We start from the raw sequence: 72,089 nt of genomic DNA, 5'->3' as shown, positions 1-72,089 counted from the left end.
ATCTCCAACTTATCTTGGAAATGAAAGTATAGTACTCAGAGATTAAGTGACACCCTAATGGGCATGCAGGTAGTATTTAACAATGGCAGGACTTGAATATGTCTTTTTGACTCTAAGGTTAATACCTATGTCATCTTCCCTATATGTAATTTTTACCAGATATATGTGATTTTTTTTCTCAAAATGGAAGAAAATACTAAAAAATCTTAAGAATAGTGAATTTGAGGGGTTTTTTAAAATTTTTTATCCTTCAAGGAGACAGAGATAACAGCATGGTATAATAGCTAGAGTAATGAACTTGGAGCCAAGAAGATGTGAGTTGAAATCATACCTCAGAAATTACTGGCCGTGGAAACCAGGAAAAGTTCTACCACCTTTTTCTACCTCAGTCCTTATTTGTAAAATAAGGGAGCTATTTTAAATATACTCTAAGATTCTTTCCAACTCTAAACCTATAACTTACCCAAATAATTGAAATACATTTGTTCTACTTAGTTATATGCATCTTTAGTACATGAACAATTTAATCGAAGAAAGTGAAAGGAAAAAATGTATTTGTAAGAAAAACAAAGCAATCTGAGATAGTTCTGGGAACCTGAGTTGGGGGATAGGGAGAGACAGTCCTTCAGATAAATACACTGTTAGGACCTGTTAGAAAGTAGCAAAAAAGTAAGAGCATTCAATATCTGATGTAAGTATGATAGCAGCATGGTTTTGTCTATCGGCTAAATTGCATATGCCTTTGAGGAATATACGTATGAAACATCTGTTTGAGGACTATACAAAATTTTATTTTGTATATTGTGTTAGCCTTGTAGGACTGCACATTTAGGGTTTCTCAACTTGAATTAGAAATGACTTTCTAGCCATAAGGAGGCCATGATTTAAGGCATGAGAAGTCGGAGAAATGACCTGAGTATAATATGAGAAGCCAGCCATTAGAAGAACAGAAGACATAAGCAACTACCAAAAGAGAAATGCTGCAGCAGAGAGCAGAACACAGCAGAGATTTTCTAATACTACCTGAACAAAGCAGAACACAGAAGAATCAGAAGACAAAAGTAGCTGCTTCAGGCTGAGTCAGCTGAAAGACCCAACAGAAGCCAGAAAGGACCCACACCTGCAAAGAGCAGAAACACCAAGAAGATGACTATATTACTTGTGGTACGACTACTCTAAAGAGACTGCACATACCCAAGCTAATTTTTTTTTAGTTGGGGAACACAGGTTTCAATACTTTCTATAGCTGTATGCTTAATCTTCCCAAAGGACACTGTGTATTTTGGGTGGTACAGTGTAATCCAGGTGTATGAGTAGTCTCATTTTTCAATTATCCATATTTGTGCCTTATAGTAAGTAATGACATGAATATTCTTGCTTTTTTCATTGTCATTTATTAAATAGGCCATGTTTAAGAGCCAGTGATTTAAGGTTGGTTAATTATTTGTACAAGGTAGAAGCACAGCAGTGAGGGTTTAGTACATAGCATGATTAGCAGTAGGAATAAATCCCTCTATACACATGCACACACACATGCAGACACATGCATGCAGACACACAGTGTTACTCTAAGACAGTTAACATGAGTAGTAGCAGTGTTATGACAGCCACGGCTAGGTCCCCCCTTCAGATAATTCATTGTCTCTCACCAATTAACATGAGTGCAATTCGATACGAATAAGTCAGCCCAGAAAAGAACAGACAGATACATACTGTGCTGCTTCCATGTCAGATGCCATGTCCTGCCTAATGAACTATTAACATGTGGTAATTGGTGGCCATGCCTTTCAAACATGCTACACATATACTTTTTTTTTGATAGCCCATACATGAAAATATATATCTTCGCTCATAATTTGCTCTGGATTATCCTGATTATCTGACAGCAGAGGAAATAATAATAGGCTGTACTTTATTTTGTAAAGCTTTCTTATACAGGCTATAATATGAAGTTCACCCTTGTTGAAAATATATTAATCTCTTGTCCTGATTGCCTGCCTTTTGTCTCTTTACTTTAAGATAAGGGGATTCATATTTGGGTGACTTTGGAAAAGTCTCTGCACATTTCTGTTCCTCGCTTTAACTGTAAGGTACATATGTGCATGTGTGTATGTATGTGTGCATATTTAAATATAACCAAACTGTAAGTTTAGTTTGGAGCTTGAGGAGGAAGTTCATAGAAGGAATTCTATATTTCCTGAAAAGTTCGGACCTTCAAATTTGTGTGTCACTACAGTATCCTTTTCCCAACCACTGTGACAAGAAACATCCCACTTCCACTGGAGATAAATGGGCCTAGGACCTAACATCTAAGAAGTTCAAGCAATATGAAAAGACTAGAACAGGGGTAGGGCCTTGAGGCCACACCTAGAGGGTCACATACGGCCTCAAGGCCACAGATCCCCACCCCTGGACTAGAGACTGACATAAACCATGTGAATTTAAAACCATTAGTAAATAAAAAATGAGGCATATAAAATTGAACCTCTTTTAAATGAATATTTATCTTTTCTTAATGTATGGCAAAACAAAAGAACTGGGCTATGTCAAAAGACATGGAATGATTATTTTAAATATTTTTAAAGAAGAATAATTTTCAAGTCAATAAATAACTTTAAAATAGGGCATTTCGAACATAAAGTATATCTTTAGAAATAACTTATTTAATCTGTTTAGTTTAAGAAAATCAAGAGATGACATATCTGGCAGCAGGCTAGTCTACTGAATGATTAAAGTCTTGCAGAGTAACCAGATCATGTTATTTTTGCATTTGGAAGGCAGAACATTTTACAGAGTTTAATCTGCAGAAATAAGAATTCAATCCGAATCAGGAATTATCCTAATGAAAAATAAGGCTTCAGCACACTAATTTTGAATAAATACCAGTCAGCACACACAAAAAAACCCAAAACTGGTGGGGTGGGAGGTGAAGGCTGGATTAGAGAATAAGTTTGCTTCTGAACTTAAATGCTAATGTGCTCCCTTTTAAAATTGAGCCTACAGGTAATGTTTATCCATGAATTGGCTGCTTGCATGACTAAAACTACCTTTATCCTAGGAGTAACTAAACCTTTTCTTGTCATCTTTAATCTGTAAAATTAGCTGTGTGATATAAAATTATATGGCCTCCCTGGGCCTCAATTTTGGAAAAAAAAATATGGTAGAATTCAATAGGGATCAATGTAAAATTTTCACATAGGTACCAAAAATTAACTTTATGAGTATAAGGTGAGAGAATTATGGTTAGCCAAGAGTTGTTCTGAATAAAAGATCTCAGGGTATTAGTGAACTCCATACTCAATATGAGTCAGCAGTGTGTTATAACAGGCACAAAAGCTAAAGTGATCATTGGCTACATTTAAAGGAATATAGTTTCCAAGGATAGGGAGGTTATAGTCTCAAAGTAGCTTATCCTCATCAGACCTCATTTGGCATATTGTGTTCAGTTCTGAGTGCCATGGTTTAAGAAGGATATTGATAAGTTGGAAAGTGTCCAGAGTGACAAAGATGGTGAAGAGCCATGAATGCACGTCATGTAAGAGTCAGTTGAAGGAACTGGTTAGCTTTTGCCTGGAGAACACATGGAAGGAACGTAACAGCTGTCTTCAACTATTTGAAGGAATTTTACACAGAGGAGATATTGATCACAGAGGGAAGAGTTAGGAGCAATGGGTAGAAGTTTTACAAGGGCAGATTTGAATTGATGTCCGGAGAAGACCTTCTGATAATTAGGACTGTCCCAAAGGGCAATGACAGTTTAGAGAGGTGGTAAAGCTTATTGTCAGGTTGTAAAGTGGGTTTAGCTAGATGGATGCTGAGGTGACTTCCAACTCTCAAATTCTGTGATGTTGGCAGAATGAGGGAGTTGCATTTGGATCATGGGGTCATATAAAGCCAGAACATATTATAGGTAATTCTCTGAGTATAAGTTGCAGAAAAGAGCTTATACATTGGTAGAGGGGGCTTCCTTTTCTGGGTATTAGCTATACCAACGATTTCATAAGTCTAGTCTTTATCTACAACCCTGTTGCCCAATATGATGAGCAGTTCATGGAAGTTGCTTAGTAAATATATTCTAATTGATGTATTGATAGTCAAATTTTATATTCATAACCCTCAGCCTTCTTTTCCCAGTGATCAAAAGATCAAAGTGAGGGTGGACCAGGGGCCCACCATGTTTTCTTCTAACTACTTGTAGCAAGGGCCTTCATTCTAGTCACCTGGAAACACACAGGTGAATAGGGAATGTGCTAATTATTTTACAGAGACAATAATTTCTTCCATAATTTTGACATTGCCCAATTTGGAAATCATTTCTCACCAAATGTTTTTTTCTAAAGCATAGTAAGAAAATAAACACATGGAAACATATATTTAATTATTATTGCAGTTAACTTTCCAATAGAGATGAAGGCCTGGCATATATAGAAATTTTATATTGGAGCAGCTAGTGGTGCAGTGGATAGAGTACTGGCCCTGGAGTCAGGACGATCTGAGTTCAAATCCAGCCTCAAACACATAACACTCACTAGCTGTGTGACCCTAGGCAAGTCACTTAACAGCAAGCATTGCCTAGCCAAACAAAACAAAGAAAACCAAAAAAACCCCAACAACAACAACAAGAACAACAACAAAAAAAGAAATTTTATATCCTCGCACAGATATTTAGAGATTTATACACATTCCTTTGCCTCCTTTCCATTCTGAATGCCACCACCAAATTCTACTTCTGAACTCTCCTCTCCTGGATTATTTTCAATAAACTTCAAACTGTTTTTATTTGCTTTCTTTCCTTTCTTGCCTGAATCTATCTTTCGTCTCATTAATTGGCTGTTCCGATTACATGATTTCCTTGTTCAAAAACCTTCATTGGTTTCCCATAGATTACATAACAAAGTACAAGCTCTTTTGTCTGGCATTAAAGGTCTGACAGGACTTTATACTACCATCCATTTCAAGCCTTGTATCAGATTAATCCCTTCATAAACTCTACCTTATAAACTATTTCATTGTGTCTGTTCTCATCAGTCTCTCCAAAATGGAATTAATATTTCAGTCATAAAGAATTTCAGCACTACACACACACACACACACAAATACAATACACACACACACACACACACACACACACAATCTCAGTCTTTTGTGATATGAGACCATCTTTGAATTAACAACAACATTTCCAGTATTTTTTTTTAGTTTGCAATATATTGTAATTACTTGCAGTTGATATACTTATCTGCCTTACTAGATCATAAATTCCTTGAGGTCTGAGGTCTATGATTTTATCTCTATACCCTAGTGTCTTGGATAGTACTCTGTGCAGAGAAGTTGATTAATTAATATTTGTTTAATTCAATCCCTTTACAGTGATTTTACTAATGTTGCTTTTACTGTACACAAACCTTGTAAAATTTGATGCTATGTTCATTTTTTCATATACTATGTTTCTATATAATATACATGTATACATATTTATCTATATGCATAGACATATCCATGTAATGGCATATATATATATGTATATATATATACACATATATACATATATGTATATATACATATATATATATACATATATATATATATGTAGTCATAACATATATAACATGATGAATGAAAGGAAACCAACATAGTCCACCATATCTCAATGGATGTTCTTCATATGTCATTCACAGATATCCACTTCAGATTCCATGCCTTCTGGCTTAGTATCATATATATTTTCTTCCACTTGCTCGGGAAGATCAAATCAATACTAACATACTTTAGGGAAGGGGCATAACAATTGATTGCCTTATGAATTTAATTACCATTTGAATAAAATTTCCTTCCCTGCCCACCATTCTTCTACATGTGTTGTCTCCTAAGTTCTCTGAGAACATGTCCTACTTCATTTTAATATTTATATCCCTGGTACAGTTCTTAACATATAGTAGGCAGTTAATAAATATTTATTCATTCTTTCATACATTCAAATAGTTATAGATTTAGATGTAGACATAGATATAGAGATAGACATATATACAAATGTAAGTGTAGTTTAAGATTTATTAATTAATGGTAATCTTACATTGTTAGTGACTACTATGGCAGTGGAGAAAATCACAGTATGCAAAATGAGGCTGTATCATGTCACTAAGAATGTGTAATGTGCAACGAGAGGCATAATTTCTTGGGGTAAATGGGTGGCAGAGTGGATAGAGTGCTGTGAATGAAGTCTGAACAATGAGTTCAAATCTAGAATCAGATGCACATTACCTGTGTGACCCTTAGTAAGTCACTTAATCTCTGTTTGCTTCAGTTTCCTCACCTGTGAAATAGGGATAATAATAGCACCTACTTGTAAGTGCTGTTGTGGGGATCAAATGTGATCTAATTGTGAAATGTTTAGAATAGTGCCTGGAACATAGTAAGAGTTATATAAATCTTAGATATTATCATCATCAACACCATCATCATCATCATTATCATCATTATCATTATAATACATCATCATCATCATCATTATTATAATATATTGTCCATGAAATATATGATTAGAAAAATGGATAAATTGATCATTTAGTAAGAGTGAGAGGTTAAAAAAAGGACTGTTCGACTCGCAGATTGCATTGGTTCCTTAGAATATTTTGAAAGGATATTAAGTTGGACATAACCCGAAATAGGACCACCAGTTTGGTTGGGAGCCTTGAAGTAAAAGGACAGTTTAAAGGAACCCACAAATATTTGAGGACTGTCATGTAAAAAAAAAATCTGACTTGTTCTATTTCAACTCAGATTTTTGGAGAAATGAATTGGTAGAATGATCAGAAAAGGAAGATTTTTATTGTATATGCAGGGGAAGTTTGGGGAAGTGATAGCTATTTAAGAATGGAGTAGGCTATATTTCGAGGTAATGCTTTCTTCTTGCTAGAGGAATTTAATAAAAGGCTAAGTGAGAATTTGTTGAGTTTAGATGGGAAAGATACTTCATTTAGGAGGAGGTTGGACTATGTGATGTTTGGGGTCCCTTCCAAATCTGAAATTCTGGAAACTATTTCCTGGGGGGCGGAGCCAAGGTGCTAGAGTAAAAGCAGTGACTTGCTTGAGCTCTCCCCAAAACCCCTCCAAATATCCATAAAAATGGCTCTAAACAAATTCTAAAGCAGGAGAGCACACAAAAATACAAAGTGAAACAAATTTCTAGCCCAAGACAACCTGCATGGTTGATTGGAAAGGCCTATCATCCTGGGCTGGGAGAGGAATGCAGTTTGCCGTGGCTGTGCAGACCTAAGTAAACTGAGAGCAGGCCTCAGAGGACTGAATCACAGGCAGCTGTGGAGGCTTCCAGACTTCTCAATCCACAAACGCCAAAGACAACTTAGAAGGTCAGTGGGAAAAGTCTGTCTGCCATGAGAGAGAGAAGCACTACTCAGCTCCAGTTCCTGAGCTTGGCCCCAGGGCAGTGGCTGCTTCCTGAGTTCCTGGCTCATAGAATGACCGGGAATCCAGCAGCTGATCAGAGGGAGATTGCAGAGATCTCTTTGCTGAGGCAGGATTCTCTTGCTTTGCCCAGGCTTGGATCTGGGTCACAGTTGTGGGTGGCAGTCCTGGAGTGAGGAGGAGTGCTGGCACAGTGGAGTTTACAGTGGATATACAGAGGAAATCCTCCTTACAGTTCCAAGACAGAAAAGAGTGCTTATGGTCACTCATAGACCAGAACACAGGACAGGAAAGGAGTAAACATTTTCCCTTGATCATAGCAACTGAAAATTTATAGGTCCCTAGAAGTATCTCTGAAAACAGCGGCACAAAACCCCTAAAGCTTAGGACAGTACATTCTTCACACTGGAAACCTTAACAAAGAGTTTATAACTCAAGTAATTGGCTGCGATCATGAGCAAGCAGCACAAAAAAAGAGTCAGACTACATTATCTTACTTTGGTGACAAAGAAGATCAAAACATACAATCAGAAGAAGATAACAAAGCCAAAGCTTCTACATCCAAAGCCTCCAAGAAAAATATGAATTGCTCTCAGGCCATGGAATAGCTTGAAAAAGATTTTGGGAAGCAACTAAGTGAAGTAGATGAAAAACTAAGAGTGATGCTAAAGGTGACCCCCAAAAAAATATATTGAAGAAAATAACACCTTAAAAAATAGCCTAACCCAAATGACAAAAGAGGTCCAAAAAGCCAATGAGGAAAAGAATGCTGTAAAAAGCAAAATTGGCCAAATGGAAAAGGAAGTCCAAAAGCTTACTGAAGAAAATACTTGCTTAAAAATTAGAATAGAGCAATTAGAAGCTAGTTACTTTATGAGAAATCAAGACACTGTAAAACAAATCCAAAATAATGAAAAAGTATAAAAGAATGTGAGATATTTCATTGGAAAAACAACTGACTTGGAAATAGATTCAGCAGAGATAATTTAAAAATTATTGGACTATCTGAAAGCCATGATCAAAACAAGAACCTAGATATCATCTTTCAAGAAATTATCAAGGAAAACTGCCCTGATATTTTAGAACCACAGGGCAAAATAGAAATTGAAAGAATCCACCAATCTCCTCCTGAAAGAGATCCCCAAAGGAAAACTCCTAGGAATATTGTAGCCAAATTCCAGAGTTCCCAGGTCAAGGAGAAAATATTGCAAGCAGCCAGAAAGAAACAATTCAAGTATTGTGGAAACACAAGGATTTAGCAGCTTCTACATTAAGGGACCAAGGGCATGGAATATAATATTCTGGAGGGCAAAGGACAGAGGATCACAACCAAGAATCACCTTCCCAGCAAAACTAAGTATAATCCTTCAGGGGAAAAAATGGTCATTCAGTGAAATAGAGAAGTTTCAAGCATTCTTGATGAAAAGACCAGAGCTGAATAGAAAATTTGACTTTCAAATACAAGACTCAAGTGGAACATGAAGAGGTAAACAGGAAAGAGAAATCATAAGAGACTTATTAAGGTTGAACTGTTTACATTCCTGCATGGAAAGATGATATTTATAACTCATGAGACCTTTGTTAGTATTAGGGTAGTTAGAGTGAAAAAAATTGTATGTATAGGTAGATAGATAGATAGATAGATAGATAGATGGATGATAGATTGATAGAGGGCACAGGGTGAGTTGAAGATGAAGGGATGATGTCTGGAGAATAAAATTAAGTGGTGAGAGAAGATTATACTGGGAGAAGGAGAAAGGGAGAGGTAGAATGGGGTAAATTATCTCACACAAAAAAACAGAAAAGAAAAGGCTTACAGTGTAGGGGAAATGGGGGAAGGTGAGAGGGAATGAGTGAATCTTATTCTCATCAGATTTGGCTTAAGGAGGGAATAACATACACGTTCAATTGGATATGGAAGTCTATCTTACCCTACAGGAAAACAGGGGAGTAAGGGGCCAAGAGAGCAGGGGGATGATAGGGGGAGGGCAGATTGGGAGAAGCAAACACTTCTGAAAAGGGACAGGGTCAAAAGATAGAATAAATGGGGGGCAGAATAGGATTAAGGGAAATAGAGTTAGTTTTTCACAACCTGACTACTGTGGAAGTGTTTTGCATAACTGAAAATGTATAACCTGTATTGAGTTGCTTGCCCAATGAGGGTAGGTGGGGAGGGAGGAAGAGAGAAAATTTGGAACCCAAAGTCTTAAAAACACATGTTTAAAAAAAAGTTTTCATATGCAACTGGGAAATAAGAAATATAGGAAATGGGGTACAGAAATCTATCCTGCTCTACAGGAAAATAGAAGGGAAAGGGCATAAGAGAAGGTGGGGGGGGCAGAAGGGAGGGTAGACCAGGGGAAAGGGTATTCAGAATGCATGCCATTTTGGCATGGAGGGAGGGGTGAGATGAGGTGAAAATTTGGAACTCAAAATCCTTTGGAAGTGAATGTTGAAAACTAAAAATAAATAAATTAAGAATTAAAGGATATGGTAATGTAAAAAAAAAATCTATTACCATGGTATCTTGACTCAGATACCCTTTACATAGAACACTTTTTTTTAGCCTGTTTTTTCCCACTCTAGGAACATAGGTACAAATTTTATGATGGGAAAAAAAAAGAACAGCTAGAATCCCATTTTTAAAAATGCCATAATAAACCTTAATTCTTTTTAAAGAGATTGTTTCCATGTCCTGACCAAAAGACTTTACTAGGACTACTTGCTGATTTAGATAGAACAAATTATTCAGTGATATTGGATAGAGACTTTCAACAGGGCATTTAAGCTATCAGTCAATAAAAAAATCAGTCAATAAACATTTATTAAGTGCCACTATTTACTAAGTGCTAAGCTAAGTGCTGGTCAGCCAACCTGTGTCACGGATTAACTGCCTTTTTGGCAAAGTACTCATGTAAAGTGCCCAGATTTGAATATTTGAAATGGATTAAATATAATTAGCAACACATGGCAGTTTTTCTCTAATTGTTATGTTCCTTTTGTTGCAGACAAGGGGTTTAAATATTTTGAATGTAATGGGGAAAAGTGTTTGCTGTTTGGTGGTCATGGTTTAGTGGGATGTGGTTTAGTGGAGTGTCAATGATAACAGTAATAATAATAACCCCCTTAATATCTGACCTATTACCTATAGGGGCAGGGGGTGGGAGAGGGGCATAGCAACAGCAAAGTAGAGTAATGCCTGCAGGATGATGTTCAATGGGGACTTGATGTGCCCTAAGACCTGGCAGGAATCCTGAAATGTCAGTGAATTGGTGACTAGTGACACCACTAATACAGTTAGCATCATGGTCATGTGATACAGCTACTCCGAAGAGTCAATCAAATAGATGTGGTGGCATAGTGTTCCAGGTTGTCCCTTGTCAAAACCAAAAGGCTGATCAGCTTGATGCAGAGGCTGGCAGAGTGAAAGATCCTCCTTCCTGCTCTGGTGCCACATAAAGACAAGTCACACTAGAATAAATCAGAAATACCCATACCCCACCTGCAAGAAATGCTTCATTATAGATGGCACTGGCCAGGAAAACAGGCAAACCTGAAGTGAGCATGCAGTGGATTGGCAACATAAATGCTTTCATTATGCACTAGTTTTAGTTGATAATAAAATTGGGATCATCTCTCATCAATCTTAGGCAAGAAAAAGAAGAAGAAAGAAGAATAAAGAAGAAAGAAGAAGAAGAAGAAGAAGAAGAAGAAGAAGAAGAAGAAGAAGAAGAAGAAGAAGAAGCAGCAACAGCAGCAGCAGCAGCAGCAGCAGCAGCAGCAGCAGCAGAAGAAGAAGAAGAAGAAGAAGAAGAAGAAGAGAAGAAAGAAGAAAGAAGAAAGCGAAGCCAAAGCTCCTACATCCAAAGCCTCCAAGAAAAGCTTGAATTGGTTGTTCCAGGCCATGGAAGAGCTCAAAAAAGATTTTGAGAAGCAAGTAAGAGAAACAGAGGAAAAACTGAAAGCAATTCAAGAAAATCATGAAAAAACAAGTCAATGGCTTGCTAAAGGAGACCCAAAAAATACTGAAGAAAATAACACCTTAAAAAATAGCCTAACCCAAATGGCAAAAGAGATCCAAAAAGCCAATGAGGAGAAGAATGCCCTAAAAAGCAAGATTGGCCAAATCTGAAATTCTGTAATTCAATTACCCAGATGAAGCTCCCCAATGTACCGGCTAGGCCTTTAATGGTGAAATGTGTAGGGGTTTATAAGTGCCCAATTAAATGGAATGTCCATATTGATAAGATCAGAGATCTATTGAAGTTAGGAATACATGCACTTCCATAACTTCAATAGAGCAATATCCATTCACATTACAAAGAAAAGATAGAAGTGATACAATCATATGGCAAGGTATATGAAGAACTAGATTTGCCATCAAGAAGATAAGTTTCATCTCAGCAATAGATCCTAGTTATGAGACCCTCAAAAATGCATTTAATGTCTTTAAGCCTCAGCTTTCTTATATGTAAAAATTAACAGTTTATACTCAATGGCTTCTAAGGTCCATCCTAACTCTATATCTATGATATAATGATCCTTTGAAATTATAGTCCAGTTGCAAATATGCATTGTTAGACAGAGTTACCATACTTGGTGTTCCTACACTAATGATGTTACACATCTTGGGGGAGGTGTTTCATGATAAACACACCTATATGTATACACACACACACACACACACACACACACACACACACAACCCCAAAGGTGATTAAGCAGCCCTGAAAAGGGGTAGCCAAACCTTACACCAAAGGTGCTAATCCTCCCTGAACATTCCATAAACCCTAGAATATATAAGAAGGCAGAAAAGAACAAGTTATAATTTTCCCCAGGGCGATTGCATCTATACTGAAGAAGCAGATAATGAATTCATAGAATTATTGAAGTTTAATATTACAATCATATATTATTCACACACATGCAAATATAAACATACATATGTTAAATTTAATATACCCTACATATATCTGTAGAGAATATATATATATATATATATATATATATATATATATATATATATATATATGTGGTTATATATATATATGGTTATATATCTATATATTAATACATACAAATGAAATTAAAATTCACAAATGCTATTCTAAAATATGAAGAAAAAAACATTTTAATAGTAAAATCTACTGTATTACATAATTTGCCTTTGAAATTTTGAGCAATTGTCAAATTATAACACTACAAGCAGATAATGTACACTTTGGGAACAACATAATGAAGTTTTATGGCATCAAAATCTATCACTCCCTAAAAGGGAACCAAAGCTCAAATGCAGTTGAATAATTTGAGTTTAAAAGCTTAGTATTTTGATAATTTGGAACTTAATTATTAAGCTAGTTTAGAAGTTACATTTAGTAAATCACCCACAGCAATTATATGTCATAGTCTGTCCTTTGTGACTAATTTTATCTTTTTTAACTTTAAATAAATAAATAAATAAATAAGACCTTGGGCCAGATATTGAAGAAGATATTGTTACATATAAGATTATTCCAGGATAAAAGGGCAGAAAGGAGAGACATAGATTTTTCCACAGGACAATTATTTTATTTTTTAAATCAGGAAAATATGTGTTTTCTCACATCTCCTCTAATATGAACAGCCTTGTTGCCAAGTCCTCCCTGACATAAGCTGGATTCTAACTACTACTACTACTACTACTACTACTACTACTACTGCTACTCCTACTATTGCTACTGCTGCTGCTGCTGCTGCTGCTGCAGATGATAGCATTTATGTATTGCTGTAGGGCTTGCCAAGTACTCTTTAACCATCCTCTTTGAGCCTCACAATAACTCTATGAAGTAGTTACTAAAGATTTTATTTTCCCCATTTGACAGATGAATATCAAATCACTTGCCCATATATGCCTTATAAAAGAGCTTCAGAGTTGAGATTCCTATCACACCTTCTCCTGATACTTTATCCAGTATTTTTTTCCACTAGACTTCACTGCCTATAATTGATGTGGGCTTGAATGAAGTAGTAGATTGGAAGGAAGAAAGCTTACTATTGAGTAAGCATTTACGAGGTGGTTGGTATCATAAAGCTGCTCTTTAAAATATAAGGGAATGACTTCTATGACATTGTTATAAAGGCTTCAACTATAAATGGTAAGAAATGCATTATCACAAAATCTGCATTACATTTAAGTTGACCTCTGGCAAACACTCTGAGTGTATCATGTTTCCCATCATAATGTAATTGATCTCATGAGTCTGTCCCTGCAAACCCCTGAAAGTCTGTAATTTTAGGATGATAGTTTGATGACAGGTAGAAAAGAGAGAGCCTTTTCCCTGCCTCCCTACGAATAAACTCCTCTGCACAAAATGGAACAAATACCTGGGCTCACCTTCATTCTAGACTCCCTCTTCTGGCCATCACATGTTCCAATCTGTCTCTGTCTCTGTGTCTCCAAAATGCATGCTACTGAAATCATCTTCAGGCATTTAGAATAAAATAGGATTGCAGGCCTATGATCCACACATATTTACCATATAAATATACTATTTATAAGCAACAGCTTTCAGTGCTCCAGAGCTTTAAGGCTGGCACTGGGAGCTATGATAATGCAAGACAGGCATCTTAAGTTAGAAGAGCAAAAGGTTGTTGAAGGCCATACCATTCCATGGAGCACTGATACTATGAAAATATTTTCAAGGAAAGTTTCAGTCAACTTGAGAGCATTCATCTGGCTTTTGATGGAATTTTCAGGAAAAAAAGCACAGAAGCATTTATCTTTCTTTTATGGAGGAGGGAAAAGATGCAAGATTATTTGTTTTTCTATAGAAATATATGTCAATTATGAATAAGGCTAGAACCAGAGTGATTGGAGAATCCTAAAATAAAGCAGTATTTTCAGTGAAAGGAGTTGTGTTTGAAGAAGGAAAATAAAATGTAACACCTTCTCTGGAGTATGCAAAAGGAATACTACCTCCTTATTCTTTGACTCCTTAATGCAGTATAAGCTGTTGTCTTTCACCAGTATTACAACTTCACCTTGATTTTTTTTTCACACCAAAGCAGAACCATCTGATCCTTATGTATCCAGGTAATTAAAATTAAAATTAAAATCTCCACCTTACCCTCAGTTATCAAATTGAGTATATAAAATGGTTGCATGAATTGTCCCCAAATTGCAAGATAATCAAGTAAGACAGCGTTGCTTATAAATTTTTTATTTAGATATGGACCCATGGGAAAACAAAACCTCTGATATATGCTAAGGTATAGTAGGTTCAAATGCATAGATTCTCTGCATAGATGACTCCTTCTTCACAAATGGAATTAAGTTCTGTTTTTAAAGACCTCTAGAGAAGTCAATTCTGCAAGCTCCATCAAGAAACCATTCCGATGTTTAATAATGTTCATTCATTAAATTTCATAGTTAATGATAGTGCTAGTGTGTTACACTCTTCTAATCAACGAACCTGGTGAGGAGAAAAAAATTAATGCAGTAATGATAACTTCTGTGTGCAGATGGAGCTAGGTTACTATCAAAATGAAAAAGAACAATGATGGACCTTGGGAAAAATATGTCTTAGTATGTTCTTTTTTCTCTCTCTTTTTAAATTCAACATCTTTCTCACCCTTTTGAGAGACCACTATCTCTTTTATGAAGGGCAGCATGCTATAAGGTATATAGTTAGACGTGAAGGCTGGATGAGAAGTTCAAATCTCAGCTCTTACACACTTACTACATGTGTGTCCATGGGCAAGTCAGCTAGTCTCCATGAGTCTATTACCTCCTCTGTAAAAGAGGATGCTATCATCCTTTAGTACTTCCCTCATTGATTGTTATGAGGCTCAAAACTGACAATATATCAAAAGTACTTGTGAAGCTAATATTAAATGGCTAGATAAATGTCAGTCATTATTATGCTCCATCCTAGCTACATAAATCTCTGCTTTCCAATGCTTTCTTGCCCCACCAATTTAATCTCTTCACCTCAGAAATAAATTATTTTTATGTCTAAGCTTTCCCTCAATGATCAAAAGTTACCTGTTCTATGCCCCATTCTTTCTTAACTAGCTTTCAGGTTAGAAATAAATCTATGAAGCTAAGGTGTTACTGAAAATAACTTAATATGTTACCCTTGTTTGGGTGGGGCACAGGTATTGTTTTACAGAAATCTCCGGGAGATACAAAGCCATAACAGAAAGGTGATGTTAAAAAAGAAAGAAAGAAGGAAAGAAAGAAGGAAAGAAAGAAAGAAAGAAAGAAGGAAAGAAAGAAAGAAAGAAGGAAAGAAAGAAAGAAAGAAAGAAAGAAAGAAAGAAAGAAAGAAAGAAAGAAAGAAAGAAAGAAAGAAAGAGAAAGAAAGAAAGAAGGAAAGAAAGAAGGAAAGAAAGAAAGAAAGAAAGAAGGAAAGAAAGAAAGAAAGAAAGAAAGAAAGAAAGAAAGAAAGAAAGAAAGAAAGAAAGAAAGAAAGAAAGAAAGAAAGAAAGAAAGAAAGAAAGATGATGTTTCAAATAGAACGAGTCTAGTTTTTAGAAGGATGGGTGGGAAGATGTGTAACAACAGGCTGTCTTGGTATCCTTCGTATCGTACCAGGTTGGTCACTCTGTTAGTTGTAATACCTACACTGAAAAAAAAAATCACTTGACAGTAGATAAAAGGTCATATGAATTAATTAGAGAAACCAATGATTATAATAAAATACAGGATTCAGGGGGCTGGAAATAGGGGAAGATAATAATAAAGACATAATAATGAAAGCTATGTGAAGTGGATAGAGTGATGAACTTTTAGGCAGAAAGACCTGATGTATCCATCCTCAGACAGTTATTAAACAAACTCTGGGCAAGTCACTTAAATTAATTAATCATAATTTTTTTTTCATCTGGAAAGGGCAGGTAATAACAGCACTTACCAAGGTTGTTGTGAAGGAAAAAATGAGGTAATATTTGTATAATGAGACAATATTTGTAAAGTCTTTTGTAAATTTTAGTGTTATATAAATGCTAATTATTATTTTTATTATTTTCATTATTAGCCAACGTTTTTTTTTTTTCAAATGAACATCAGGTGAGGCTAAAAGGCCTCAGAAAGGGAGTAATGTTCTACAGGCAGCCTCTTCCCCATTAAGAAGGCTCTCATAGCTAAAAGGAAGTTTTCTTTACATCAAGCCTCATGTGCTTTTCTCCAATATTTTCCCATTGCTCCTAGTACTTTCTTCTGAGGCAAAATAAAACAAATATAATCCCTTCCCTAATGCTTACCCTTAAAATACTTGAAGGCAGCTGTCATTCCCACCACCCCCTCCAAATTCTTCTATTATTGAAGCTAAACACCCCCAGTTTCATCATATGATTCTCTGCTTCTTGAAGGGCGTACACTCCAGGTCCTTCATTGTCTTTGTTGCCATTCTCTGGATACTCTCTAATTTATCAATATGTGCTTAAATGTAATGCTCAGAATTGGACACTTGACTTTAGCAATGCCTGCTAAAATTCCGTGCCCAGAATTGGACTCAATACTCTAGATGTGATTTGACCAAGGCAAAATGCAAAAGAAATATCACTTCCTTACTCCTGGAAGTTTCATCTCTTAATGCAACCTAACTGTTGTTTTTCACCGTTATTACAACTTCACCATGATCTATTTTCACACGAAATGAACTTTCAAATATATTGTGAATTAAATAGGAATCACTATGCCTCTGGGAAAGAGAATTCAGGTGCTTAAATGGTAACTATTTTAGCTTTTAGATACCACAAGCCGAATTCAGGGAACTAAGGAAAGTTAGATAGTAGACAATATCAAAGAAATGTTCAGTTATAGTAACTCAAAGAAAGAAATAGAATTTCAAAACAATAGCATGATTTTTAATAGTAGCTTATGGAAATGACAAATTACCAACCTAAAAATCTTTTTTTTTCCCTCTGTAAATGCAATGCATTGTTATAAAAAAAAAATTTCTCCCCACATGGTAGAGGAAGTAGTAGATGACAAAGTAATGCCATTTTAAGTTACTATTAGTATTTTGGCATTCAGTGCAATTTTTAGAGGTTTCTGTAAACCCATAAAAATAATATTTTAGGCAGTCAGCAACAACTGGAATATTATTGTATATTTCAGTAACTTAATAGGCATATCAACTTATAGATGTAGGTATTGTCTCTAATAATGCACATAGCAAGCTATGTATCCCTTCTTTGCTGCATGAATTTACAAGGCTTCAAGCTAGTGTGGTGAAGATCTTCTTCTAGGTCTCACAGGATTATGGATTTAAAGCTAGAAGGGAATTTAAAGGTCATTAAATATAATGTTCTCATTTTCCAGACATTGCATTGATGCTTAGGCAGTCCATGAACTATTCATTGGTTAATAGATGGCCCTGCAATATGACAGGCATATGTGCATTTTCAGTAACCTTTGTATAATTTTGTGGCAACACTTATGTACATTGATGATTTATTAAAATCTATTCACCCTGTTCCTATACCTCTCAATTATCCTTTGCAGGACCATCATTTTGATTCTTTAAATATTTTGGTTTGGGTCATTAGAAGCATGATATAATTTCTCAAAATCGATCTACATCTTTTCCCTTTTATTCAATTCTGGGCCAAAATCATTGATTGTCTCAGACAGCAATCTGAGACATAGATAATAAAATAACAGCTATGTGAACTATCAATAAACTGCATATCATGAGAGGAGAATGAAAGGCTTCTTACAGTAGGTGTGACTCGAGCTTAGACTTGAAGGAAGTCATGGAATCCAAATGATATGGACTGATGAAAGTGTGAATTGTCTGAAACTATTTCTAGCTACTTATGGTTACTTGTGTCCCTCCCCTTACTCCTCCTTATTTTGAAAATAGTAATAGTCTATGTTAGTAACTGCTTTAAATCCATTTCTATTTTTTTTTAATCCTCAATTGACCTGCAGTAAGTCAGGCTAGAGTTGTTTTCATTGTAAACTTTTTTTTAATTACTTCTCATTTTAGTGTTGATTTCGAATATTTAATATTTAATGTACCAACAGCTGATTTTGAAATGATTTCTGTATCTGTACATTGAGATATATAGTAATATAGTAGATAGGATTATAGCTTTCATAGGATAATTAATTTTAAATACAGGAGTGTTTGTATAGGTCATTTTAACCTTTGTTTTTTTTTCCCCAATTAATAGTGTTCTATTTTTTCCAGTTACATGTAAAAATAGTTTTCAGCATTCACCTTTGTAAGATTTTTAGTTTCAGGGGCAGCTAGGTGCCGTAGTGGATAGAGCTCCGGCCTTGGAGTCTGGAGGATCTGAGTTCAAAACTGGCCTCAGACAGTTGACACTCACTAGCTGGATGACTCTAGGCAAGTCATTTAACCCCAGCTGCCTCACCAAAAACAAAACAAAACAAAAAACAACTACAGGAGATTTTTAGTTTCAATTTTTTCTCCCACCATCCCTCCCCTCATTCCTCCCCAAGATAGCAAGCAATCTGATATGGGTTATACATGTGCAATCATATTAAACATATAATCAAATTAGCTATGTTGCAAAAGAGGAATCAGAACAAAAGGAAAAAAAAATGAGAAAGAAAAAAAAGTGAAAACAGTATACTATGATCTGTATTCAGATTCCATAGTTCTTTCCTGGATGTGGATAGCATTTTCCATCATGGGTCTTTCAGAATTGTCTTAGATCATTGCATTGCTGAGAGAGCTAAGTCTATCATAGGTGATCATCGCACAATATTGCTATTACTGTGTACAATGTTTTCCTGGTTCTGCTCACTTCAGTTAGCATCAGTTCATGTAAGTCTTTCCAGTTTTTTCTGAAATTTGCCTGCTTATCATTTCTTAGAGCACAATAGTATTCCATTATATTTATATGTCACAACTTGCTCAGCCATTCCCCAACTGATGGGCATCACCTCCATTTCCAATTCTTTAACACCACAAACATTTTTATACATATGGGTCTTTTTCCCTTTTTAATGATCTCTTTGAAATACAGACCTAGTGGCAGCATTGATGGATAAAGGGGTGTGCATAGTTTGATTGCTGTTTCGGCATACTTCCAAATTGCTCTCCAGAATGGTTGGCTCAATTCACAACTCCACCAACAATGCATTGGTGTTCCAATATTCCCACATCTTCTCCAACATTTATCATTTTGCTTTTCTATCATATTAGCCAATCTTATAGGTCTGAGGTGGTACCTCAGAGTTGTTTTAATTTGCATATCTCTAATCAATAGTGATTGGCAACTTCTTTATATGACATAAATAGTTTTAATTTCTTCATCTGAAAATGCCTGTTCATATCCTTTGACTGATTATCAACTGGGTAATGACTTGCATTCTTATAAATTTGACTCAGCTCTCTATGTATTTGAGAAATGAGGCCTTTATCAGAGACACTGGCCATAAAAATTATTTCCCAGCTTTCTGCTTTCCTTCTAATCTTGTTCACATTGGCTTGCTTTGTGCAAAACATTTTTTAATTTAATGTAATCAAAATTGTCCATTTTACATTTCATAATGTTCTCTATCTCTTGTTTTATCATAAATTCTTCCCTTCTCCTTCTCCATAAATCTGACATGTAAACTATTTCTTGCTCTTCTAATTTGCTTATGGTGTCAGCCTTATAGGTCAGTTTTACCAACACGAGGAATCTGAGGCCCAGAAAGAAGAACTGAGTGGTCTGAGGTCTCCTAGCTAATAAAAGGCAAGAATGAAATTAAAGTACAGGTCATGCTCTAAATGAAAATCCAATGAGTTTATTTTTCCATTAAAATGAAAAATAATACTAGATTTGTAGTCATGAAGTACTGAATTCAAATCGTGCCTTTGGTAGTTAGTCTCTGTTAATGAGCACATCATTTAAATTTTCTGAGCTCCAGTTTCTTAATTTAAAAATAGGATAATCGTTTTGAGAATTACCTTACAGAACTACGATAACGTTTTGGAAACTTTCAAACATGATATAAATATTAGCTGTTATTATTTCTCATGTTTTTAATGGTCATTTCAGCTTTTTTGTTGTTTAAGCTCACACAGTGGATAGAATGCTAGGCCTGGAATTAGGGAGACCTGACTTCCAAGCTGATCTCAGTCACTTACAAGCTGTGTGACCCTAAGCAAGTCACTTAACATTTTGCCTAAGTTCTCTCCTCTTTAAAAGAGGAATAATAATAGCACCATCTTCCCAGGGTTGTTGTGAGCATCAAATAAGATGATAATTTTGAAGTGCTTAGCATAATTTCTGGCACACAGTGTTATATAAATGCTAGCTATTATTGTTATTTTTGTTGTTGTTATGCCTGACACCACACATCTTTTCTCTTAAAGAAATTATTCATAATCTTTGTATAAGACTCATCTGTAGTCTATAAGCTTTGACCTCTTTTTCATCTTAAATCTTGAGTGATATTTTCCAACATTTTTTTGGCATTCTGCTGTGTGAACTCTTTTTGATTGAAGTCACTAAGTATTCATTTGGAAGGTTATATCAAGCTCTTCATAAACCACTCTGTCTTTGTAAGCTCTGAAACTGCAATTTCCTTCATGGTCTCTTTTTGCAAGTTCATTGGGAGCATGACAATATAAATTGTTCTTATACCATTGAAATGATTTTTTCTTGTTGCCAGTGGTCACACAATTAAACAAGTTCAACCTATTCCTCTATTTTTCTTTCCTAATGAAACCTGTCAATGATATTTCCAATTTAGCTGCAACTTCCTTCTGCTATCTCTTTTCACTTATAATTAGGAGGATAATATTGATATTTTTCAGTTAACTAGCATTTCTTCACTGATTGGTCACTGAATAGGATATCACTCTTTATAGGAACTACAGTTAAACTAACATTTACGGTCTGTCTAAAAACTACATCATTAGCACCCTCTGACACTCTAGTAACATCCTTGCAGATTCAGAAGGGATAATTCTATATTTTCTTTTGTTTCATGTGTTCCAAAATAAATTATCACCAAATGGCCAGAGCAGGTATGGAGTCTTGCTCTGAAGATGAGAGATAATCTGTCACAAAACATTTCAGCATTGTAGGAACTACAAGAGTCTGTGGTGTGTTGACACACCCTTCATTAATCCAGTTTAACATTCATATAATGATGGCATATCATATTAAAATTTTTATGGTGGGGTCATTTGGCTTACTAGTGTATTACCCACTCTGGAATTCACTCTATCAAATTGCCCTGTCACTGGCATTTTGAAATCCTTAGATGGCCTATTATTACTCTACTATGAATGTTCTAAAGGTAACTTTGAAGGCCTGCATTTCTACTTTTTTCTCATGAGCCCCCACCAATATATTCCCCACTAAGAGGCAGCCAATTAACCTGAAGAAAATGTATCCATTGAGATGTTAGGTTGAGTGAAACTGGTAGGTGCAAAACATGCTCCCTGCCCCACAAACAAAAAAACAAACAAACACTCTTGAAGCACATTCTCCCACAAATATAGATAGTATCCAAGGGGAAAATCAGCTCTAGCTTAAAGGAGAGTTGTAGTTAGTATAGAGAATATGTGTGACAAGGTAGTAACTCTCAACTTCTGTGTTGGAAATTTTTTTTTCTAACTTAATGGAATTTTCACAGATTTCCCCAGGGAGCTCCAAGCTGCATGAGATCAGCTAGGTTCCTAGAATTCATTCCTTTCTGGAATCAATAGCCCACAGTTTTCGTTCAAATTTCAGACTTCCTGAAGTTACTGCTGCTGACTTACCTACAAAATCCATTTCTGGTACTTACACAGCTATTGAACATCACCACTCTGGGGGATACTAGGATACTGTTGTAACTAAAATTTAGCCCTCACTACCAACAGGACCCCTCATGAGCTTTCAAACTAACCAAATTGCTTCCAACTCCAAGGTGCTACGCATTTACCTAATTAGGGAGAAAGAGTGAGAGTGAGTGAGAGACAGAGAGAGAGAGAGAGAGAGAGAGAGAGAGAGAGAGAGAGAGAGAGAGAGAGACAGACAGAGAGAGAGAGAGAGACAGAGAGAGAGAGAGAGAGAGAGACAGAGAGAGAGAGACAGAGAGAGACAGAGAGAGAGAGAGAGAGAGACAGAGAGAGAGAGACAGAGAGTGAGAGAGTTAGTTGATCTACATATCTAAACATATATCAGCTGAGGGGAAGCTAGGTGAAACAGTGAACAGAGCACAGGACCTGGAGTTAGGAAGACCTGAATTCAAATCTGATATCAGATACTTACTTGCTGTATGAAATTGGGCAAATCCCTTAACACCGTTTGCCTCCATTTCCTCATCTGTAAAATGACCTGGAGAAGGTAATGGCAAACCACTCCTGTATCTTTGCCAAGGAAACTGCAGTGAAGAGTTGAGCACGAGTGAAAGGACTGCACGACAGCAATGGTAACAGTTGCCACTTGCCAGGTGAGATGCAAGGCTGCTTCCTTTTCTCCACTTGCTTTTAAGAGCAAGCTCAAAGTAAAAGTGTTTTATTCAAAGCCAAAAAGGAAATCAAAAGGGAATGGTGGGTTGCTTATTTGCATATCTATTTAATTCTTGTTCAACCATTCCCAGAATCATCATTTTTTTGCCTCAGCAGACAACTAGGAGACTTTATCATCACACATTACAGATCCCTTAGGCACAAATAGGTTGAAGTGTGACCCCCAAAGATTTCATGTGGTCCATTGGAAGCAGGCAAGGACTACCTATGCATGTTCTATATGAGCCATCAGAAACAGCAAATCTAAACATATGATAAGAGAAGAGGAAAGGGCCCCATTACACAACAAGGAGAAGGAAGTAGTTTAACCTCATGGTCGCATTTTACTTATATTATTGTGAGACTGTATTTTTGACATCAGTTAGTCGTTTATCATTATCCAGCCATTACATATTAGAAAAAAGACCTGGTTGTCCATACCCTAAGGCCAGCTCTTTATCCACTATGCCATGTCAAATTGTTCTTTTTTGAATTTAAGCTTGATTAAATGAAAATTATATTTTTCTTTCTTTTCAGAGGCTTAGTATCACCATATACTGATAATTGGGATTATCTATGTTGATACTCAATATAATTTAAGCTCTTTGATGGACTGCTTTATGTATATTTTTCTGTCCTTAGCACCTAGCATAGTATCTAGTTCATAGTAGGCACTTTACATATAACATGTATATCGACTGATTAGATTATAAATTCATTTATATTCAGTTAAGGATATTTAATTGGAAAACACAATTGTCTACATTTTATGGTTTCTGAATTCATACAAGGATGATAGCAATCATTAGGAGAAGCAATGTGATATGCTGGGAAGAAACCTGGGTATTGACCCAGGACCAAAGTTCAAATAATTACTATGTGTCTGATCTTAAATAAACCCATTAAATAAACTCTCAGCCTCAGGTACTTCATCTAAAAATAATGATAGTTGACTACACATTTCTAATGTCTTCCAACTCTACTATCTTTGAGATACACATTCACCTCATTCTAAAAATGCAAAATGTCGAGAAAAGTTAATAAAGTTTTATGCTTATTTTGTTTTTAGAGAAGAGTGAAATTAAATCATACAACATGAAAAAATGCAAAGTAAGGAGAAAGAGAAGTTTGGTCAAAATATTCCAGAATTCTTCAGAGACATACTTGCAGCTTCTCTTCATTTAAAAGCTAATAAAGTAAAATTTTAGTTAAAAAAGGTAAATCCTATTAAAGGAAATTTCTATCTTGGAGAATAGAAGAGGTCAAGGTATAAAATGCATTCATTGCTTGCTGTTGAAGTAAGACTTAAATGGAATAATATTTTGCAATCTTCTCAGGCAGAAATTTCTTTGAGGATGAGGAGTAGAACAGTTTAGAATATGGATGAATATGTTTAAAAAAAAAGTTTCCAATATTTAAGTGCTTACTAAGTGTCATCCCCTGGGCAGAATGATAGAGATCCAAATGCAAAAGCAAGACAATTCCTGCCCACAAGGAACTTACTTTTTAAAGGGTGAAACAAATAATATAAAATGCATTGTACAAAAAAAGGAGTTACGGTCTAGAAAATACAAAGATGGTAACTGGAACACAAACTGAAACAATATAGTAGTCTATTAACATAATTTTATACGAGACAATTGTAGAGGTGATTTGATTCTAGTTCTCAAAGAAGTACAAATGCATATGTTTGTGCATGCATGTGCATATGTGTGTGACCAGAAAGAGGTCATACTATATACAGTAAAGATGCCTAGTCTCACAAAGGACAGAGGCAAGCAATTCATACTAACTTTATAACAATGTCTTATCTTCCTTGACCAAATGTTTTTGTATGGACTGCTGCACTAGTGAGTTCTTATAAAATGTTGGAGAAAAATATCTCTGTTGCTATGGTGGTAATATTTTTTTCCCCCTAGTATGGCTGATTAGATAAGTCCTGAAATAAGCAGTTCTTCATTCTGTACTTTCTAAAAATATTTTTAGAACATTAATGGATTAAGTTAACTTCAGAGTATTATGGTAAAGAGATTCTATTGACTTAGATAATTAAACAAGATCACTGCATACTTTTGCCATTGTGATCAAGGTTTACAATGCCTCCAGTGCATATTCCATGAAGAATAAGTAAAAGAAAACAAAAACAAATGCTCCCATTATCAAGAAATCATGCTTTGTGATGAAAAATAATTACAATTAACAAATAGTGTAAATTTAATATTTCCTTAATCTATTTATGACATTCATGCTTCTTTTAGGGAGAAGAAGAATGAGGAAGAGAAAAACAGTAAGAGAAGAACAGTAATGATAGAGGGAAGGAGAAAGGAGGAGAATAAGGATGGGCTGAAGAGGAGAATGGAAGAAGTAAGGGAAGGTAGCTGATGAGACAGAAGAAGGCGTGAGGAAGAGGAGAGCAAAATAGGAAGGAGAGTCAGGGAATGTAGAATAACAGAGGAAGGTGAAAGAGGAGTAAAAAGAAAATAAGTAGAGGATTTCCCTTGGCACCAAAAGCAAAACTGAGCAAAATTTAAAATGAGTATTTGTACCTTCCTTCTACCATTTATTACCAATGCGACTTTGGGCAAGTTGCTTAATATTCTATTCCTTTGGCCTTCATTTGCTCATCTATTGAATATAAGTGTTAAACAACATGATCTCTGAGAACTGTTCCAATTCTTTTTAAATGACCCTATGAAACATCATTCAACAGATTTATCTATGATCTCAAAATGAGTGTGGTGGAGAATGATATTATTGGCCATATGAAAAACTGCAAAGACCTACATCCTACATTAATTCTACCAAATGTTCATATGAAAATAATATACTCATATCTTGAAAGTGAAAATTAAGTTGTTATCCCTTCAGTCCCATTCCTTGACAACCTTGCCCCCTTTCCTACTCATATACGATCTTTGATGATTTCTTTTGTGCTATTTTTTACATGAAAGTCATCACTGATAACACAGGGCAGTATCATTATTTCCATTGCATGTATTTACATTGTCCTGTAATTCCGAATCTTTCAAGATTGTGGTGTTCCATGATTGACAGATATAATGCATCAAAATGAGAATGCTGATTTTTTAATAGATAAGTTTTGGTATCAGAAGCAAATGAAGAGAAATGTAAGTGCTGAACAATTTCAAAAATGTGATGTGGCCAATCTGCTTCATCCCCTTCAATGCTGGGGTCAACTCATTATTTATCTCTTGTTCGTATCAAAGATGTATATAAACTAATGGACTAACTCCATTGGCTACCAATCAAACTTTATGCTACAGTCTTGGCAATTACGTCTTTTATGTGTTTGATTTTTCCTATGTGGATTGCTAGGCCATACTCTTTGATTGACTGTAAATCTCATTGAGGAAGCTCAGTAGAGTACTAGGAGTATATAAAATTATCACCACATTTTTCACATGGACTTTTAACAGAATGTTCTTTATAACAATGGAACCATCTTTGATAAAAATGTATCTCTATATTTTACAGCTTCTCTAATAGTGGTAATCAGCACAACAACATTCATCAACACTATCTTTCTGGTTGTATTTAATAAGGAATCTTTTTTGTTTTGACAATTAATCAATTTATTTTTAGTTTTCAAACACAATTTCCATAAGATTTTGATTTTTAAATTTTCTCTTCCTCCTACTTTCCCCCCCGCCAAGATAGTGTACAACCTGATATAGTCTCTACATATACATTCATGTTAATCATATTTTCCCATTAGTGGTAATGTAAAGAAAAGTGAGAACTAATGGGAGGAACTATGAGAATGATGCAATGAAACAAAACAACAAAGTAAAAGGACAGCAAATAGTATGCTTTGATATGAATTCAGACTCCATATTTCTTTCTCTGGGCCTGGATAACAATTTCCATCGTGAGTCTTTTGGAGTTGTCTTAGTTTCTTGCATTACTGTGAAGAGCCAAAAGGAAACTTAACATACACAAAGGAGAAAAAAATAGTGAACAGGGATAAGAACTTTAAGGCTGTATTTTCCTTTATTCTGAGGCTGATTGAGAATTTTTGTACATTGACTTCTATTTCTTTGAATCAAAATCATAATGAAAAATTAGTTTGTTTTACCAAACTCTTTAGTTACTAATTCCAAACACATTTTCCAACAAACAAGCTTCAATTACCTTCACAGAGGTCTCTTCTTGAATATATCAACTGAGATAATCAATTTTCCTTTTTTCCCCAACTTTTTTTTTAACTTATTTTCCTGTGGAAAAACTGTCTTTATTGCCTTTTGCTTCATTTTATTCATTTTTTTTTGGTTACTCATAGAAAAAAAATAAAGTGAATATAGTTCAATTCATCTAGTAGTAGATTAACAAACTGGTTAGTGGGCAAGGATCTCACAATGAAAATCCTAACAATAAAATCAATACTTTAGATAGTAAAAAATTACTTTATTCTCAGCACACTCTGACCCTGTACAACTACTCTGCCACCATCACTATAGAAGAAAATGAGCTTTCAAAACCATTTTGAAGTTTTATTGTTTTCATGATTCACAATGGTCAGTCATTTATTCAATTCTATTTTCTTTTGCAAGCATATAGTAAGTGTCTTCTGAAAGCAAGATGTTATTCTTGGTTAGTTGAAAGCCATGAGGATTCTCGGTATACAGACACAATGGGTTCAGAGTACTGTACTCAAAACTGTTATACCATGGTAAATTTTGCTTGTGTTTGGGCTTTTTTGGCATTGCCTTTAAGAACATTCATAATCAGTTACATGCTACAATGAGACATCATAATCAGGGGCAGGATCACACAGTCTGAATGGTGGATATCATGGAAGGCCTTATATTTGAACCCCGGCTTTGTTGCTTCCTAACTGTGCAACTTTTCACAAGTCATTTAACATTTCTAGTCTTCAGTTCCTCATCCATTATGAGAAGGCTAGCCTAATTTGACTTTGAGGTCCCTTTCAACTCTATATTTATAAGCCATGATTTTTATGCCCTTGCAAATCCAAAGAACAAACATATGAAAATTAAAAGATTCCCCACATTAGAATTGCCTCCAAATGAAATGAGCTGCATTTGTTTCATTATATTAATATGTTTAATAACTATGCTAATATTTTATACTATTAATAATACTTCCTGCACATGATGCTGTTGAAGAAGAAGCTGAATGACTATTTCTCAATAATATTTAGGAGAGGATTTATGCTTCAGTGAAAGATTGGGATTGGATGATAGCTTCAATCCCTCCTAACTCTGAAATGTTAAAATGCTTGAAAAGAATCATCTTTTCTTCTTTGGGGGAAAAAAAAACATTTATAAGTAAATCACCATGATAAATTGCTCACTTTCCATGAAGACTGAAAAACAGTCACTATTAATTTGAAAATGGAGATAGCTGCATTGAGCCTTGTTGAGAATTTCTATCTATTAAGCTATCACTTTAAATAAATGTTATAATTAAAAGACAGTTGTATTTGTGCTTAGAAACTCTTCCTCTTGAATTATATTCTTGTAATCTAGATAATAAATTACATTACAAAAGTATTTACAGAAACTACTTTGTTTTGGTAGTTTTGTTTACATTTTAGAATGAGGGAGTAGGTTTTTCAACAGTGCCTGAAGTTTTACAGTAGAATGTACTTCTATAACATTAATGAGTATTGCATTTCTGCTGTGCACAATGTACTGGAAAACTGTCCCTAGGTTATGTCCCTTTTGAGCATGCATAGCTAGCTAATATATGTAGCACATATCATTAGAGAATAATGGAAAAAATAGCAGCTTTGAAAATTACATTTCACTTTTTGCCTGAAGATCTCAAATCAGGTTGCAACAATTAATTTGCCTAATAACTTGCATGTGAAGTATTGGGAAGAACTGATACACAGGAGTAGGTTATTTATTTGCTGAAATGCAGCCACAACAGAGGTGAAGCAGAGAAGGGTAAGCTAAATAAATTGACCATAAGTAACTAGAGGAAATGAAATATGTTGTTGATATTATTGTACTAAAGATCAGTTGAGGGGAAGCCTAAAATTGTAAATTTACTGATTTAATTCCCTGTTTAAAATTTAGAAAGGACACAGGAAGTGATACATTTAGTATGATATAAAGAGATCATAATTTATATGTTTTGTGTCTCATTTATGATCTATATCTATGTGGTGCACTGTACATTATCTTACAATAATAATATTAATTACAATTTTGAACATGATGATAGCTATCATTTATATAGCCCTTTAACATTTGCAACGTGCTTTCGAAAGAAGATCTATATATTGCACCATTGTATTAGATATTATTCTTCTGGACATGTGTAAGTTATGAATTCATAATCCTCTTCTGTCATATATAATAAGTATAACAAAATTCCAGAGTTGGTAGGGGACTTCAGAGGCAAACTACTGTAAGTTACACCTGAAAAAGGATTGCCTCTTTAACATAATGTATGAGTATTCACCCAAACTTTATTTCAAAACTTCAAATTGAAGGGGAACCCATTACTACCTGAAGAAGCAAATTTGAATTTTGGAGACCTCTAAAGATTAGAAGGTATTTTTTCTAAATTAAAAAAAAATTACTAAATTTTCTGCCTCTGGAACTTTTGCTTATTACCTTAATGCTGGGGAGAAGCATAACAAGTTCAACATTTTTCCACATGATAGCCATTCTAATACCTGAAGACAGCAGTGATGCCTCACATTTCTTAAGTCTTCTCTGTCCTAAACATCCCCAAATCTTCAAACAATATCCACATGACGTAGGCATAAGATATCTCTCCATCGTGTTTGCCCTTCTTTGGACAGGCTTCAACTTCTTGATATTCGTCCTAAAAAGAGGCACTCAAAGCTGAACACAACACCCAAAATACGATTTAGAACAGGACTAAGCCTCTCCCAATCCAACCTAAAAAATCACGCTAACTGTTGCAGCTGTCAGTAGGTCAAACATATTTTAATTATCATTCCCTAACTCAAAAGTTATTGCTAGAACATAATGAGATAATATTTATGAGTGATTTCCAAATCTTGAAGTGCTATGTAAATGCTAGCCATGGAATCATCATTTCCAGGGGTCAGGAGAATAAAGCATAAAGAGCAGAACACAACTATTTTAGAGGATAATAGATGCTGGGAGGCAAGTTGAACGTATGTGAGATATAAATCACACTTCAGATAAGTCCCATCCATAGTTCCCTCCCACATATACTTTTATTTTTTGTTTTGTTTGGTTTGGTTTTGGTTAGGCAATGGGGCTAAGTGACTTGCCCAAGGTCACACAGCTAGTAAGTGTTATGTGTCTGAGGTTGGATTTGAACTCAGGTCCTCCTGAATCCAGGGCCAGTGCTCTATCCACTGCACCACCTAGCAGCCCCCCACATATACTTTTATCATTTACATTTCCACTGTCCAATTCCTTAGCTTAAGGTTCCTACCTTATGTTAGTACTTTCTCCATTGTTCCAAATTCAACTCTTTGAAAGCAGGGAATATTTCATTCTTGGAAATAGTATCCCCAGTCTCTAGCACAGGGCACATCCTAGACACTTACATACTTGTCGGTTGATTAATTTTTGCCTTTAAGATAAAGTGAATGAGGCTCATTGCCCTAGGACTCCACAGCACCTGAATATTTACACTTTCATCTTCTTTGGGTATGGGCAAGAGTTTCCAGAGCATCTGTCTCCATAATTTACCTCCTGCCTGTGTTCTGTTTTTCTGATCCTGATACATTCTCCCTTTGCAAGTTTATCTTAGTCCTGATGACCCATAGTGAATCATTAGACCATTGCCACATTCTTTATGTATTGACAGTTGAAGAAGTAAGCAGGAATGGAACAATCTCCCTCTTTCCCCAAAGACCCAGAATGCATAATCTGGCTTTACCCACCTTGAACTTGAGCTGGTCTTGTCCAAGCTCATTTCAATTGCTCCAGCCTTTCAGACAACTCAATGCTCTGGCCACTGTGACAACTTAAAATATGTTAATCTTCTATAAACCTTCACCACAGACATAAAGCCAGTCCTGGGCCATAGATATTAATTGCTAGATGTGACACAGCAGTTTTTAAACTAAGAATGCTAGGACCACTGAGTGAAGGACAAGAGCATGAGTCTTAAATTAGGTGGGGAAATAATATTATATTTTAGGAAGATGGTGATTGTCTTGTAGCCAAATGAACAAATCTGAAAGTAGATGACTTTGGATAATGTCAGAAAAGTTATGGCAAACTTTAGAAATAATTCCATTCTAAAGCAACATGTCTTAAAATTAAAATGTTTAGACTACAACACCATACTGTCATAGAGTTAGGGATGTAAGGGAGTATGGAAGTCATCTAGTTCAAACCCCTCTTACAGAAGAGAAAACTGTATTCCTAGGGTGATTAAGTGATGTGTTCACAGCACACATATTGTAAGTGACAGAGCTGTGACTCTTAAGTTCTATGTACTCTCCATATTAAGTGAGGTTCTTAATTAGAATCTATCAGACACTTTTGCACTCTCTTATTTCTTCTTTGTACAACAGTGGAAAAATGATTCAATGAATTTTATGCCTATTTTAGGGATGGGATATTGAGGTTTACAGGGTTTAAATGATGTTGTGATTATTGATATGTTGATTATTGATTGATATACCTTTAATAACACAGCTAATAACATTTATGTGCAGAATTAAATCTCTAGTATTTCTTAATTTCAAGATCAGGGCTCTTTGCATCACACAGCACTACCTCTGGATAAAAAGCAAGGAAAGGGACAAATGGCCATTCAGCTTTCATCATGACATCATAAAAATGAATTTTAATAAACATATTTTTAAAAATCCTGTAGAACAGAGAGTTTTATTGTACCATCTGTGGGTAGAAATAGATTCACATATGGAATATGGAAATGATAATAATATTAAGAAGTATATATGAGAGTTTTAAAATTAGTTAAGTTAATGGTAAGGGAGGAGAAGAGATCTAATTATCCCACTGGAAGGCAGTGGAATACTTCATTGGAAAGAAAAATGAGAAACCAAGACAAATGACTATTTCCTATAAGTAGTAGTTTTAAGATCCACAAGGAAAAGAGATGCTGGACTTAATTCCAAGTAAAGGAAAGAAACTGGAACTGAGAATATTCACAGGTAGACTGCTATGTAACACTGAGCAAACACAATTATATTCAGCTTCCTCACAGGAGAAGAAAAGGTAGAAAAGTCAGTCATATGGTTATTTAATTTTTGAAAAAAGAAAAAAAGGTACTGTTCAAGTATAGGTATTTGTTAGGGGAAAAAAAAAACTGGCCTACAGGCAATTGAACAAAATCCCTGCATGTCTAACTATCAAAGTAAGAAGCTGTTATACGGTAAAATACTTATTTTAAAGTTAGAAAGATTGCTCAAGTGAGAAAATAGAAAAGTACTCACAGATAGCAGTGATGGTATCTGGAAGAATGAGATCAAAGCAGTAGAGAATGAGCTAGGACACTACAGCATCATAATATCCAAGGTCACATCTAGGGGATAGGGAAAAGAGATAATAAGGAAGGTACCTGCTTGTATAGATAGAAGAGATTCTAAACTTTAAGAGAGCACAGCCAAGATTAGAAGATTGGATATCATCTAAACAGGAAGAAAAAGAGAAAATATGGTGACAGAGTTTGATTTTCAGACTATCAGATCAGGTGCCAACAGCTCAAGCTGAAGCATGAACATATATTAGTCAGAGGTCACTTTTCAAGCTTAGGGACAGGAATGAGGAAACAGGCAACTAAATAAATCAGTAAGACAAAGAATTCTGTGTTTGGGTCTGGTAAAAGTCGGGTAGGCCTACCCAATAGCACAAACATTCAAAAAGCATTTATTAAATGCCTGCTGTATACCATGACACTGAGCTAGGATCGAGGGAAATAAAGAAAAATAAAACAGTGCTTGCCTTCAAGGAGCTTAAATTAGATTGCCCCTAGGATAGTACCCATCTTTACTACATCCTATCATTAATATCTCTCCTAGGCTGACCAGCACATACTATCCTTAGGAATTGAAGCAAGCCTCTCCAGTGACCAAATCCAGGGAAAGAGCTAGGTTCTCTAAGGACAGTCTAGTATTATGTTTTGTAAAAAATATTTTATTTTTTCCCAATTACTTGTAAAAACTAATTTTAATATCCATTTAAAAATGAGTTCCAAATTCTCTGCCGTCTTCTCTCCCTCCCCTGGCCTCTACCTGAGATGGTAAGCCATTTGATATAGGTTATACATAAGCAATCATGCAAAACACATTTCCATATTAGGTTGTGAAAGAAGGCTAAGATAAAAAAAAATAAAAAAAAATACCCACAAAAAAAATAAAGTGGAAAAGTACAATTGCTTTGATCTGCATTTGGACTCCATCAATTCTTTCTCTGGATGTGCATAACATTTTTCACCGAGTTGTTTGTAATTGTTTAGGATCATTATCTTGATCAGAGTAGCTAAGTCTTTCACAGTTGATTACTCTTACAATATTACTGTTATTGAATATGATATTCTCCTGGTTCTGCTCACTTCACTTTGCCCCAGTCCTTTTGCGTTTAAAAAAATTCTGTGAGATACACACCTAGTACTAGTATTTCTGGATCAATGGGTCTGCACAGATTTGTAGCCCTCTGGGCTTAGTTCCAAATTGCTCTCCAGTATGGTTGGATCAAAGGGTGGCACCAAGATGGCAGAGTCAAGATGGCTGAGTAAAGGCAGGGACTCACCTGACCTCTCCACCAAAGCCCTCCAAATACCTTTAAAAATGATTGTAAAATTCTAGGACAGCAGAACCTACAAAAAAGATGGAGTGAAACAAACTTCCAGCCCAACAACTTGAAAGGTGGCACAAGCATGAGAGAGGAGCGTAGTGCAATGCAAGCCCCTCTAGTGTAGACCTGGCCTCAGCAAACCTGGAGCCAATCTCGAGGTGGCTGAATCATTGGCAGCAGTGGAGATTTCCAGACTCTCAGAAAACAGATACCAAAGATAACTTAAAAGGTCAACAGGAAAGGTCTGTTGCACCCAAGTGAGAATGGAGCCCTGTTCAGGGCAGGCACACACACAAAGCCCAAGCCCCAGAAAACCAGGAGCAGGCTTTAGCAGTAACTGAGTTAGCAGTGGCAGTGGCTGCTTCCGAAGCTCTCAGCCCACAGACAGAAAGGGAGTCAAACAACTGGTCAGGGGTCTTTTTTTCAATAATTTTTAGTTTCAATATTCACTTCCATAAGATTTTGAGTTCCAAATTTTCTTTCCATCTCTCCCTTCCCCAAACTAAATCCCTCCCTTCCCCCAATCCCAAGATGATGTACAATTTTATATAGGCTCTACATATACATTAATATTGAACCTATTTTCATACTAGTCAGGTTGTAAAAAAGAATTAGAACCTGACTGAAACCATGAGAAAGAAGAAACGAACCACAACAACAAAAAGAATAAATAACATGTTTTGATCTGCACTCAGATTCTACAGCTCTTTTTCTGGATGTGAACAGCATTTTCTATTATGAGCCAGGGGTCATTTTGCCAGCACTGAGGCAGAACTCTGTTTCTTGGCCCATACTTGGATCCAGGTTCCAGTACTGAGTGGCAGTCCCAGGGTGATGAGGAGCACTAACATAGCAGAGCTTGAGGCCACAGTGAGGGAGGACCCTCCTCTCAGTTCCATTGCAGAAAAAGAATGCTTGTGGTTGCTCATAGACCAGAGTCCAGGCCAGGAGACTAGTCAACCCCTCTCCTTAGATCATGCCAGTTTGGAAGAACTGAAAATACGCAGGTCTCTAGAAAATTCTCTGAAAACAGCTTCAGAAAACCTCTGAAGCTTGGGCCAGTGCACCCTCCACCCTAGAAGCAGAGCCTTTCTTTGACAAACACTTAAGAGTCAACTAATAGGCTGGGGAAATGAGCAAACAACGGGGAAAAAAGAAACTAACTACAGAATGGTTGGACCACTTCACAATCCCACCAAAAAGTATATTAGTGTCCCAGTTTTCCCACCTTTTCTCCAACGTTTATCATTTTTTTTTCTGTTTTATTAGCCAATGTATAAGTGTGAGGTAGTAATTCAGAGCTGTTTTAATTTGCATTTCCCTAATAAATAGTGATTTAAAGCATTTTATATGACTATAGATAGCTTTGATTTCTTCATCTGAAAACTGCCTGCTTGTATCCTTTAATTAATTATCAATGAGGAATGACTTGTATTCTTATAAATTTGATGCAGTTCTCTATAGATTTGAAAAGCGAGGCCTTTATCAGACACTTACTGTAAAAATTGTTTCCTATCTTTCTGCTTTCCTTCTAATCTCATTTTCATTGATTTTGTTTATGCAAACCCTTTATAAATTTAATATAATAAAAGTTATTCATTTTGCGTCTTTTAATACCCTCTATCTTTTGTTTGGTCATAAATTCTTCCCTTCTCCATAGATTTGACAGGTAAACTATTGCTTGTTCTATTTTTTTTTTAATGGTATCACTCTTTATTTCTAAATCATGTGCTCATTTTGACCTTATCCTGTATATGATGAAAGATGTTGGAATATACCTAGTTTCTGTCATACCAAGCAGTTTGTTGTTTTTGTTTGTTTGTTTGTTTTTGTGTTTTGTCAAATAGTGAATTCTTTTCTCAAAACCTGGGGTCTTTGGTTTTATCGAACACTGAATTATTATAGTCATTTACTATTGTGCATTATGTACATAATTTATTCCACTGATACACCACCCTATTTCTTAGCCAGATTGTTGTAATGAATGCTGCTTTATAATATAGCTTTAGATCTAGTATGGCTAGGCCACCTTCCTTTTCATTTTTTCCATTAATCACTTGGTATTCTTCACCTTTAGTTCCAACAGATGAATTTTCTTATGATTTTTTCTATCTCTATAAAATACTGATATAGAAGTTTGGTATGGAACTGAAATAGTAAAATAATTTAGATAGTCATTTTTATCATATTTGCTCAGCCTATCCATGAGCAATTAATGTTTTTTCCAATTGCTTAGATATGACTTTATTTGTGTGAAAAGTTTTGTAATTGCGTTCAGATAGCTCCTCGATTTGTCTTGGCAGGTAGACTCCCAAGTATCTTATATTGTATACACTAATTTTAAATATCACTTCTCTTTTTATCTCCTGCTGTTGGATTTTGTTGGTAATATATAGAAAAGCTGATAATTTATACCCTGCAACTTTGATAAAAATGGTTAATTATCTCAATTAGTTTTTTAATTGATTCTCTAGGATTCTGTAAGTATACCATTATATCATTGGCAGAGTGATAGTTTTGTTTCCTCACTGCCTATTGAAATTTCTTCATTTTTTTCCTCCTAATTGCTATATCTAAAATATCCAGTACAATATTAAATAATAATGAAATAATGGAATAATGGACATCTTTGTTTCACCCCTGATCTTAATGGTAAGGCTTGTAGTTTATCCCCATTACAGATGATGCTTGCTGATGTATTTAGATAGATACTATTAATCATTTTAAGGTAAGCTAGTGTTTTTAATAGGAATCTGTTTTGCATTTTCTCAAAATCTTTTTTTTTTCCTAGATCAATTGAGATAATCATATAATTTCTATTGGTATTATCATTGACACTGTTGATTATGTTACTAATACTAAACCAACTCTGCATTCCTGGCATAAATCCAACAAGGTCATAATGTATGATCTTTGTAATATATTGCTATAATCTCTTTGCTAGTATTTTACTTAAAATTTTTGCATCATTATTCATTAGGGAAATTGGTTTATAGCTTTCTTTCTCTGTTTTCACTCTTTCTGATTTTGCTATCAGCTCCATATTTCTTTCATAAAAGGGATTTGGTAGAACTTCTTTGCCTATTCTTCCAAATAGTTTGTATAGTATTGGAATTATTTGTACTTAAATGTTTGGTAGAATTCATTTGTGAATCCATCTGACCTTGAGATTTTTTTTTCTTTAGGGAGCTCATTGATGGCTTGTTGTAATTTATATATATATATATATATATATATATATATATATATATATTTTCCTAAATAGGGCTATTTAAGTATTCTACTTCCTCTTCTGTTAATCTGGGCAATTTTTACTCTAATAAATATTCGTTCATTTCACTGAGATTGTTAGATTAATTGGCATATAATTGGGCAAAATGGCTCTAAATAATTTCTCTTACTTCCTCCGTATTTGGTAAATTCACCATTTTCATTTGATACTGGCTATTTGGTTTACTTCTTTCCTTTTTTAATGGTTTATCTCTTATTGTATTTTATATAAAACCAGCTCCTAATTTTATTAGTTAAATGGTTTTCTTACTTTCAACTTTATTAATCTCTCCTTTGATTTTCAGGATTTCCAATCTGATGTTTAATTGGGAAAGTTTATTTTTTTTTCTAGTTTTCTTACTTGCATGCCCCAATTTGTTGATCTGCTCCTTCTCCATTTTATTGATGTAAATATTTAGAGATATAAATATTGCTTTATGTTCTACAGCATTCCATACATTTGTGTATGATATCCATTCTTGTAATTTTCTTTAATGTAATTGTTGGTTGTTTCTTTGACTTGTTCATTGACCCAATCATCCTTTAGGATTAGATTATTTAGTTTCAAATTAATTTTTAGTCTATCTTTCCATGGCCTTTGTTACATGTATTTTTATTGAATCATGATCTGAAAAGGATGTGTTCATTATTTATTCCTTTCTGCATTTCTGAAGTTTTTAATGTCTTAATATATGGTAAGTTTTTGTGTAGGTGTCACGTGCCACCAAGAAAATGTAGATTCATTCCTGTACCCATTTTACTTTCTTTAGACTTCTATCATATCTAACTTTTCTCAAATTGCACTCACCTTCTTAAACATTTCCCTGCTTATTTTGTTAGAATTATCTTCTTCTATAGGAGAAAGGTTGAGGTCCCCCACTACTATAGTTTTACTGTCCATTTCCTTCTATAACTTTTAACTTCTTTAAAAATTTGGATGCCAAATCATTTGGTGTATAGAGGTTTACTATTAATATTCAATCAATGTCTTTGTTACCTTTTAGGAAGATGCATTTCTTTTTTTTTAATTTTTCATTAATTTATTTTAGTTTTCAACATTCACTTCCATAAACTTTTCAGTTTTAAATTTTTCCCCTCCCTCCCTCCTTCCCTCCCTACAGCAGTGTGCAATCTGATATAGGCTCTACATATACATTTCTATTAAACATATTTTCACATTAGCCATGTTGTAAAGCAGAATTATAACCAATAGGAGTAACCACAAGAAAGAAGAAACAAAACAAAACAGAAGAAAAAAATAGTAAATAATATGCTTCAATCTGCATTCAAACTGTAGTTCTTTCTCTGGATGTGTATAATATTTTCCATCATGAGACATTTACAGATTCCTTAGATGCTTTCATTGCTGAGAAGAGCTAAGTCTATCAAAGTTAGTCATCACACAGTGTGGCTGATACTGTTTATAATGTTCTCCTGGTTCTGCTCACTTCACTTAGCATCAGTTCATGTGAGTCTTTCCAGGTTTTTCTGAAGTCTGCCTGCATATCATTTATTATAGCACAATAGTATTCCATTATATTCATATATCACACTTGTTCAGCCATTCCCCAATTGATGGACATCCCCTCAATTTCCAATTCTTTGCCACCACATATAGAGCTGCTATAAATATGTTTTGTAACCTGTGGATCCTTTCCCCATTTTTATGATCTCTTTGGGATACAGCCCTAGAAGTGATATTGCTGGGTCAAAGGGTATGCACATTTTTATTGCCCTTTGCGCATTGTTTCAAATCTCACGCTGTATACCAAAATAAAGCCAAAATGGGTTCATGATGTAGATATAAAGGCTGATAGGACCTGGCTGTTGTCTTGCACCTGGGCTCAAAGCCTCACTTTTGTCTTCCTGGAGTATAGCCTGCTGCTGACTTGCCTGGACACAACCTGCATTGTACTATATTCCCCATTTTATCTGAGTGAGATAGACCTTTCCTGATGACATTCTAAGTTGTCTTGGGTTGCAAAATTTTTCATCCCATCTTTTTTTTCTTGGTTTTGCTTCTCCAGAATTCATCCTAAAGGCATTATTTTATAGTTGGGGGAGGTGAATTTGGGTGAATCCAGACCCATTCCTTACTTTGGCCTTACTCTGCCATCTTGGTCCCACACCACATATCCAGCTCTAGTACTACTTCTTTAATAAGAATTTTTTTTAATGTTAAACAGATAGTTATTTTGCATAGCAAATAATCCTTTTATAAATGTGAGTAATAATTAAGTAATATATATCTTCAATACTTTTTTGTATTTGAACTTTTCTTAACATAGATATTACACTAGGTATGCCAGGGAACACTAAGGTAGAATGTTACTATTTTTTGTTAAATATGATGTTTGCTGAGTTACTGGTAATGATTTTCTCCTTCTGACTTCCTCTAATAGGGTGTTTGATTTGTAATATGGGCTTATGCCCAGAATAATTTCTGTAATAATAAAGAACATTCTTATGGCTGGTTAACACTGGAGACTTTTGAATTCTGGTGTAGGCTTTTTCCATTATGTCTTTTTAAGTAGTTTATTTCCATTTATGTAATAAATTAGTAACAAGTTAGATGTAGGGTTTTTGGCTATTTTGTCATTTTTAGAATTGGGAGGAATTGTTGAAGTTATCCAATAAAGCACCCTCTTTATACAGATAAGTAAAATAAAGCCAAGAGAAGTTAAATGACTTATCCAAGCTCATGCAGACAATATAGTATCAGAGCTAGTATTTGAGCTCACATATTCTATCTACAAATTTATTACTTATACCACAATGTACATGACACCAGTTTCTATGGAAACACAAAGGTTTTGTTGACCTTATCAATTATGAAAACTTCTTTTAAAAAAACTTACAGATTTCATGGATCATTATGCCAAAAAATTTCCTCACACGCTAGCAATACAGCTGACTACAACATCTTTGTTCTTAGGTGTTCTCCATTCTTCAAAGAGGAGACATAACCATAAGATGCCCAGATGACATTATTTGTCTTTCCAACTTGTTTGAACCTACCAAAATTAGTGTTTGGTGTTTACACTCTATTAACCTACTTTTTGCAAGCCTACAGATACCTCCTTACAAGGCCTTAACACCAGAAAAATGCTTTGTGGACTAGGTATATGTACTTCACATATGCCGATAGCTCACCTATCTATAGCATTTTATATTAAAATAGATACAAACATGTTCATTGGTAAATGGCCATTTCAAAGTTTAAATTAATGGACAGTTTTACTCTAATGCTTGCAGATAATTTACTTCAGAATTCTATACTAGGATTGAAGAATAATTTGAAAAGAATTTTATTTATATTAAATTAATAACTACAGTAATACATCAAAATTTATTTAAAATATTCTTTAAGGTAAATTTGATTATCATCCTATTCTTGTTTATTTAATATCTTTATTAAAATTTGCTTAATTTAAACTCATCTACAAATTCTTCCAGATGTACATGAAAACCTCAGACACTTTCTCTCTGTGTAGCCCTAGGTAAGTCATTTATTTACTATCTACCTCACTTTCCTCAAGTATAAAATGGGGATTGTAACAGCACTTCCCTACTAGGGTTATTATAAAGATGAAATGAGACAATATTTATAAAGAGCATAACACAGTGCTTGGAAAATAGTAGTTGTTTAACAATTCTTGATCTCTTTACCTTGTCTTTCCCTATAAAAATATTTTGTTATTTTTGTCATTACTATTACTATATATGATTATGAATAAATGCACCAAAATGTCATATTTGCTCAATTTTAATTGAATTTTGCTTAAAATAATAAGTTAGCCTTTTAGTCTTGTAATTCCCCTTCCTTTCCCCCATCCCAAAAAAGACAAGAAGAAAAACAAAACCCTTTAAAAAATATTTATAGTCAAGCAAAATATATTTCCCCATTGACCATGTCTAAAGATGTATGTCTAAATCTGTACAGATAATCTATCAACTCTCTGTTCACAATACGTATAACATGCTTCATTTCTTTGGTCATTTCATTGAACAGAATTTTTAAATCTTTCAAAGTTGTTTGTCTTTGAATTGTTGTTGTCACTGCATAAACTGCTCTCCCAGTTCTGCTTTGCTTCACTCTGCCTCAGTTTTAAACAATAAGAGGCTTATATTATCTTAGATTTCATAGATATGTCAGAGATCACCTACTCTACATTCACACAAAAGCACAGTGATTTCTTCTGTAATGTTCTGTGGATCATTAATTTAGAGTTGGAATGGATCATTGAGATCCCTCCCTCTCTAACATCTTCATTTTATATATAAGTAAACTAAGGCCCAGAGAACTCAATTAATTTGACCAAGGTCAAAGAAATAGGATATAGGAAACAGGGTTTCAAGCCTCAGACTCCAAATGCTATTTTCCTCTGTACTATGCTATCTTTCAGATAATAGTCATCTATGCTGGCTCCCCAATAATTCATATTCATACAGGTTCTGCTGGAATAGCTACACTCACAGGATGACCCTATTTCAAACAAGTAATCCAATTCTACTCTCAGTCTCTTCTAACACTTACATAATTCTTTATTACATAGAGCTGAAATGAGTTACCCTGTAAATTCCACCTTTGATACTAGTTCTCCAACTTGGAGCCGCACAGAATAAGTCCCCTTTTCTCCATGACACCCATCAACTCTTTAATCTTGAAAAGATTTTCAAGAGTATCCCTAATATTTCCTCAAGTTAGGCCATAGTAAGTTTCTTTGTGTCTATCTTTGATACTTTTGGATCACCTAAAAGCCCCAAGGGTGCCTCAGAATTTATTTAGAGTATGCTACACTGGTCTACTCTTCCTGAATAAGCTGATTTACATCGTTCAGGGGATGTGTAACCTGGCATATTTTTGTTTGGTAACTGAAGGTTTGTCTGGAAGCCACTCACCAAACAAGTTAACAACAGGGACCAGACCAGAAGCTTTGGGAGCAGAGGTAATCATTCTTGATTAAGTAGTGGAGTTGGGGAGAATAAAATACCTGAAGAATCAGAGATTCAGAGGAATGCAGTCAATTGTGCACCTCATAGAACTACTTGGATTACTATATAACACCCCCCATATCATTATTTGTCCTAAACTAAATATTTATTGACTGAATATCCATCAGGAATCAATCATTCAAAGTAAAATATTTATAATTTTATAAGTACAATTCATGCAAGCAGCATTATCCTGGCAGGGGACTAACTATGAATAGGGAGTTTGGTGTTTTGGAAAAAGACATCTCAGGCAGGGCTATGCTAATTGATCACTTTTTAGAATCTCCCACTATTCATTAGCACTGTAATGACATCAATTTAAAAACAACAAAAAAGGAGGGCTGACATACTTATGTATCAATTCTTAATTTGTAGTAGAAAATTCATAATGGTAAAAAGAATCATTTGAGATCTGAGATAAGCAAAAAAATCTATTAACATTGAAACAGAGTGAGTAAATTAGATAATATATTTATTCAGAAGAGTCAACAATCATTCATTCTGGGTACAATAAACAGTTATGGAGTACCTACTGCGAGGCACTGTGCCAGGTGTCCACCAGATGCTTACAATATGGAAAGAAATATCTAAGAGAACCTGGGCCATTTAATATGGTTATACAACGTTTAAAAACAGGTACTGTATGTAATTTCAACAAATCTCTATGTCAATTTCCACTCAAGAATATATTTATACCAATAAACGACAGGTGTAGCATGGTTGCAAATCTAGCCTGATTAAACTTTACAGTGTGATGGATGCAAGGATCATTTACAACTTGTAGACTTATAAATATGGAGAGCCATTATGGAAGGTTCACAAGGTTACTGGCAGAAAAACATAACTCTAATTTGGAAGTCAAATCTATGTTTTGTAGTTCTATAAGTAAACTGAGAGCTGATCAGGTAAAAGAAAAGTAAAAAGAAACAGATATGCTTTAGGAACTGGCATTTTAAGTTTGAAAACTAGAAAAACAACATAGGGCCTTCAAACAGCTAACACTTTTTAGAGAGGAATTTTTATAAAGAATTCCGGAACTTATAAGACCAAAAAAAACATCTCAACCTATGGGATTGCTTTTTTTTTTCAAATTTTAATTCCAATAGAATGGAAGTTTCCTAAGGATAGGGATGGTTACATTTTGGTCTTTCTACCCCTGGTACCTAGCACAAATGCCTAGCATATAGGAGCAACTTATTAGATACTTGTTGAATACAATAATTATTAAATTAATAAATATTCTGTCTGATTCTCTGGCCAACAGAGTGAAGAGATGACAAGGATAATCCAAGTTGATTAAACTCTATTTTAGAAAATTCTAGGGCAGCAGAACCCATAAAAAGACTAAATGAAACAAATTTCCAGCCCAAGACATGGTTGGTTGGAAAAGTCTACTGCACAAGGCTGGGAGAGGAGCACAGTTTAGTGTTAGCCACACAGGCCATGCAGACCATGCAGGTAAAGATGGACCTCAGAGAACCTGGAGCAGGCCTCAGGAGACTGAATCAAGGGGAGCTATGGCAGTTTCTTGACTCCTCAACCCACAATGGCCAGACAACTTAGAAGGTCAGTAGGAAGGGTCTGTCAAGCCTTGGTGAGAGAGGAACTCAGTCCCAGCTCCACTCCTAGCACAGCCCCAGGGCAGTGTCTGATTCCAGTGCTCTCAGCCCCCAAAGTGAGGGGGAATCGAGTGGTTGATAAGAGAGAGATTGCAGAGATCTCTTTGCTGGTGCTAAGGAAGGATTCTCTTGCTTTGCCTGTGCTTGGATCTGAGTCACAGTCCTAGGAGGCAATCATGGGGCAAGGAGGAGTGCTGGCATGATGGAGCTTGTGGTGGCGGTGGAGAAGGAGTCATTCACACAGTTCCAAGACAGAAAAAAGTGCTTGTGGTCACTCATAGACCAGAGCACAGGCCAGGAAAAGAGTAAACACTTCACCTTTGGTCATACCACCTTGGAAGAACAGGAAATTTATAGGTCCATAAAACTATCTCTGAAAACAGCTGCACAAAACCCCTGAAGTTTGGGACAGCACGCTGTCCACACTGGAAGCAGACCCCTACCTTAACAAAGAGTTTAAAACTCAAGTAATTGGCTAGGATCATGAGCAAACTGTGCAAAAAAAAGTAAGACCATAAAATCTTCCTTTGGAGACAAATAAGATCAAAACAATTAGAAGAAGAAAACAAAGTCAAAGCTCCAACATCCAAAGCCTCCAAGAAAAAATATGAATTGGTCCTAGGCCATGGAAGAGCTCAAAAAGGATTTTGAAAAGCAAGTAAGAGAAGTAGAGGAAAATAAGGGAAGAGAAATGAGAATGATACAAGAAAATCATGAAAGACAAGTCAACAGCTTGCTGAAGGAGACCCAAAAAAAAATGCTGAAGAAAATCACATCTTAAAAAATAGCCTAACCCAAATGGCAAGAGAGCTCCAAAAATCCAATGAGGAGAAGAATGCCTTCAAAAGTAAAATTGGCCAAATGAAAAGGAAGTCCAAATTATGTGTAATAAAAAGCCATGGAACAACAGGCTAAACACTAATTGGAAACCAAATAATCTAATCCTAAAGAATGAGTGGATCAGACAAAGAGTCATAAAAGCAATCAATAATTTCACCAAAGAGAATGACAATAATGAGAAAACATACCAAAACTTGTGGGATTCAACCAAAGCAGTTCTTAGGGGAAATTTTATATCTCTAAATTATTTCATGAACAAAATAAGGAAAAAGAGATCCTTGAATTGGGCACGGAATTAAAATAGGTAGAAAATGAAAAAAAAAATCCCTAATTAAATACCAAATTAGAAATTCTGCAAATCAAAGTCAAGATTAATAAAATTGAAAGTAACAAAAGTATTACACTAATAAGTAAAATGAAGAGCTGCTTTTGTGGGAAAAAAAACAATAAAATAGTTAAACCTTTGGTTAATTTGATTGTAAAAAATAGAAGAAAACCATATTAGCCATATCGAAAATGTAAAGGATGAATTCATCACCAATGAAGAGGAAATTAAAGCAAAAATTAGGAGCTATTTAGCCCAATTATATGCCAATAAATCTGACAACGTAAGTGAAATGGATGACAATATACAAAAAATAAATTGCCCAGATTAACAATAGAACAAATAAAGCATTTAAATAAGCCTATTTAAAAAAAAAAAGACATTAAAGAAGGCATCAATGATCTCTCTAAGAAAAAAAACCTCAAGATCCATATGGATTTGCAAGTGAATTTTACCAAACATTTGAAGAACAAGTAATTCCACTACTAAATAAAGTATTTGGAAAAATAGGTGAAGACTATGTCTTATCACATTCTTTTTATGACACAAATACAGTGCTGACACCTAAACAAGAAAGAGCCAAAGCAAAGAAAGAAAATTATAGACCAATCTCCAAAATGAATATTGAGGCAAAAATTTTAAATAAAATATTAGCAAAGACATTACATCAACTTATCACAAGGATAATACACTATGACCAGATGGAATTTATACTGGAAATGCAGGGCTGGTTCAAGCTTAGGAAAACTATTAGCATAATTGGCCATATCAACAACAAAATTAACAGAAATCATATGAATATCACAAAAGATGCAAAAAAAGCTTTTGACAAGATACAGTACCCACTTCTACTAAAAACACTAGAGAGCAGAAGGATAAATGGAGTTTTCCCTAAAAATGATAAACAGTAGCTGTCTAAAGCCATCAGCAAGCATTATATGTAAAGGAGATAAGCTAGAAGCACTCCCCTATTGGGAGTGATCAGGGGTGAAACAACTATGTCCATTATCACTATTATTATTCAATATTATACTAGAAATGTTAGCTTTAGCAATGAGGTGGGGAAAGAAATTGAAGGAATTAGAACAGGCAATGAGAAAACAAAGCTATCATTCTTTGCAAATGATATGTTGGTATACTTAGAGAATCCTATAAAATCAACTAAAAACTACTTAAAATAATTAACAAATTTAGCAAAGTTGCAGGATATAAAATAAACCTACATAAATCATCATCATTTCTATATATTACCAATAAAGCTAAGCAGCAAGTGATAGAGGAATTTCATTTAAAATAACCATAGGAAATATAAAAGAATTTGAGAGTCTACTTTCCAAGACAAACCCAGGAACCATATAAACTCAATTACAAAACATTTCTCACACAAATAAAGTCAGGTCTAAACAAACAGGGAAATATTGATTGCTTATGGGCAGGCTGAGCTAATACATTAAATATATTAAAACTAAAATTAAATTAAATTAAAAATTAAATTAAAATTAAAATTCTGCCTAAATTAATTTACTTATTCAGTGGCATATCAATTAAACTACCAAAAATATTTTAAATAGCTAGAAAAAGTAGTAACAAAATTCATGTGGAATAACTAAGGGTCAAGAATATCAAGGGAATTAATGAAAAAAATGCAAAGGAAGATGGCCTAGCTATACCAAATCTAACACTATATTACAAAGTAGTAATAATCAAAACTTTTTGGTACTGCCTAAGAAATGGAGTGGTGGATCAGGGAAATAGGTTAGGTACACAAGACACACTATTCAATTACTATAATAATCTATCATTTAATAGATGCAAGGATTCCAGCTTCCAGATTAATAATTCACTGTTTGACAAAAGCTGCTGGGAAAACTGGAAAATAGTATGGAAGAAACTAGAGATAGACCAATATATCACACAGTATACCAAGATAGGGTCAAAATGAGCACGGGATTTAGACATAAAAGGTGATAACATAAGCAAATTAGGAGAGCAAGGAATAGTTTACCTGCCAGATATATGGTGAAGGGAAGAATTTATGACCAAATAAGAGATAGAGAACAGTATGAAATGCAAAAAGGATAATTTCAATTAAATTAAATTAAAAACTTTCGCACAAACAAAACCAATGCAACCAAGATTAAAGGGGAAACAAAAAGCTGGGAAACAATTTTACAGCCAGTGTTTCTGATACAGGCCTCATTTCTAAAATATATGAAACACTGAGTCAACTTTATAATAATACATAACAATGTTCTATTGATAAATGGCCAAAAGATATGAACAGGCAGTTTTCTGATGAAGAAATTAAGCTTTCTGTAGTCATATAAATAAATGGTCTAAATTACTGCTATTTAAAGAAGTACAAATTAAAACTCTGAGGTACCAACTCACACATATCAGATTGGCTGATATAACAAAAAAAAAAAAGGAAAATGATAAATGTTGGAGGATATGTGGGAAAATTGGAACACTAATGTATTCCTGGTGGAATGGTGAACTGATACAACTATTCTGAAGAACAATTTGGAACTGTGCCTAAAGGGCTATAAAACTATGAATACCCTTTGATCCTGAAATACCACTGCTAGATATGTATCCAAAAGAGATCATAAAAAGGGGGGAAAAACCCACATGTACAAAAATATTTATAACAGCTTTTTTGTGGTGCTAAAGAATTGGACATTAAGGGAATCTCCATGAATCTGGGAGTATATGAACAAGTTGAGGTATACGAATGTAATGGAATGCTACTGTTCTATAAAAAATGATGAACAGACTGATTTCAGAAAACCTTGAAAGAGTTACATGAACCGATGTTGAGTGAAGTGAGCAGAACCAGAACATTGTACACAGTAACAACAACATTGTACAATGATCAACTCTGATAGACTTATCTCTTCTTAGCAATACAATGATCCAAGACATTTCCAAAAGACTCATGATGGAAAATGCTATCCATATCTAGAGAAAGAACTATGGAGTCTACATGGAGATCATGGCACACTATTTTCACTTTTTTGTGTATATTTTTTCCTCATAGTTTTTTTTCTTTTGTTCTGATTCTTCCTTCATAAAATGACTAATGTGGAAATATATTTAATGTGATTGTTCATGCAGAACCTATATCACATTGCTTTCTCTCTTGGGGAGCAGGGAGGGAAGGATGGAAAGGATAAAAATTTGTAACTCAAAATTTTACAAAACTGAATGTTGAAAAGTATCTTTACATGTAATTAGGGGGAAAATACTCATGTGCAAAAAAAAATTAGCAGTAATCTGAAATTTAAAAAATAAAGATGGAATTTAAAACTCTGTAGTACATACCCATATGTGTACATATGTATATATACATATATATATGCATGTTCACGAATACATTCATAATACATACACGTGTCTGCATATACACATACACACACCAAAACCCTACAAGCATATGCACCATGATACATTCTTGGGAATTTAGTCATATTATTTAGGTGTGTAGAATGTGTAGGTGTGCTAAATACACAGAACATCAAAGTCTACAAATGAGTTTAAGTTGCAAACTTATCATGAGAGGAAATCTTAGGTTTTAATTTAGAGAATACATTTAATTTTTCATGTTTTTTTAACATGTGAACTAACTCTGATCACAACACATTGCTTTAAAAAATTGACTATATTATCTTGGAAGGATGATTTCATTCCTTCAGGTATCGAATTAATAAAAAGTATTTCCCAATAAAAATCAGGAGAAAGAAATCAAATTTTGTAGTGAGCATGCAAGAAATAAGATATCTGTGTGGACTTGAGAAAAGCATATATTTTAGTCCCATTTTCCCATCTGTAAAATCAGATATTGAACTATGTGAGTTCTAAGGTTTTTTTTTCCAGATATCAGCCTTTAATACTATAATCCTATGATTTTTTAAAATTTTTTTTGATAGACATATACTTCAGGATTATATATCTCAGTTAATATTGAATCATAAATCATAGTCCACAAAGGTGAAAAAGAACTCATAATTTCCAGTTCTAACAATAAACTTTTACATGTAGATGTTGACTGAAATGAATTTCTAGTTTAAATTTCTTTGTATTTATATTTATTCTTCACTCTTTTTACTAGTTCAGATGAAAATGAGGTTCAAGTGTCACCCTTCCTCCTTTTTTATAACATTCTCCTTGAGTCACCATCATTTTTGAAATTAATTCCCCCATATTTCTTCTCCTTTCCCCCATGATGTATTCATTTCCCCTCCCTTTCCTTTTTTCTTTTAAGATCACTAAAATATAAATTATATACAGTGCCTATCGTATTTAATCCCTTTACTGACTCCCTGATAACATTAAGATTCTGTGGAGACACTTGGATCAGTTACCTCTATTTTACTGTAAACACTCTATCCTTGTACAGTAACTTCTAATTACATACTCATATTTGCTATTTATGTTTTTTGACTCTTTTATATTTCTAATTCCATATCGTATTCTGGTATTTTCATCAGTAATTATTGGAAGTTCTCTTATTTATTAATGGACCACCGTCACTCCCAACATAGGATTACACTAACTTTTGCAGGATACATTATTATTGTTGCTAAGTTTAATTTTTTTGGCTTTTTTTCAAACATTTGATTCTAAACTCTCTACTCCATTATAGGTGTAGTTGTTAAATCTTATGTGATCCTGAATGTGTCTCTAAAGTACTTACGGATGCTAGAAGTATTTTATCTTTGATCTAAAAGCTATAGATATTTCCTATGATGTTTCTGAGAGTTTTCATTTTGGGGTTTCTTTTAGGAGATTATTGGGGTATTCTTTCCATTTTCACTATTATTTTTCTGGTTTTGATATATTCATTTTCTCCCATGATTTATTAAAATATGATTTCTAAGGTATATTTTGGACATAATTTTCAGGCAGCAAATTACGGTCAGTCATAAATATTTATTTAGACTTTGGACCAAACATTATGCTAACACAGGGTGGGAGTAAAGCCCTTGCCTTCAAAAGGCTTTTATTCTAAAGTGGCAAAACAACAAATAATGAGGGAATTAAAAAGTAAAAGAGAAGGATGAGGTTGGAGTATGGTGGCTAAGTTCAGAAAATCATGAAAGCTGCTCTGAGTATCTTTCTCAAAATGGAGGTCCTAAAAAGCAATCATAAATAGGAGAAAGAACCAACAGGAGCAATCAGGACGAAGAAGCAAATCTATAGACTAAGGAATGGTTAGTTTGGGTCATTTCCCCAAAAAGGAATATCCTGGAAAGAATACACAAAAGGAAGGTATCTACGTGAACAGATTTAGCAGGCAGCTGAGGTAGAGTGGCTAAGGTAGCTTAACGCTTATTAAATTCTCTCTTGTTTCATTTTTTAAGTAAGTTGTTTTTTAAAATGTGATATTTTATGTTTTTATAATTTTTTCAGATATCTAACTTTGTTTTCACGTTTATTTTTTCTGTCATTTCATGGAGTCCTTAACTTCTGCTTGGCCTCTTCTAATTTTTGTGTAATCTTTTTGTTGTGTAAGATTTTGTACCTCCCAAACTTATATGTTAATTCATTCTCCAAAATGCTTTTCATTCTCATTTCTTTTCCAATTATTTCCTTAATTTTAAGCTCTATTCGTTTACTCTTGCTTCATTTCTTCCAGGAATTCTTGTTGATCTCATCTACAAACTGTGTTTTTCTTTGAAGCTTTGCTTGTTGATTATTTGGAGTCTATTTTTTTTGGTATCCCTTTCAACATAATAGCCCTTTAGGGAGTCTGTTTCCATTTACTCATTCTTCGAGATTTACTTCCTGAGCTGGAATTTTGTATTCAAGCTAGGCTTTGCCGTTTTCTGGAGCAAATGTTTTAATGTTACCTTTTTTTTTTTTTTTTGGAGGAGGTGGGATATTCTCTTGGGTCCTACAGCTGCTGCTTAATTTTGAGTACTGCATTCTTCAAGTATCTCAGTGCTGTCTTCAGTTGGACACATACAATAGTTTAGTGTTCTCAAATTGGTCTGATCTAGGGTGATGTCTAATTAGTTACTCATGTTCAGAGATTTGTAAGTTCCTGAACCTTATTCAGGTCTGTGAAACACAACTGCAAACATTTCAGTTGATTGGAACACTAGAATATTATTTCTGGTTCCAACTTCTTGCAGCTAGTTAACATGTTCTGCTGGTTTAGTGAAGGAACTGTAGGCTTTCCATTGGTATGAATTCTCTATCCTGCTTTCTCAGCTACAGGCTTTAGATCAGACTGATGATTGAATCCAAGGCTCTGTTCCATGTTTGGGGCCTCAAAAACTCTGCTTACTTCTGCTTGTAAAGATATAGCCTTAGCCAGTGTTGACCTTTTACCCCCAGATTCAGGTTCAGAACCCCTCTTCAGTCAACCTTGCATCTGAAACCAGGCTGTGTACAATGGTCCCCTGCTTCTGCTCACTTCACTCAGCATCACTCCATACAAGTCTTTCCAGGTTTTTTCTGAAGTCAACTTGTTCATCATTTCTTATAGCACAACAGTATTCCATTACATTCATATACCACAACTTGTTCAGCCATTCCCCAATTTATGGGCATCCCCTCTATTTCCAATTCTTTGCACCACAGAAAGAGGTGCTGTAAATATTTTTATTAATGTGGGTCTTTTCCCCAATTTTATGATCTCTTTGGGACGTAGCCCTAGAAGTGGTATTGCTGGGTCAAAGGGTATGTACATTTGTATAGCCCTTTGGTCACAGTTCCAAATTGTTCTCCAAAATGGTTGGATCAGTTCACAATTCCACCAACAATGCATCAGTTTTCAAATGTTCCCACATTTTCTCTAATAGTTATCATTTCCATGTTTTATCATGTTATCCAATATAATAGGTGTGATGTGGTACCTCGGAGACTTTTTGATTTGCATTTCTCTAAACAATTTGTGATTTAGAGCACTTTTTTTATATGACTATAGATACCTTTAATTTCTTCATCTGAAAACTGCTTGTTCATAGCTTTTGACCATTTATCAATTGGAGAATGACTTGTATTGTTATAAATTTGACTTAGTTCTCTATGTATTTTAGAAACAAGGCTTTTATCAGAGACATAAGCTATACAAAATCTTTACCAGTTTTCTGCTTCCCTCCTAATTCTGGTTGCATTGGCTTTGTTTGTGCAAAACTTTTCAATTTAATGTAATCAAAATTATCCATTTTGCATTTCATAATGTTTTCTAACTCTTGATTGGTCATAAATTCTTTTGTTCTACATAAATATAGCATATAAACTATTCTTTTGCTCTCCCAGTTTACTTATAGTATCAACCTTCATATCTAAATTATATACCTACTTTGACTTTATTTTGGTATATGGTGTAAGATGTTGGCCTATGCTTAGTTTCTGTCATATTCTTTTCCACTTTTCCCAGCAGTTTTTGTGAAATGGTGAGTTCTTATCTAAGAAACTGGTGTCTTTGGGTTTATCAAACAGTAGATTACTGTAGTCACTGATTACTGTGTCTTGTGCACCTATACTATTCCATTGATCCACCACTCGATTTCTTAGTCAATTCCAAATTCTTAGTCAAAACGATGATTTGCTGCTTACATTACAATTTAAGATATAGTATGGCTAGGCCACCTTCCCAGCATTTCTTTTCATTAATTCCTTGATATTCTAGATCTTTCGTATTTCAGATGAATCTTGTTTTTTCTAGCTCTATAAAATAAGTTTTGGTAGTTTGATTGGTATGGAAATGAATAAGTAAATTTATTTGGGTAGAATTGTCATTTTTGTTATATTAGCTCAGATGACTCATGAGCAACTAGTGTTTTTCCAATTATTTAGATATGACTTTATTTGTGTCAAAAATGGTTTCTAATTGTGTTCATATAGTTCTTGGGTTTCTTTGGACAGATAGAATTCTAAATATTTTGTGTCTACAGTAATTTTAAATAGAATTTTTCTTTCTATCTCTTGTTATTGGGCTTTGTTAGTAATATATAGAAATTCTGATGATTTATGTGAGTTTATTTTATATCCTGCAACTTTGCTAAAGTTGTTTATTATTTCAAATACTTTTTTTTATTTGATTCTCTAAGTATATTATCATATCACCTGCAAAGAGTGACAGCTTTGCTTCTTCTTTGCCTATACTAATGCCTTGGATTTTTTTTTCTTCTGTTACTGCCAAAGCTAATGTTTCTAGTACCATATTGAACAACAGAGGTGATAATGGACATCCTTGTTTCACCCCTGATCTTACTGGAAATACTTCTAGCTTATCCTTATTACATATAACGCTTGCTGAAGGTTTTAGATAGATGCTACTTATCATTCCATTTATTCTTATGTTCTCCAGTGTTTTTTAATAGGAATGGTGTTATATTTTTCAAAAGCTTTTTCTGCATCTATTCAGATAATCATGTGGTTTCTGTTAGTTTTGTAATTGATATGATCAATTATACTGATAGTTTTCCTAATATTGAACCAGCCTCGCATTCCTGGTGTAAACACTACCTGGTCACATTGTATTATTCTTGTGATAAGTTGCTGTAACCTATTTGCTAATATTTTATTTAAAATTTTTCCTTCAATATTCATTAGGGAAATTGGCCTATAATTTCCTTTCTCTGTTTTTTCTCTTCCAGGTTTAAGTATCAGCACCATATTTGTATCATAAAAAAGAATTTGATAAGACTTCTTCTTTGCCTGTTTTTCCAAATAGTCTGTATAATATTGGAATTAGTTGTTATTTAAATGTTTGATAGAATTCCCTTGTAAATCCATTTGGCCCTGGAGATTTTTTCCTAGGGAGATCATTGATGGATTTTTTCAATTTTTTTTTTTCTGACATGGAATTATTTAAATATTTTATTACCTGTTCTGTTAATCTGGGAAATTTCTATTTTAGTAAATATTCACCTATTTTACTAAGATTGTCAAATTTACTGGCATACAGCTGGGCAGAATAGTTCCTAATTATTGTTTTAATTTCCTCTTCATTTGTGGTGAATTCACCCTTTTGTTTTTGATACTGGTAATTTGGTTTTCTTCTTTCTTTTTTTTTTTTTTAATTAAATTGACCAAAGGTTTATCTATTTCAGTGTTTTTTCTCATAAAACTAGCTCTTAATTTTATTTATTATTTCAATAGTTTTCTCAGTTTCAACTTTATTAATTTCTTCTTTGGTTTTTAGTATTCCTAATTTGGTATTTAATTTGAGATTTTTAATTTGTCTTTTTTCCTAGTGTTTTTAATTGCATGCCTAATTCATTGGCCGCTTTCTTTCTTTGTTTTGTTCGTGTAAGCATTTAGAGATATAAAACTTCCCCTAAAAATTGCTTTCTCTGTATCCCATAAGTTTTGGTATGTTGTCTCATTATTGTCATTCTCTTGAATGAAGTTACTGATTGTTTCTATAATTTGTTGTTTGATGCACTCCTTTCTGTAGGATTAGATTATTTAGTTTCCAATTAATTTTTAGTCTATTTTTCCATGGCCCCTTATTACATACAGCTTTTATTGCATCATGATCTGAAAAGGATGCATTTAATAGTTCTGCCTTTCTGCATTGGATTGTGAGGTTCTTATTCTTTAGTACATGGTCAATTTTTGTATAAGTGCCATGTACTGTTGAGAAGTATATTCCTTTCTATCCCCATTCAGTTTTCTCCAGAGGTCTACCATTCTAACTTCTCTCAAATTCTACTCACTGTCTTAACTTCTTTCTCATTCATTTTGTGGTTAGATTTATCTATTCATAGAGGGGGAGGTTAGGTCCCCCACTAGTATAGTTTTGCTGTCTATTTCTTCCTGTAACTCCCTGAACTCCTTTTTTAAGAATTTGGATGCTATAACTCTTAGTACATATATGTTTAATAATGATATTACTTCATTATCTATGGTGCCTTTTATAAGGCTGTATTTTCCTTCTTTATCTGTTTTAATAGATCTCTTTTTAGTTTTGCTTTGTCTGAGATCAGGATTGCTACTTTTGCTTTTTTTTTTTTTTTTACTTCAGCTGAAGCATGATGTATTCTGCTCCAGCCTTTTACCTTTACCCTGTGTCTATCCATCTGTTTCAAATGTGTTTCTTGTAAACAACATATTGTAGGATCATGGTTTTTAACACATTCTGCTATCTGCTTCCATTTTATGGGGGAGTTCATTCCAGTCACAGTCAGAATTATGGTTACTCTCTGATTCTTTCTCTCCATCCTATCCCCTACCTCATTTATGCTTTTCTTTCTCCTTTTCTCTCCTCATAAGAGTTTTGATTTTTACCAAGGCCTCCCTCAATCTGCTCTCCCTTCTTATCCACCCCTTCCATTTTCTTTCCCCTTTCTCATTCTACTGCCTGTATGGTTAGTTAGATTTTCATACCTAAATGAGTATGTTATTCCCTCCTTGAGCCAAATCTGATGACATTAAGTGTAAACAATGCTCATCTCCCTCTCTTCTTTCCCTCTTTTGTAATGTGTCTTTGTGCCTCTTCTTGTGATGTAATTTATCCTTTTCTGTCTCCTCATTTCCTCTTCTCCCATTACAATTCCTTTTTACCACTTCATTAGGTTTTTCTATCATCACATCAAAGTCAACTTAAACCCACCACTCTGTCTAGGTATATCCTTCTAAACGTTGTAATTGCTGCTTGCAATATTTTCTCCTTGACCTGGGAACTGTGGAATTTGGCTATAATGTTCCTAAGAGTTTCCTTCTGGGCTCTCTTTCAGGAGATGATCAGTATTTTTTTTTTCCATTTCTACTTTACCTTCTGGTTCTAGAACATCAGGACAGTTTTCCTTGATAATATCTTGAAAGATGATATCTAAGCTTTTTTTCTCCTTTTTTATCATAGTTTCCTCAGTAGTCCAACATTTTAAAAATTATCTTTTCTGGTTCTATTTTCCAGGTCAGTTGTTCTTCAATCACATATTTCACATTGTTTTCTATTTCTTCATTGTTTTGATTTTCTTTTCATGGCTTCTTAATGCATCATGGAGTCACTAACTTCCACTTGCCCAATTCTAATTTTTAAGGAATTATATTCTTTGGTGAGCTTTTGGACATCCTTTTCCATTTGGCCAGTTCTGATTTTTAAGGCATTGTTCTCCTCACTGGATTTTTGGACCTCTTTTACCATTTGGTCTAATCTGTTTTTTAAGGTGACATTTTCTTCAGGTTTTTTTTTGTGTGTGTGTGTGTCTCTTTTAGCAAGTTGTTGACTCATTTCTCATGAATCTCTTGCGTCCCTCTCATTTCTCTTCCCAATTTTTCCTCTTTCTTTCTTATTTCATTTTCAAAATCCTTTTTGAGCTCGTCTATGACCTGAGACCAATTCACATTTTTCTTGGAGTTTTGGATGTAGGAGCTTTGACTTTGTTTTCTTCTGAGTGTGTGTTTTTATATTCCTTGTTGCCATAGTAACTTTCTATGGTCAGAATTGTTTTCTGTTTGGTTTTGTTTTTGGGGGGTTTTTAGGGGTTTTTTTGTTTTGTTTTGGTTTTTTTGCTTATTTTCCCAGCTATTACTCGACTTTTAACTCCTTGTTAAAATAGGAATCTCTTTCCAGGGTGGAGGGTACACTGTCCCAAGCTTCATGGGTTTTATGCATCTATTTTCAGAGATTCTTTTAGGGACCTGTGAGTTTTCTGTTCTTCCAAGGTTGTATGATCGAAGTAGAGGTGTCTACTACTTTCCTGGACTGTTTTCTGGTCTATGAATGACCACCAGCACTCTTCTGTAATGAAACGTTGAGAAGGGTTCTCCACTGTTCTTGCAAGCTCTATGTTAGTGCTCCTTATCACCCTCAGGACTGTCACCCAGGCCTGGGACCCAGATCTGAGAATAGGCAAAGCAACAGAGTCCTGCTTTACTGGTCCTTCTGACCAGTTGTTTTACCCTATTACTGTCTGTGGGCTGAGAGCCCTGGAAGTAGTCACTACCACTGCCACTACTGACTCAGTCATTTCCAAGGCCTGCTCTTGGTTTCCTGGGGCCTGGTCTCAGCTGGAGGGTCCTGCCCTGGACCATACACCACTCTCACCCAGAAGTGACAGACCTCTCCTACTGACCTTCCATGTTGTCTTTGTTGTTTGTGGGCTGAGAAGTCTGGAAACCTCCATTGCTGGCAGTGATTCAGTCACCTTGATGCCTGCTCCAAGTTTGCTGGGACTCAGTCTGCATTGGCATGGCCTGTGCTGGACAGTGCTCCTCTCTCACCCTGGTACAACAGACCTTTCTTGCCAGCTTTCAAAGTTGTCTTGGGCTGGAAATTTGCTTTGCCCTGTCTCTTTGTGAGTTCTGCTGCTCTTGAATTTGTTTAGAGTCATTTTTAAAGGTATTTGGCAAAATTTGGGGGAGAGCCCAAGTGAGTCCCTGTCTTTACAAGCCATTTTGGCTCCACCTCTGACATTAAGTCTGTCTTTATATTCCCTGCATTCATCATAGTGCCCGATAGGATGTAGTCATCAAAGGAATGCTTGTTGACTACTAATGAAGATAGAGACAAAAACAAAGACAGACAGGTAGAGACTAAGATAAAGGCGGGAACAGAGAAAGATAAGTTGGAATGGCTGCTGCATGCTGTGACATGAAGTCAATCATAAGATTCCATAGTTTGTATTGATTTCTCCAAAAGTGTTCAAAAACTTAAGTCTAATCCTGAAAATGAATGACCAAAGCACCCTACAGTTTATATACTAACTGCTGTTAATGCTGAAAAAGACCAAAGAGATCACACAGGCAATACCCCAACTGTTACCTCTGAAAAACTTAACAAAATAAAACAAAAGAGCTAACAATGATTATAAGCAAAAAAAAGCATTATTTATTCCTTTGGAGGAGGCATGCTAGATAAATGTGTCAGTGCCTGCTCTCAGAGGAGACACACTGCTGTGAGACTGAACTTTGATATGTATACTAGTAGCTGTGCAGTGAGCTGTAGCTGCGGCAATGAGGGGCTAACTAACAATAAGCCAAGTTTGATTAATAGCAGGACTTCATGACCAGAACGTGGTTTGGACAAGCAGGTATTTGTCCAAGCTCAGGGACCACCTGGACCTGGTGTGAAACAGATCTGGGACTTTGCTGCAGCAAAGTTCATCCAGAGGGTGAGTGCAAAGGATTATTATGGCAAGCTCAGAGAAAAGCCTGCTTGCTTCGCCTTAGCTCTAGAAAGCAGGATGTCTCCTAATAGTAAAAAGAGCTGAGAATAAGTTTATGAATCTCAGGAGAATAAGATGAGGCCATTGTAAGTCATGAGTATTGAGTACAGTTGAATGATTTCAGAGAAATGTGAACACAGCACAGGCAATGGGCTGAGAGAACTACAGTGGTGTGAATAAATAATAAGCTATGATAGGAGTGAAATAAGGACAGTGATTAGTAAGTGAGGAAAATTGCTGAATGTTTAAAAATTATTTTGTTGTCTAAATTGTTATGTTGTTCTGAAATTTTGGTATATGTAAGTTAATTCTTCAGTTTATTTCTTTTTTCTATCTGATTTGTGATGTTTTTATTTTCATGTTTCTTCTCATGTTTCCCCCTTAGTGCTGGATGAAAAGAAAACTCAATTGCATTAAGATGATTCTTCTTTTATGATGGTAGGTCTTTAATCCAAACATAATACATACAAAATACATACTTGCATGATGTGATCTATTGTACTTTGACTTTATGTCACAGAAAGATAAATATTAATTTCTATAAATTTAGGAGGTACCTTTTCCCCTTACTCTTTCGAAATAAGATATGCTTTTTATGGAGGAAACGAAAGTCTCCAGTATTGATCATATGTAAATTGGAGTTGGTTTCTGGCATTGCAATTTTCTAGAGCATAATTGGATTTTGCCATGACTATGTTCTAAATGGTTTTATCAGTGTTACAAGCTCTAGTGAACATACCCATAAATTATTTCATTAGTGACCCATTCTGTGAGGTTTAACGCTATAGAAACAGAAAGAGAAAAAAGGAATCATCATATCTTTCACACCTGTGAGTAGGGAATAACTTCTTAATGAGCTGAGATTTAGTCCTCTAAACTGTAGGAGATAAAACACTTAAATTGGCTTATGCAAAAATTAAAAATTTTTGAGCAAAAAAAAAGAATATATTCAGGATATGAAGAAAATAAACAAACTAGGGATGGAGAGGAAATCTCTTCAAGTCAAACAATTCTTATATACAAAATTCATACACACACAAACACACACAAACAATTGCATATCTCCATATGTGTTTGTGTGTATATACACATATACATATATACATACATACATACACACATGCGCATGTATGAATAGACAGATAGAAATAGATCTACATAAACAGATACAGATCTAGATAGATCTAGATATATATGCTGTTTAGTTGTTCAGTCATGTGCAATTCTTCCAATTCTTTATGACCCCAGAGACCCATAGCATAATGCTGTCCATGGGTTTTCTTGGTAAAGATACTGAAGTAGTTTGCCATTTTTTTTCTCTAGTGGATTGAGTCAAACAGATGTTAAGTGACTTGCCCAGGGTCACACAGTCACAAAGCGTCTGACGCCACATTTGAACTCAGGTCTCCGACTTTAGGCCCAGCACTAATATATTCACTGAGATATCTAGCTGCTCTCTCTCTTTCTCTCTCTCTCCACACACACACACACACACACACACACACATAGAAATAAATATACATATACACATATAGAAATAACAATAACAACAAATTCACATGTTGCATATAGTAGAGAGAAGAGAGGAAGAATGGTTTAATGGAAAGAAATACAGCTTCACAATCAGGGAGACCTACATTAAAACTCTGCTTCTGACATATACTGCTTGTCTGACATGGTTAACTCATTTAATCTCATAATGATTCAAGCAAATCTCTAAGACTACGTGGCAGAGTGATGATTGGTCTGAATTAGTCAAAATAATTTCTTTACCAAGAAGGTTTTTAAATCAATGAAATGACAGTACTAGACAAATATAAAACCAAAATTGTCAAGAAAGTAAAAATCAATGAAGAATTTCAGAGACAATATAAGTATTACTACATTACATACAATATTTCTATTATTGGGGATGTGATTAATGATTAGTAAATAATGGAAGTTATCAACTTATCTAAAGAATCACATCACAGAGATTCAAAATTACGAGGGACCCCAGCGGCCATTTAGTTAAACATACCTTAAAAAAATCATCCTCTTACATATTCAACAAGTATCTTTCTTCAATGACATTTCCCTCAATTGGGGGAAATCCAACCACCTCACAAATGATCCCATTTCTTTTCATGTTTTTTAATAGTTCTATTTCCTATTAATGTTTTTCTTTACATTAAAACTATTTTTCCCTTTGCAAGGTCCATTCTTTTCTCCTAGTTCTTCTCTCTAGAATATTTTCTTCTTCCACACAACAGCCCTTTGAATACTTGAAGACAGATCTTCTATCATGCCACTATCAACCCATTTCTTCACCAGATACACTGTCACTAAGTTCTTCAACTAGTCATCACACCATCCTATAATCCTCTTCAGGTTGCCTTCTAGCTTTTCTATTTTTTAAACTTCCGTGTAGTTATTACTGATCAGTATAAACATAAACAGTGTTGTCACAATGGCAGTGAGGAAAGAAGAGGCTATGGATTGACAGTTCCTCCTGTCCCAAATAGGCTGGACTACTCAGTACAAGCTCCAAGGCTAGCCAAGACATGGAAACCATTTTCAAGGAGTTGGCATGGCACGTAAGGTCAGTGCATAGAAGAGAATCCTCTCCATTCTAGACCCCTGAGAAATCAGCTCACTAAATGTCTAGTGGGCCAGGAGAATGTCTTATCTCACAAAAAACAAAACAAAAAAACAAAAAAACCCCCATTAATTTCTGGTACTCTATAAGCAGGTCCATGGAGAGCTAAATGGCCAAACTACCAATTGGCATTACTACACACACCTAGTCTACACCAAATGACTAAGCCAACTTCAATTTGGGACAGAAAAAACCTGCCCTCTAGCTTTTCAATGTCCTTCCAAAAGTGTAACCGTCAAAACTAAATTAGAGAAGACTGAATTCAGAATCCCTGATGTTACAGAAAAATAAAAGATACAGGACACCACAGTCTAGGACATCGTCAAAAAAAAAATCCAATCATTCCATCAATACACTCCCCCAACAAAATGTAAATAAAAATATTCCATAAGAATTACAAGGAAGGGACTTCCTCTTTAGGGAGCCAAAATGGCGGAGTGAAAAGGCAGTCTCTCTCACCCTCCCCTATCAACCTCTGAAAACTCAGAAAATATCACCCTAGGAAAAAACAAACAAACAAACAAACTCTGGAACAGGTGAACTAAAAGAAAGACAGGGAACAGCAGTGCAGCAACCCAGCAAACCAGTCTCCCAGTTTCTCAACATAAATAAGGGAAGCAGCACTACAAAGGGCCCCAGGCAGATAAGCACCCTGCACCATGCATCTGAAAGGAGCTGAAGAAAACAACCTAGAGTCTTCCTTAAGTCCCAGCCTTCCTGATTCCAACCCAACACCTCCAACTGTCAACCAGGAGGAGATCCTGAAGCCCAGGTGGTTGAGCATGAAAACACCAACACCTGGACCTCTAAGTGCCTCAGTGAGGACGGGGGAACCAGTGGAAACCAGATCACAAAAACACCAGGTGCCTCAGCACTCTACTGCAAAGGAATCTCCCAGCTCATTAGCAGAAATGAGGGAGGCAGCATTGCAAGAGGCCCCAGGTAGATAAACACCCTGCAGCACCCATCTGAAAGGACCTGAAGAAAGCTAAAGGAAAGGAAAAGCAGGCAACCCAGAATTGCCTGAAAGTTTCAGCCTTGCTGATTCTAGCCCAACACAAGGAAAGCTGCCAAAACCCTACAGCTTCCAATTGCCAACATAAGAGGCCCCAGCACACAAAGCCAGTGACCAAGACCTAGGCTCCCAACAAGAAGCTTGGGTCAGTGCCCTGTGTTCCCCAGCAGGAGAGTTCAATCTCTTTAAAGGCTAGGGAATAAAGAAACCATGAGTAAAAAGAAACTTACCATAGATTCATATTATAAGAAGAGTGGAGATCAAGACAGAAATTCTGAAGAGGACAACATTCTCAACAAACCCACTTCTGCAATATCAAAAGGGAATATGAACTGGTCTGAAGCCCAAAAAGCCTTCTCAAAAGAGCTCAAGAAGGATTTTAAAGTCTAATGAGAGAGGTAGAAGAGTCTTTAAAAAAATACAATTGGCCAATTGGAAAAAAAGTACACTGAAGAAAACAAGTCCCTAAAAAACACAATTGGCAAACTGGAAAAACAGTACACTAAGGAAAACAAATCCCTTAAAAATACAATTGGCCAATTGAAGAAGGAAGTACAAAAACTAACAGAAGAAAACAATCTGTTAAAAGCTAGCATTGGACAAATGGAAACTAATGACTCTATGAGAGAGCAAGAATCTGTCAAACAGAAACAAAACAATGGAACAATGGATGAAACATAAAATACCTCAGCGGTAAAACAACCGAACTGGAAAATCGATCCAGGAGAGACAATTTAAAAATCATTAGACTACCTGAAAATCATGATGAAAAAAAGAGCCTGGACAGTATCTTTCAGGAAATCATAAAGGAAAAGTGCCCTGAAGTCCTAGAACCAGAAGGCAAAATAACCGTAGAAAGAATACACCTCTCACCACCTGAAAGAGATCCCAAATTGACAACACCAAGAAATATAATAGCAAAATTCCAAAATTACCAGATGAAAGAGAAGGTGCTACAAGCAGCCAGAAAGAAACAATTTAAATATCATGGAACCACAGTCAGGATTACACAGGACCTTGCAGCTTCTACATTAAAAGACCACAGGGCATGGAACATGATATTCTGTAAGGCAAAGGAGCTTGGATTGCAGCCAAGGATCAACTACCCTGCAAAAATAAGCATGATTTTTCAAGGGAGAAGACTGACATTCGACAAAATAGGGGACTTTTAAACCTTCCCGATAAAAAGGCCAGAGCTCAACAAAAAAATTTGATCTTCAAGTCCAACATTCAAGAAAGACATAAAAAGGTAAATGGGACAGAAAGATACAAAATGTTATTAAGAAGGGCAGACTGTATACAAGGGAAGATGACATTTGCAACTCTTGAGAACTGCATTGTTATTACATCATGTTAAAGGAGTATACATAAAGGGGGTGGATATTAGTTGACTTTGATGTAATGATAAAAAAAATCTAATCAAGCAGGTTAAATGGATCTAAGTCAGTGGGTTAGTCTGATCTTAGAAAATATACTGAGAAAGGAGGAGGCAACAAGGGTAAATTATTACAGGAAAAGACAGAAAATCCTGTTACAGCAGAGGGAAAGAAGGGAGGGGGGTGAGCATTGTTTGAACCTTCCTCCCATCAGATTTGGCTCAAGAAGGGAATAACATAATCAGTTAAGTATCGCAATCTAACTTGCCCTATGGGCAGTAGGAGGAGAAAGGGGAAAGAAAAGGGAGGGGGGTGGAAGGGAGGGAAGAAGCAGTCGGGGTGAAGGGGAAGAGTGGGGAGGGGAAAATAGAAGGGAGGAGAGACTGAAGGAGGCAGTGGTCAAAAGCAAAATACTGGTGGGGGGGAAGGGAGAGAGGAGAAATAAAAGCATAAACGGGGGGGAAAAGGATGGAGAAAAAGACACAGATAGTAATCATCACTGTGAAAGTTGAATCGCTATTTTTTTTCTCTCCTGTTGAGTTTTGTTTCCTCTTTCTGAGGGTTCCTCCTATTGGTTTAATTTTTACTTACAACTTCACTAATGTGAAAATATATTTAATAGGAATGTAAATGTGTAGCCTATATCAGATTGTGCACCGTTTTGGGGAGGGAGGTGGGGAGAAAGGGGGAGAAAAATTTTAAACTCAAAAGCATATGGAAGCGATTGTTGATAAATCAAAATAAATTAATAAAATATGCAAAAAAAGAATTATAAAGAAAAAAGTAGATTTTAGAAACATAGATAAGTAATAGTTAAATTACAAAGCAACAATTATAAGGAACACATATATGTAAACACTATACAGTTGCCACAAGAAGTGAGATAATCACTTATTAAGTCTGAATATGAGGATCCCAGTGAACTTTTTAAGTAGCAAGGGGAATCACAGAACTTAGAATGCCATTTTTATTTATTTGTTTTTTAATTTCAAAATGTGGGTTGTGAATCTGCATTGATCTACCCAACAAAAATTGGCATATTTTCAAGCCTAGAAAGATGACTCTTGAGAAGAAAGTAGGACTTGATATGCAGAGACACAGATAGATATATACATTATAGATAGATATAGATATATATGTGTGTATATGTATATATGTATATTTATTTAAATGAAATTTCAAACAACATAATTAAAATAGCAAATCTAACATGAAAATATAGTCTAATATTATATTTTTTTAAAGCATGCTGTTTAATGGAGACTAGCACTACCCATTGGCAAATTATAGTATAGTACAGTAACAATATTTTCAAAAATTGATAGTTTTTTTCTAATTTTGGAGAAGGAAATATTAAAAAATATAATTAGACTAAAAAACAAGATATGACTATGCAAAGATAAAGAGTTCTGCAAAACACTAAAAAATATAGCTTTCAAATAATTAAGGAAGTTACTGAGAAAATTTTATAAGAGATATTTACAAACAGGGCTAAAAATCTGATATTGTGATTGATGGTTTTTTTGTTATATTAATAATACATCTTCACCAATGAAGAAGAAAAGACATAAATAAGCCATAAGGGAAGAAATGTGTACTGGTAAGCGGATAAAAGGATCCATTTAATAATTAGAAAAACACACGTGTAGATTACATTAAAATGCCACCTTATACTAGACTGGCAAAAATAGCAAAGTATAATACAAATCCTACTTTAGCAGGGCTTGGGGAAAATACATTCCAATATACTGTTGGTAGAACCATAGCTAGTACAAACATTTTAAAGAATAGTATGAAAATATAAAATGAATCAGAAAAAAAAATGGTCATACCTGTTCAACTGGCAATTCCACCATCAGTACTCTAGCTTAAAAACAAAATAAAAAAGAAAAGTCAGGAAAATTACCTTTTTTGTACAAAAATAGACATAACTGATCCAATTTTAATAACAAAAGCTTTGCTGATCAGTATTCACAATAATCCAGGAAAAGCTAAATAAATTGAGGTATATTTCTGTGGCAAAGGAAATACGTTGGATACAATCTTGGGTATGTAGTTAGGAAAATCTAGGCTCAATTTCCATCTCTGACTTGTATTAGCTGTTCACTTGAACTGGATTAAGTCACTTAACCTCTCAGTATCCTCAGGTAAGTATTCAAGATTCACTATAGGTAGTCATCTTTGTGGAAGGAGTTCTCTCACCAGGAGTTCTATATACTATAGATATCACATTTCCCTTGTCTATTTGCATAGCATAACGGAAAGGAATATTAGGACATAATAAAGAGGAAAAAGAAGGTATATGAACAAATATGTTAAAGAAATGTAGAGGCAAATTAGTAAAAATTAAATTTACAAAGATTCAACGCGATTATATTAAAAAAAAGGGGGGGAGGGCATAGCCAAGATGATGGAGAGAAGGCAAGGATTCACCTGAGGTCTTCCTCAAAACCTTCTGATGACCTGTAAATAATGCCCTAAAACAAATGCTGGAGTGGCAGAACCCTTCACAAAGACAGTGTGAAACAATTTTGCAGCCCAAGACAACTTAAAAGTTTGGCAGGAAAGGTCTGTTGCATCAGGGTGAGAGTGGAACAGTCCAGCACAAGCCCCCCACCTGCACAGACTAGGCCCCAGCACACCAAGAGCAGGCCTTGGGAGTGAATTAATCAGCAGCTGCAGGGGCTATTTCTGGAGCTCTTAGCCCAGAAATGGTAAGGAAGATGAACAATTTGTCAGAAGTAGATTACAGGGATCTGTTTGTTGGCCCTGAGTGAAGGACTCTGTTCCTTTCCCCATACTCAGATCCAGGTTGTGGTCCTGGGTGACATTTCAAGGGGAGGAGGAGAACTAACACATGACAGCTTATGGGCCACAGTACAGCAGGCACCCTCATTACAGCACAAGGGAAGAAAAGAGTGTTTGTGGTCACTCACGGACCAGAATACAGGCAAGGAGAGTAGTAAACACCTCCTTAGTTCATACACCTTGGAAAAATTTAAAACTTACAGTCCCCAGAAGTATCTCTGAAAACAACTACACAAAATCCCTAAAGCTTAGGCAAAGTGCCCTCCATCCTGGAAGCACAGCCTTACTGCAACAAAGAGTTAAAAGTCAAGTAAAAGGCTGGGAAAATGAGCAAAACAAAAAGGAAAAAATTCTGACTATAAAAAGTTACTGTGGTGCCAAGGAAGACCAAAACACATACTCAGAAGGACAACAAAGTCAAAGCTCCTAGACCCAAAGTCTCTAAGAAAAATATGGGTTAGTGGAGCCAAGACAGTAGAGTAAAAGCAGTGACTTGCTTGAGCTTTCCCTCAAACCCCTCCAAATACCTATAAAAATGGCTCTAAATAAATTCTAGAGCATCAGAACAGGTGACACAAAAAGACAGAGTGAAACAAATTTCCAGCCCAAGACAACCTGGAAGGTCAGCAGGAAAAGTCTGTTGTGCTGGGCTGGAAGAGGGGTGCAGCATTTCATCATGGGCCCCACAGGCAAAGACCAGGCCTCAGAAAACATGGAGCAGGCCTCAGGGGACTAAATCACAGGCAGCTGTGGTGGTTTCCAGACTTCTCAACCCTCAAATCCCAAAGACAACTTAGAAGGTCAGTAGGAAAGGTCTGTTGGACCTCAGTGAGAGAGGATTGTGGTCCAGCCCCAGTCCAGGCACAGGCTCCAGGGAAGTGGTTTTGGAGCTCTTAGCCCACAGACAGAGAGGGATCAAGTGGCTGGTCAGAGGGGAATTGCAGGGAACTATTCTCTGTCAGTGAGGCAGGATTCTCTTGCATTGCCTTTGCTTGGATATGAGTCTCAGTCCTAGGTGGTGGTCCTAGGGCAAGGAGGAGTGCTGGCATGGTGGAGCTTGTGGTGTCAGTGGAAAGGGAATTCTCCTCACAGTTCCAAGGCAGAAAATAATGCTTGTGTTCACTCATAGACCAGAGCATGGGTCAGGAAAGGAGTAAACACCTTGCCCTTAATCTTACCACCTTGGAAGAACTGAAAATTTGCAGGCCCTTAGAAGTATTTCTGAAAACAGTTGCACAAAACCCCCAAATCTTGGGACAGTACATTGTCCACACTGGAAGCAGACCCCCTACCTTAACAAAGCATTTAAAAGTTAAATAATTGGCTAGGATCATGAGCAAACAGGACAAAAAAGTCAGACCATAGAATCTTATTTTAGTGACAAAGAAGATCAAACATATAACCAGAAGAAGACAAAAAAGTCAAATCTCCCAACATCCAAAGCCTCCAAGACAAATATGAATCAGTCCTAGGCCATGGAAGAGCTCAAAAAAGGATTTTGAGAAGCAAGTAAGAAAAGCAGAGGAAAAACTGGGAAGAGAAATGAAAGTCATGCAAGAAAATCATGAAAAACAAGTCAATAGCTTGCTGAAGGAGACCCCAAAAAAATGCTGAAGAAAATAACATCTTAAAAAATAGAATAACCCAAATGGCAAAAGAGGTCAAAAAAGCCATTGAGGAGAAGAATGCCTTCAAAAGCAGACTTGGCCAAATGGAAAAGGAAGTCCAAAAGCTCACTGAAGAAAATGTTCCCTTAAAAATTAGAATTGGGGGGCAGCTAGGTGGCACAGTGAATAGAGCTGCGGCCTGGGAGTCAGGAGGACCTGAGTTCAAATATGGCCTCAGACATATGACACTTACTAGCTGTCAAGTCACTTAACACCATTGCCTCATACACCCCCCCCAAAAAAAATAGAATGCAGCAAATGGAAGCTAGTGACTTTATGAGAAATCAAGACACTGTAAAACAAAATCAAAAGAGTGAAAAAATAGAACACAATGTGAAATATCTCATTGGAAAAACAACTGACCTGGAGAATAGATCCAGGAGAAATGATTTAAAAATAATTGGACTACCTGAAAGCCATTATCAAAAAATGAGCTTTGACAACATCTCTCAAGGAATTATGAAGGAAAACTGCCCTGATATTCTAGAAACAGAGGGTAAAATAGAAATGAAAAGAATCCACCAATCACCTCCTGAAAGAGATCCTCAGAATAAAACCCATAGGAAAATTATAGCCAAATTCCAGTGTTCCCAGGTCAAGGATGAAATATTGCAATCAGCCAGAAAGAAACAATTCAAGTATTGTGGAAATACAATCAAGATAACACAATATCAGCTTTTATATTAAAGGACTGGAGGGCTCAGGAATATGATATTCCAGAAGGGCAAAGGAGATAGGATTACAACCAAGAATCATTTACCCACCAAAACAGAGTATAATCCTTGGGGGGGGGGGTGGACATTCAGTGAAATGAGGACTTTCAAGCATTCTTGATGCAAAGACCAGAAATGAATAGAAAATTTGACTTTCAAATATAAGATTCAAGAGAAGCATGAAAAGGTAAATGGGAAAGAGACATCTTAAGGGACTTATTAAAGTTGAACTGTTTACATTCCTATATGGAAAATGATGTTTGTAACTCTTTTGTCAATATTAGAGTAGTTGGAGGGAAAATATATGGATAGATAAATATATATATGGAGAGAGAGAGAGAGAGAGAGAGAGAGAGAGAGAGAGAGAGAGAGAGCACAGAGTGAGTTGAAGATGAAGATGTGATATCTAAAAAATAAAATTAAGGGGTGAGAGAGGATATACTGGGAAAAGGAGAAAGGGAGAGACAGAATGGGGTAAATTATCCCACATAAAACAGACAAGAAAAAGCTTTTACAGTGGAGAGGAAGCAGGGGAAAGTCAGAGGGAATGAGTGAATCTTATTCTCATAGGATTTGGCTTAAGGAGGGAATAACACACACTCAATTGAGTACAAAAATCTATCTTGCCCTACAGGAAATTGGGTGGAAGGGGATCCCCCTACAGGGGATTAGGGGGGATGATTGAAGGGAGGGAAGATTGGGGAAGAGGGTAATCAGAAGTAAACACTTCTGAGGAGGGATAGGATCAAAAGAGAGAATAGAATGAACAAGGGATGGGTTAGGAGGAAGGGAAATATAGTTTTTTCACAACATGACTGCTATGGCAGTGTTTTGCATGACTGCACATGTGTAACTTGTATTGAGTTGCTTGCCTTCTCAATTAGGGTAGTTGGGGATGGTGGAAGGGAGTGAATTTGGAACCCAAATTTTTAGGATTATGGTTTTTAATGCATTCTGCTATCTGCCTCCATTTTATGGGGCAGTTCATCCCATTCACATTCACAGTTACGATTACTATCTGTGTCTTTCTTTCCATCCTTCCTCCTCCCCGTTTATTCTTTTCTCTCTCCTTTCTCCTTTTCCCTCCTCAGTAGTGTTTTGCTTATGTCTATGGACTCTCTCAGTCCTGCCTCCTTTCTATTAGCCCTTTCCTTTTTCTTCCCCTTTACTGTTACTACTACTTCCCTCCCTTTTACTTCCCCTCCCTTTCCTTTCCCCTTTTCCCTCCTACTGCCTATAGGCAAGTTAGATTTCTATACCTCACTGATTATGTTATGCCCTTCTTGAGCCAAATCTGATGAGAGTAAGGTCCAAACAATGCTCATCCCCCTCCCTTCTTTCCCTCTGCTGTATTAGGTTTTTGTGTCTTTTCCTGTAGTGTAATTTACCCTTGTCTGCCTTGTCCTTTCTCAGTACATTTTCTTAGATCAGACTAATCCACTTACTTGGATCCATTTAACCCACTTGATTAGATTTATTTTTTATCATTACATCAAAGTCAACTTATATCAACCCCCTTTATGTATACCTCTTTAACATGATGTAATAACAGTACAATTCTCAAAAGTTACAAGTGTCATCTTCCCTTGTAGGGATGTAAACAGTTTGCCCTTATTAACAACATATATCTTTCCATCCTGTTTACCTTTTTATGTCTCTCTTGAGTCTTGTATTTGAAGATCAAATTTTCTGTTGAGCTCTGGTCTTTTTATCAGGAAGATTTGGAAGTCCCCTATTTCGTTGAATATTCATCTCCTCCCCGGAAAGATCATGCTCATTTTTGCTGGGTAGTTGATCCTTCCTTGTAATCCAAGCTTCTCTGCCTTACAGAATACCATATTCCATGCCCTATAGTCTTTTAGTGTAGAAACTGCAAGGTCCTCTGTAATCTTTACTGTGGTTGCATGACATTTAAATTATTTCTGGCTGCTGGCAGTATTTTCTCTTTGACCTGGTAATTTTGGAATTTGGCTACTATATTCCTTGGCATTTTCAATTTTGGATCTCTTTCAGGAGGTGGGCAGTGGATTCTTTCTATGGCTATTTTACCCTCTGATTCTAGGACCTCAGGGCAGTTTTCCTCAAAGATACTGTCCAGGGTCTTTTTTTTCACCATGAGTTTCAGGTAGACCAATAATTTTTAAATTAATTGTCTCTCCTGGATTGATTTTCCAGGTCAGTTATTTTACCAATGAAATATTTCATGTTTTCATCTATGTTTTCATTATTTTGTTTCTGTTTGACTGATTCTTGCTCTCTCATAGAGTCATTAGCTTCCATTTGCCCAATTCTAATTTTTAACAAATTGTTTTCTTCTATTGGATTTTGTGTCTCCTTCCCCATTTGGCCAATTGTATTTTCAGGGACTTGTTTTCTTCAGTGTATTTTTTTCCAGTTGGCCAATTGTAGTTTTTAAGGACTTGTTTTCTACAGTTAATTTTTGTTCTTTTTCCAAGCTATTGAGTCTCTTTGCATACCTCTCATTTGTTCTTCTACCTCTCATCTGACTTTTAAAATCCTTCTTGAGGGGGCTACCTAGCCAAGTGTGGGGTTGGTGGAGGAGGGAGAATGGCTGCGTTGGTGGTAGGGCCCCGGGGATGGGCTCTAGCAGTCCTGGGTCTGAGGAAGGATAACTCCGGGCTGTGGGGCAGGTACTGGGCGGGTGGAGGACGCCCCACACGCCCTGAGTACAGGGGGCGGGCGGAGGAGGCCTGCCCCCACCCCCAGCCCAGGTCGCTTGCCATCTCTGCACCTGAGCTCACTCTCCTCTCTGCCCCCCAGCAGGCTCCTCAGCTCCTCCAGGTGCCCGCTGATGCCACCCAGGGCGCCCCCGCAGGTGGGCATCTACTTGTGCTGGGAGTCCTCCTCCTCCTCCTTCTCCTGCTGTTCCTCTTCCTCCTTCTCCTCCTCCTCCTCCTCCTCCCCCACTCCCCTCTCCCACACTCTGGGCTCAGAGTCAAATGAAGGTCAGATGGCCCTCACTGAAAGCTGCGTTAAGAGGTTTCTGGAGATCACAGAAGATGCAGAGTTCCTCAGGCTACAAGTGGAGAGAGGTGGATGCTCCAGATTCCAATACAAATTCTCTCTGGACACAGTTATCAATCCTGATGACAGGGTGTTTGAACAGGGCGGGGCTCGAGTGGTGGGTTGACACAGATAGCTTGGCCTTCATGAAAGGGGCCGTGGTGGATTTCGGCCAAGAATTGATCCAAAGTTCATGTCAGGTGTTGAATAACACTCAGGCAGAGCAGGGATGTTCCCGTGGGACTTAATTCTCTATCAAACTATAATGTGTGAGATGATGAATGACTCAGAGAATGCCTTCTTCTCCAACTTTCAGTTCTTGATTCCATGAGATCCGTAGACTTCCAGGGTTTTCTCCATTGCTATATCACTTGCTCTATTTCTCATTTGACAGCCCTGGAGTTCTATACCTTGTCACTCTTTATCACAGTGTTTAGTTTTCTTTGTCAACATCAACATGCTTCCAAGAACATCCCATGTAACACTTGGTCTCATAGTTAAGTGGAAATTTTTCAGGCTCCCCAAACTACTGCCTCAGAACCTCGAGGCTAAAATAATGACTTTAGCCCTAAAGCTCCAAAATGCAGAGATAACAGCCCTGGCCTTCAGAGCTGCTTGTATATATGTTTATATTATTAGTGTATGTAATATATAAAGTATTTATTTTAAAGAAAAAAATTAAATACAAAAAAACCCCCCAAAAAATCCTTCTTGAGCTCTTATTAGGAGGCTTTTTTCTAAGAACTCTTTCACAAAAATAAAGTCAGATCTAAATAATTGTAAAAAATATCACTTGCCCATGGGTAGGCCAAGCTAATGTAATAAAAATGACAATTCTATCTAAATTAATTTACTTATTCAGCATCATAATAATCAAACTCCCAAAAATTATTTTATAGAGCTAGAAAAAACAATAACAAAATTCATTTGAAAGAACCCAAAGTCCAGAATATCAAAGGAACCAATGACAAAAAAAAAAATGCAAGGGAATGTGGCCTAGCTGAATTAGATCTAAAACTGTAT

General features: G+C 35.6%; 1 pseudogene; it reads left to right on the top strand.

Annotated features, from left to right (window-relative positions):
* The first annotated feature begins 57,662 nt into the window (after window positions 1-57,662).
* On the top strand, window positions 57,663-71,332 carry LOC110205033 (uncharacterized; annotated as a pseudogene).
* Window positions 71,333-72,089: the final 757 nt, after the last annotated feature.

This window comes from Phascolarctos cinereus, unplaced genomic scaffold (assembly GCF_003287225.1).
Source record: "Phascolarctos cinereus isolate Bilbo 61053 unplaced genomic scaffold, phaCin_HiC Scaffold_4;HRSCAF=312, whole genome shotgun sequence".
Taxonomy (NCBI): Eukaryota; Metazoa; Chordata; class Mammalia; order Diprotodontia; family Phascolarctidae; genus Phascolarctos; species Phascolarctos cinereus.
The sequence above is the reverse complement of the archived record's forward strand: the minus strand, read 5'-3'. Positions and strand labels throughout refer to the sequence as shown.